Below are 54212 nucleotides of genomic sequence, written 5' to 3' on the forward strand. Positions count from 1 at the left end.
CATTTAAAATAGCCAAATAATGGTAGTAGCAGCACTGATAAAAAATATGAACTCAAACACACGTCAAATAAAAAATATTTTTGGATGATTCTTATTAGCTAATTACGTAAAAGTAACATCTTTTGAACAGTTTATAAAGTTAACTGAAGCACTTTCATAATTCTGCAATAGAAAAGTTTTTCCTCTATATATATATATTGTACTAATAAATATCTGCCGAAGGAATATTTTTTAATTTTTCTTTTAAAAATCATGTTTACTTGATAAATAATTTAGATACTTGAATATGACTATTATTCTCAATTCTAATCTTAGAAACATGATTAAACAGCTATGAACTAGACAGAGAGAAATGCAATTTGCAAACAGTAGGAAATGGAAAAATGATATATTGCTAAATCAGTTTTTTCAGTTTATTCAATAATTAAGTAAAAGTGACGTAATAGTTTATTATGTTTATTCATATGGCTAAGCATAATAGTAACTAAACTAAAGTAGTAAGTTTGATCATATTTTAAGAATCATGACTGATACATTACTTAAAACGTGTCACTTTGCCTGTACCTTTTGCATAAAAAAGATACAATTTTGAAATTTTTACCAGAAATAGTGTTAAGATAGTTACTTATTTTAAAGGTAAGTATATTGCTTAATAGCTTGATTTCGATTATATTAGATTTTTCAATATTTTGTAATATTAAAGCAATTCATGAAAAAGTTAAGTTGGTATAGTAAATGAAATTGTTATGTTGCGTAGTTTTTTTTTCTTCCCTAACTGGTATCCGAAGTATCTATCACTAATCAAATTAAACATACTAAATACAGCTGAACTATAAATTATTTTAGTACAGGATCAAAAGAAAATGTAAATATACTTAAAAAATAGAGCTGAATAACAGTAAAAAATTAAGCCCAAAACTGAAAGACTCATACAAAGACAATAAATAAAGCTAAAAAAATTTCTTTTTTTTATTCATCATTATGTTTTACATTTTCTGGTGGCCTTACATTATTACAGTAATCAAAATATGGTTTTAATAATTTACCACATCAAAATAAAAAATAATTGAATTTAGTATCATTTGGTATAGAACTCTTCCTCGGGGTTACTTCTTGATAACCAAAATTGTCAACAACAAAGAACTCTTGATTTTAGCAAAATTTACTGTTCAACTAACAATTCAAAATTCAATTATAATTCAAAATTTCCTAAAAATTCTTGTTCTTAACTATTTTGAAGCTGCCGTAAATAACGATATCAGAAAAGCATAATCTATTTGTAGTTAAATCTGTACCAAATAAACTAATATAATACTTTTTACCTATATTAGTAAGATACCTATTAAAACTGGGACAAATTATACGGTAAAAAAACTTATGATGAAATTTCCGTACTGTATAGCAATAACTTTTCTTATAAAAAAAAGCATATGTTTGCTTGATAAAAGTAAAATTTAATGCAAATGACCATTTTTTTGGTAAGTTCATATCAAAATTTTCATATAGTAATGACGTACCAGAAATGCCAATTTTCAAAATTGCAATTATTATTTCCATACAATTAATTAAAAAAATGCAAAATGTAACCAAATAAATGATTTCAATGCCAGGCTCTAAGGAATCATGATAAAGCTAGCAAGTTTTACCAAGTTTATTAAATTTTACCACATATTGTTAAACCATATTTTATTGTGAATTTAACCAAAGTAATTTCCAAAGAGCTTCAATAATATTTGTTGAGCTTTTTGCTGTTCTCATAGAGCAAGAACCATGGTTAACTTTACCATATTCTAGTAAACACGATCATGAGTTTTTCACCAAATTTTCAACATCAACTACAATAATACCAGTAGAGTTGCGAAAATATGGTGATTTTTTGTGCTCCTCCTAAACGAATTCGTATCATTTTTTAAATTAATTTTGCATTAATTTAGTTTTTATTTCTATTGGAAACTATTACTAAACTTATCTAAGCATCGTTGGCATCAATAATAGTATAGTGATGTTTTGGATTTCTTTCAAACGAATCAATATCATTTTCCCATTAATTTTGCTTTACAGTAAATAACTTTTGCATTTCAATGGTACTTTTTTGCATTTTTATTTCAATAGTAGATGCTAATAAAATTAATCAAACATCATGGACGTCAATAATAGCATGAAAATTTTTAACTTTTGTTAACATTACCTCTTTATCAATTTTGTTTTTATAAAAACACGTTTTAACTCTATAAATGCAAATAAAATGAACACTAGGTTTCAAATAAGTTTAGAGCTACTAATTCTGTGACGTAGCCTTCTGATACTTCCACTTAAGTTTATCTAACATAGCGAATAACATATAATTAAGTATTAAAAAACGTGCAATAAATTCCTTTTTCATTAAGGAGTGCTAAAATCTACCTGACATCAATTATGTTATCCTCCAATACACTGAAGAGCCAAAAAAACTGGTACAGGCATGAGTATGCAAATAAAGGGGTATGGAGCCAATCAAAGTACAGCGCGGCGATCGGCAACGCGTATATATAAGACAACGAGTGTCTAGCACAGTTCTTAGATCGGTTACTGCTGCTATAATGCCAGGTTATACAGATTTAAGTGAGTTTGAACGTGGTGTTATAGTCGGCACACGGGAGATGGGACATAGCATCTCCGAGATCGCAATGAAATTGGGATTTTCACGTATGACCATTTCACGAGTATACCGTGAGTATTGGAAATCCACCAAAATCCCCAGACCTGAACATTATTGAACATATTTGGTATGCCTTGCAACGTGATGTTCAGAAGCTATCCCCACCCCCTGTTACTCCCACTGGTTTATGGATAGCCCTGCAGGATTCATAGTGTCAATTATTTCCAGCACTATTTCACACATTGATCGAATCCATGCCACGTCGTGTTGCGGCGCTTCTGCGTGCTCGCGGGGGCCCTACACGATATTAGGCAGGTATATCAGTTTTTTTGGCTCTTCAGTGTATATTTTTTGAAACAAAATCATCTACAGTTCAATTTGGTTTAATTTAAAACAATGTTGATTGACATGGAAACAATGATGACGAAAACAAAAGTTCTATTTTCAAACGTCTCTCCCGAAGGCTAAAATTGCCCCTTTTACCGACTTTACAGTCTGTAAAAAAGGCAATTTCGGTCTAAATTTTTAAAACAGAACTCTAGATTTGCACCCTACAGGCTTAAGTTGCTATCTGTTTTGGCATAAATCTTCAACAAAAAAATAAAGAGAAAGAGGCTCAAAATCGTTAAATCGCAAAATCTTCTCGGAGAAAAAAATTCTGTAACTCCTGCATTGTTATATGAATAACATTTCAGGAAAAAAAAACATATTTTTGGTTAATAAAACAAAAATATTATGCAGTTGAACAATATATTGGGTACTTTTTCTGTTAAAATGGTAACGGTTTAAATTAGAGTTTTTATTGCCACACATTCAGTAAAAAATACAATATTGGAAAATTAAATTAAACCGAGTAAATGATTGTTATGCCATGTTTAAACACTAGAAGTGCCGTTGGGGGTAATTTTGATTGTTTTTTGCCATTTCTTATGTTATTTTTGCAGTTACAAAGTTCTTGCTAACTTTTAAGACTTTTTAATTTTCTAAATGCTTTGGAAAATTTTAAGAAACAAGATTAAGTTAAATAATCATACGTATTTACATAACTACATAGCTTTAAAATGAGCCAATACTGCTGCTCGCAAAAGAAGAACTGTGAATATATATAGAAAATAGTCTTTTACAACTAAGCGACTCTCTTTAAAATTATTGTCTAAGTATTTTGAATAAGTAAAACTATTCTCTTATAAATGTTGGTGCATGAACGGAGCAAATGAATAAATGCATTTTTATGCATGTAATATACAGCGTGCTTCAATATCTCCTTATATAATCGTCTTGAAAAGAAAGAATTCGATACCTAACCTATCTCAAGTTGATAATTCGTTGAGAAAAAGAACCATTATCGGAATCAACTGGAGCATAGGCCGACCAAAATCATTCAAAACAAGAACATTTTCACGAACTGAACTAACTTTCGTTAATTACAGCTTTTAAGCCTCTTTATCTTCTAATGAACTGGTTTTATATTGTCTTAATTTTTCTCCTATTTATCTGTAACCATTCTTTCTGCAAGTTTTATGGTATCAATAAGAAAACTATTTAAAACGAGACTTTTGTTACTGCTAACCTAACTGATGTTAACTGCTAATAAACATGTCTAACAATTGTGTGTTATAAAAGTTTGAGTCAAGTGTGTAGTTCCTTTTCGAAAATCGTTTTCCGGTAACATGCTTTTTTTCCTAACAATTTTGCTTATATAACTCTTTCCATAAAAAAAATAGTGCGTGGAGTCCCTCCGCACGGAAGAAGTTAAACTTCACAACCTGCGACGTTAATTGTAGAAGAATCAGCAGTCGTGGAAGGATCACTAGTTCTATTCAACGACTCTTTTTCCTGCTCCACTCGCTTCCGTGCTCTGTAATCACGGTAATATTATGCATTTTTCCCTCGTGGACCTCTTGAACCAGTGAAAGTGCTTGTGGTTGCCTCATCGTCTCAATCTGGAAAATGTATTTGTATTAATAATGTATGTGAATGCGTCATAATGTAAATTCAGAAGAGAAAATCGAACACTCAATTGATATTCTCAAGAGACGTACCTTGACATAACCTTAAATCCGTCGCATTGTCCGTGGGATTGTTTTCACTCATTTTTTGCAAGTGTTATCCACTAAATTTGAAAATAAAAAATACTACCCTATTAAATTATATGCGTATCAAAACAAACTAAAAAAATATTTATAGAAAAACAATACTTTTATTATTTTTATGCTAGTGAGAACCAAAGCAATATGGAAATGAATGAGGAAAAACTGGATCCTACCACGTGATTTCCCGGCCAATAAAAATGTAACGTTAAACGTCTAACGCAACCTTGTTGGAAGTCGCATAAGAAGTATAACTTCAAAAATCGTAAGACATGCTACCGCTGTTGCCGCCGTTGTTTTAAGTGTTCAACTTTATGTTACATTTTGTTTTATAGCACTAATACATTAAGACTTTGAAACTTGGGCATGCGAAGGTATGCAGAAAAATTTAACTCTTTGGAATATTAATTAATGGCACTAGACCAGTGTTGTTTCCCAGGTAAAGGTATGCTGATTACATTAAGTAAGAATATGCACACTGGAAAATGTATGTTACAAAACGAGCTGATTAACGCTTTTCGTGGTATCATTGTTACTGTGAATGATCGAAATTTGTGGTTGTTGACAGCCACATAGTCGCTTTGAAAATGTCCTAAATTTATACTACGTCTGGTTAAGTGTCACTGCCCGGTATGCCTTACATCAATGTCTTTTTAAGATCAAGTGTCAATGACCAGTATGCATGTAACAGGTACCCCGAAGCTAATCTATCCTCTGCAGATATTAAAATATCGAATAAATATAATAATATCAACGAATAAATTAACATCAAATTGGATAGAACAAATGTTTCGCACATACCCCAAAGCGACAATCTGATTATTGACATTTATCAGTGAAAGTCGACATTCTCTTGATTTTGGTCATCCACGGTAACAGCAAATAAAAAATTATCGGATTTAAGCAAAACTATTAGGTGAAAATAACTATAACCAAATGATAAACAGTATTTTTAAATACTATAGATTTCAGTTGACTTTCTTGGTATTTTTTTAGTTAAAAATATTTGTGCTCGCAGCAATAATTTCTGTGGTATATTCTGAAATGTGTGGAGAACATAGTTGTAGCCACATTAAATGTCAAGAGCCAGTCTGTAAATTTGGAGAAGTAAAAAAAGAAAAAGGGGGCGATTGTGGCTGCTGCGACATTTGTGTACGAAGTAAGTGTATCTCGAAATGCTTAGATACCCACTAGGTACAAAATAATTTTTTACCACTGATGACATCTGAGCAACTAGGTCTCAGGTGATAAAGCGTTCACCTTCCAATGAGGTGAGCCGGGTTCGAATCCAAGCTATGGCTAGTAGATTCGATACGCAATTTTGCTACTTCACAAATATGACAGTGAATGTATGCAGCAGACAGGTTTTACTGACAAGAAGCGCATCACTGACAGTATCACGTGCCTGGTGGGCCATTTGTTAAATTTGAACATTTTAAATACACAGAACTGACAATACAATTCTGCAACTGAGCACAGTTGTTCCGAAGGTATGCCGAGACATGATACAAGCACTCGATGCGACGCACGCGTCACCTATTAATGTGCACATCAAAACGGCCCTTACTTGAAAAATAGCCCTCGTATGTTTTTACCTTTACAAGCGAAAGTTTGGTATTTTATTACTTTTACCAATTATATACCAAATGACGTCGTCCTCGGAATATCTTGGCATCTGTCGATTCAGAAACCAATCAGGTTCACTTCTCACGCTTGATTCCGCTTACAGGCACCCAATTAAATATGATTTAATTGGATATGTCACTTCATGATTACGTCACTTCCTTTCTTCTCGAGTTATTAACATCCAATGTCATAACATGACCCAAAGATATGCATTTCTTTTCTGTTTGTAAAAAAGTCTTGAAAAATGTATAATACTTCCAATGCATGCGTCACCTATTAATGTACACATCAAAACGGCCCTTACTTGAAAAATAGCCCTCGTATGTTTTTACCTTTGCAAGCGAAAGTTTGGTATTTTATTGCTTTTACCAATTATATACCAAATGACGTCGTCCTCGGAATATCTTGGCGTTTGTCGATTCAGAAACCAATCAGGTTCACTTCACACGCTTGATTCCGCTTACAGGCACCCAATTAAATATGATTCAATTGGATATGTCACTTTATGATTACATCACTTCCCTTCTTCTCGAATTATTAACATCCAATGTCATACAATGACCCAAAGATACATCTTTCTTTTCTGTTTGTAAAAAAGTCTTGAAAAATGTATAATACTTCCAATGCACACGTCACCCATTAATGTACACATCAAAACGGCCCTTACTTGAAAAATAGCCCTCGCATGTTTATACCATTGCAAGCGAAAATTTGGTATTTTATTACTTTTACCAATTATATACCAAATGACGTCGTCCTCGGAATATCTTGGCATTTGTCGATTCAGAAACCAATCAGGTTCACTTCTCACGCTTGATTCCGCTTACAGGCACCCAATTAAATATGATTTAATTGGATATGTCACTTCATGATTACGTCACTTCCTTTCTTCTCGAGTTATTAACATCCAATGTCATAACATGACCCAAAGATATGCATTTCTTTTCTGTTTGTAAAAAAGTCTTGAAAAATGTATAATACTTCCAATGCACGCGTCACCTATTAATGTACACATCAAAACGGCCCTTACTTGAAAAATAGCCCTCGCATGTTTATACCTTTGCAAGCGAAAATTTGGTATTTTATTACTTTTACCAATTATATACCAAATGACGTCGTCCTCGGAATATCTTGGCATTTGTCGATTCAGAAACCAATCAGGCTCACTTCACACGCTTGATTCCGCTTACAGGCACCCAATTAAATATGATTTAATTGGATATGTCCTTTCATGATTACGTCACTTCCCTTCTTCTCGAATTATTAACATCCAATGTCATAACATGACCCAAAGATGCATCTTTCTTTTCTGTTTGTAAAAAAGTCTTGAAAAATGTATAATACTTCAAAAAAAGTTTACATTTGCACTCGCTTACATGCATACTTGATTAATATTGATTATTTATAATATTGATAGGGAAACCCTTAATACTTATGATATGAGAATGCACTCTGTGTAGATTAATTTTTTGATGTGTGGAATATTTATATTTCTGTTCACTTAAATAATAGATGCGTGATACAATAATTTTAATTGCAGAAAAATATTGCAGACTGGCAATGACCAGGGGATTTATAGAGTACTTTTGCTTCGATTTACCAACGTCCAAGGAAATCCAGTACTTCCCAGGATTGATTGCATCCCGATAAATATCATGGGATTTCCTACGTGCATTTATTTAGATAAATCAACAACCTAAGCTTGAATATACCAAAAAGAAACATCACAGCCACATATGTCCTAGTTCTTAACTTGGAAATGTTTACAGGTGCTGAAACATGCAATTTGATAATTGCAACCTCAAGAAAAATGATGCCATAATACTTTTTTTTTCTTTTTGCAGGTAAAAACATGAAGTCCTTTTATGTCTTGCTATTCCAAAATATGATTCCATGATTCATTAATGTGTTTAAGAAATTTTTCAAAAATGCACTGTACTTTTATGTGAATGCAAATTTTAAATTTACTTGGTTGTATATAAACTTGTCAAATACATCACAATAATAAAAACTATATAAAATGGCATTATGAGTTAATTTTTATCATTGATTGTTACAACAAAATAGACATATCGCAGGAGAAATTAAACTGCATTTAGTATAAACCAGACAAGAAAAGTTGGCTCCGCGTTCGAAACAAATTTAGAATAGTCGCTATATTATTTATATGGAAACAGACTCTTCTCAAGAATTATTTTTCTCTTCAAGTAAAAGTGGATTTTATGACTTTCTTGATCCTTTTTTCCCATACTCTATATCACTTAACTTGTGCCTCTAATATTAATTAATGAAACGCTGGAAATTTCTAAAATTTGCGAAATGACAAATTTATAAGAAAACATTAGACTATCTGCCACGGAAATTTTTTTGAATCATATAAAAATAAAAAACAAAAATTCTCTTTAAATGACTTTTCCAACGATCATAATATTACCAACTAAGAGCACGGAGAAAAAAAAATTCTGGTAAAATTACCAAATTGTATGACAATGACATTTCTGACAAAAAAAATAGTTCTGTTTTAAAACCAAACTATATGTTATCTATAAATCATTCACCGACACATCAATTTACCGACCGTATTTGATATTTTTCCGTTCATATGGTAACGGTTTACCGACAACTCTGTTTTTCAAAATTACAGTTCTAAATACCAATCATTTAATTAAAAAATACAAATCATAAAAGTAAATTTTTACCGAAAAAATGGGTTTTATGCCATGCTCTAAGAAATCATGATGAAATTACAAATTTTACCATATTTAATATATATTATCACATATTATAATATTATAATTCATGGTTATTTTTTCCATAATTATTATCAAAGTACTTTTTAATTTTCCCATAGAGGCAAAAACACGCAAATTTTACCATATTGTGGTAGTTTCGACCATCATTTTAGATACCTTCATCGATATCGCACTTTTATCATACATAATTTTAACATGACATTTCACGTATCTTTAACATTTAACATAACTTTTAACATACTTTTAACAGTATTTCGGTATCATACAATCTCTTGGGTATCTCGAGATTTTCATTCAATTTCATACTTTTAACAGTATTTCGGTATCATACAATCTCTTGGATATTTTGAAATTTTCATCCAATTTCATACTTTTAACAGTATTCCGGTATCATACAATCTCTTGGGTATCTTGAGAATTTCATCCAATTTTAGAGGCACATGGAATTAACCCCTCCACCCCTATAAGAATCTTAATCTTTGATGGAGGAGACAGCATGGTGGGCGTTAAGGAGGGCTGGTGCCTATATTAATGACTCACAAGGGAGACTATGGAAGTGTGACTCGCCAATTTTGAAATAAACTAGTGGGATGTATGCCGTATGAGGAATAATTTTAGGGGGCAGCATTCGTTTCGGCCCATAGAATTTCCTATGAGAGATAAAAAAGAATTCAATATATAGAAAAATCGGTATTTTATTACTTCAATGCAGACTATTAGTTGCTGTAATTATCTCATACTCCAAATAATTTAGTGGTACTTTCACGTACTATATAATGCATATTTATTGTCAAAATTAATTTCGAAAATTTTATATATCTGTAGTTTTTCAGAAAAACCTGTTAGGTTAATTTAAAAAAAAAAATTGCATCAAATTTTTAAAAAATTTTTTCCAAAAAATTTTCCAAATTAATTGGAGTATGTAATTGCAAATTAATAATTAATTGACCAATCAATTACAAATTAATTGGAGCATGAGATAATTACAATAACTGATAGTCTGCATTGAAGTAATAAAATACCGATTTTTCTACAAATTCCATTATTCTATGAGCCGAAACGAATGTTGCCCTCTAAAATTATTCCTCATAAGGCATGCATCCCACTAGTTTATTTCAAAATTGGCGAGTCACACTTCCCTAGTTTCCCTTGTCAGAGGAATCACCTCAAGTATGCAAATAAATTAGAGGTAAATGATGAGAACAGACGCAAAAACTTACTCTCTTTAAATAAACATACTTTTTTTTTACGAATTTGTATTTTTGTCCTACAAAATAGGGGGCGGAAAGTAACCGCAACCATATCATCATATAGTCCCAATATTTCAAACTAGAGAGCGTTAAAAGCTTGTACCTCTTAATGTTAATTTCGCTTTTTTCCTATTTTCAATAACTCAGGAAGTTTTTACGCAAATGGAAAAGTTTTGCACACGACTATATGGCGTATGGCAAGAAAACGTTTTTGAACGGGTGGATCTGACTCGCGAAGGGTAGTTGTGAATCATGTAATGAATCAAAGTATAGAAATATTTTACTGACTTAGAACTTCAAACACCAATTTTATATTAAAAAATGCTTATTGTCTTAAGAATCTGAATAATTTTACTAATAAATCCAATAAACTATTAAATATTATAAACTATTAAATATTATAAACTATTAAATACTATAAACTATTAAATACTATAAGGTATTAAATACATCGAACGAGTTTCAGTGTTTTATTTTTTAAGAAAATAGGTAATATTTCGAAAAGCTGTGAAATTTTGTGGCAAATACATTATAGGTATGGTCCCACAGAGTACTGATCGTAAGGGTAGACCGATCGTAAAAGTGAACTAATCATCCCAGTAGAACACCGAAGTCAAGCATCACAGCCTGCGGTAAGGGTGAGTGACGACTTTGATCAAGCTGACGATATATAAGGTATTAAATACATCGAACCAGTTTCAGTGTTTTATTTTTAAAGAAAATGGGTAATATTTCGAAAAGCTGTGAAATTTTGAGGTAAATACAGTATAGGTATGGTCCCACAGAGTACTGATCGTAAGGATAGACCGATCGTAAAAGTGAACTAATCATCCCAGTAGAACACCGAAGTCAAGCATCACAGCCTGCGGTAAGGATGAGTGACGACTTTGATCAAGCTGACGATATATAAGGTATTAAATACATCGAACCAGTTTCAGTGTTTTATTTTTAAAGAAAATGGGTAATATTTCGAAAAGCTGTGAAATTTTGAGGTAAATACAGTATAGGTATGGTCCCACAGAGTACTGATCGTAAGGATAGACCGATCGTAAAAGTGAACTAATCATCCCAGTAGAACACCGAAGTCAAGCATCACAGCCTGCGGTAAGGGTGAGTGACGACTTTGATCAAGCTGACGATATATAAGGTATATAAGGTATTAAATACATCGAACCAGTTTCAGTGTTTTATTTTTAAAGAAAATATGTAATATTTCGAAAAGCTGTGAAATTTTGTGGTAAATACATTATAGGTATGGTCCCACAGAGTACTGATCGTAACGGTGGACCGATCGTAACAGTGAACTAATCATCCCAGTAGAACACCGAAGTCAAACATCACAGCCTGCGGCAAGGGTGAGTGACGACTTTGATCAGGCTGACGATATATAAGGTATTAAATACATCGAACCAGTTTCAGTGTTTTATTTTTAAAGAAAATGGGTAATATTTCGAAAAGCTGTGAAATTTTGAGATAAATACAGTATAGGTATGGTCCCACAGAGTACTGATCGTAAGGATAGACCGATCGTAAAAGTGAACTAATCATCCCAGTAGAACACCGAAGTCAAGCATCACAGCCTGCGGTAAGGGTGAGTGACGACTTTGATCAAGCTGACGATATATAAGGTATTAAATACATCGAACCAGTTTCAGTGTTTTATTTTTAAAGAAAATGGGTAATATTTCGAAAAGCTGTGAAATTTTTAGGTAAATACAGTCTAGGTATGGTCCCACAGAGTACTGATCGTAAGGATAGACCGATCGTAAAAGTGAACTAATCATCCCAGTAGAACACCGAAGTCAAGCATCACAGCCTGCGGTAAGGGTGAGTGACGACTTTGATCAAGCTGACGATATATAAGGTATTAAATACATCGAACCAGTTTCAGTGTTTTATTTTTAAAGAAAATGGGTAATATTTCGAAAAGCTGTGAAATTTTTAGGTAAATACAGTATAGGTATGGTCCCACAGAGTACTGATCGTAAGGATAGACCGATCGTAAAAGTGAACTAATCATCCCAGTAGAACACCGAAGTCAAGCATCACAGCCTGCGGTAAGGGTGAGTGACGACTTTGATCAAGCTGACGATATATAAGGTATTAAATACATCGAACCAGTTTCAGTGTTTTATTTTTAAAGAAAATGGGTAATATTTCGAAAAGCTGTGAAATTTTTAGGTAAATACAGTATAGGTATGGTCCCACAGAGTACTGATCGTAAGGATAGACCGATCGTAAAAGTGAACTAATCATCCCAGTAGAACACCGAAGTCAAGCATCACAGCCTGCGGTAAGGGTGAGTGACGACTTTGATCAAGCTGACGATATATAAGGTATATAAGGTATTAAATACATCGAACCAGTTTCAGTGTTTTATTTTTAAAGAAAATATGTAATATTTCGAAAAGCTGTGAAATTTTGTGGTAAATACATTATAGGTATGGTCACACAGAGTACTGATCGTAACGGTGGACCGATCGTAACAGTGAACTAATCATCCCAGTAGAACACCGAAGTCAAACATCACAGCCTGCGGCAAGGGTGAGTGACGACTTTGATCAGGCTACAGAGGGATCGAGGGTGTGCGGCAGAGTTGGGCGTCGATTACAGTAATCGATTACAATTGTAATTGATTACAGATAATTACTGCTATGTTATCAGTTACTTGTAATCACGATTGTAGGTAATCGCGATTATAAGTATTCATAATTTTTGATTAAATCAGAGTAGAACGAAAATGTAATCGATTATTTTTTCATTTATAGTAATCAATTACTTGTAATCAAAATATATGATTACATGCAATCTAAATATACGATTACAAAACTATTGCATACTTATGTATGATTATATTTTACAGTAGATAGTATAATGTATCGTACAATAATACATTTTGTACGTATTTACGTACAGCGTATGTACGAATGAACATTACTAAAATGTATGTACATATGAATTTATCTAATTCATAAGTAGATAAATGCATAATTACAAACATTTTAGTTACACACATATATATACACTTATATTGTATATATAAAATATATGTACGTATGTATATAGCTAATAATCACGTATGCATGTGCAAACACTGTAGACATGTTGTAGATATATTGTACAGATATTCACACATTTATTCGATATGCATAACATTTGTACATACATACATTAGATGTGCACAACATATGTACATAGATACATACATTTGACATGCATATATTGTACAGATGTATACATATAGTCTACAGATAAACCTCCACATAACGTTCATATGATGTATAGTGTACATATAATGTTTATATAATGTACATATATTGTGCATATACGCATACATATATTGGACATAAATATTTTGCACAAATTTTACATGTACCTATACATACATGTTATCCCAATATATGAAATATGTACACTATATATATGACCTATGAATGTATCCACACATCGTCGCTCTGAAACTAAACCGTGGTAACTCAAAAAAGCAAGTTTTTCAGGAGAGCGATTTCAAACTTTCCGCACTAATGCTAATCGCGGCAATGCCATGACGATTTATCTGCTCTCTAAATTAACTTTATGGAACTATAAAGATAACAGGTTGTCTTTCTAAAAGGGTGACTTTTTTTACACCATACCCAAAATTACCCATTTTTTTACCCAAAAATCTCATTTTTCGACTTTTTTGAGTTACAACGGTTTAATTTCAAAGCGACGACATGTACAATACACGTATGTTCCATGTATGCATAACCATATGCACTATATATGCAAGTACAATGTATGAATGTACGTACACACATTGTACACTACATCACACATACATGCATCACATGTATACATATGTACATACATTGTATGTACGTATATATACAATATATGTATAGATAATGAATGTATGTACATATGTACAATCCATTTATATCTAAATATATATACTATGCAAAAAAATTAAATGTATGTAAGTTAATTGATAACGACTCAAGCAAGTTAAATGGCAAAATCAAATGATATTTAAATTTAGTTTTCAGCTTTAATTGTTCGGTATCATTCTAAAATTGTTTGAATAAAAAATATTTTTCAGGTATTTTGATAAAATGGTTGACACTACACATTTATTCCTTTATAATATAATGCGTAGTTCATAGAAATCTTTAGACGAAAAAAAACGGTTAATTTATATATGGGAATAACATTTAGGAAATTAAAATAAGATTATCCTTGCCTTCCAAAAAATATGAGATAAGAGTTTTATATGTCTAAGAATAAATTTTAAAACAAACTTTAATAATTTTACTTATAGATTTTTGTAATACATGCACAATGTATGTGTACTTTTTATTTACATATATTTAAAAGTACGCATGTATTTATACATTACATGTAATTACGTACATTTATACGTTGTATGTTTATACGTACATTGAGCATATAACCATGTTTGTACGTCCATACATTACATGAGCATGTGTATTAACAAAGTATATAGTTATATAAGCACAAACGTTGTGTAAGCAAACCATGTGTAAATGTACATGTAAATGTACATGCATACAGGCAAATACATAAATTCAAGAATACGTATAAACATTATTTTCATATACGTTCATACATATATTGTCTATGTATGCGAACATACAAAACATTGTATTTGCATATAAACTAACATACATGCGTACATGTACGATTAATGCATAATTATGTATACTATGCATATACGTATTGTATTATGTATATGCAATATAGTATGCGATCGTAATTTTTTGTAATCATCGATTACACGTAATCATGATTACATGCAATCATATATTTTGATTACTTGTAATCATAATTACCCGTAACCGTTTTTGTAGTGCATACTTGTATTCGCAATTACTTGGAATCAAAATTACAGTTGTAATCAAAATTTTGATTACAGCTGCCATCAAGATTACAAGTAATTGATTACTTCAATCAATTATTGTAATCACGATTACAGCTGTAATAAAAAAATTTAAAAGTTGTAATCATGATTACAAGTAATTGATTACTGTAATTGTTTGTTGAAATCACAATTACAGCTGTAATCAAAATTATGTTATCTTGTAATCATGATTACAAGTAATTGATTGCTGTAATCAAAAAATGTAATCGATTACATTTTTGCCCAACTCTGGTGTGCGGTACAGGCCTTCGTAAAGTGCTCGACTTCGCGCGCAGTTAACGCGGGGAACCATCCCATCCGCAAGGGATCAAAATTGTGATGGCATGTCTTCGGATCATCCTATGGGATGTTTCCCTGCTCGTCACCATTGTGAAGCTCTTTTGAGACGTAAATAAACAAAAACTACTACTTTTACTTCTACATTGTATGCATGTCTATTAATATAACTTGCGAATTCTAACAGACATTTCCTTATTTTAATTTCAGTATCTTAAAAATATCCTTCAAACTATGAAAATTGGTTGAAAATAGGACATTGGTTCGAATAACAATATGGTGTTGTACACCTTGGACCATTGGATGTTACTCCTTAGATAACACTCATTTTCATATCTTTTGTTCTTAACTCACTAGATGATTGGACTAGGATACTCAAAGATTCCAAAACTATTTCATATAGTCTGCATAATCTATAATAAATTGAGCTAATTCTAAACGTAATAACAAAAATTATTTCACTGGAATAGTTCTTAAAGTCTGAGATTTTTGTTGAGAAGATAAAAAAAAATATTACATATTGTTAGCGGCGCATCCCACACGGAAATATTTTTATACTAACTGAACCCGTTCCACATACTATAGACGAGTCCAAACATTTATTTTTTTACATTTTATTAGGCATAAAAATAAATTATTTTATAAAAAAAATTATAATTTTATTTTATATTTTTATTATTATAATTTTATTATATATTTTTATTAAAAATCTGAATGATTTTTTATTAAAAATCGGGATCGTAATCTGAAGGACATTTCCGTACATAGGGTTTTATTTTCCAATCTGTTTGTGAAAATCTTTAGCAACACATAACATTTAACTCTGTAATTTAACATTAACGTCGTAACTTAACATAACATTTAATATTAACTTCGGAAGGAAAGTATTTATTGCATTACCCCTGTTACTTATAGGACTATAATTATTATTTACTGTATTATATTTATTATATCAGGCTATTCACATAACTCATTGAGTTTGATATAGATTGTTTTCTTAACTGATGCAACGATCAATGACAATAATTGGTAAGAATTTCAGCAGACTTCTGACGCAGCATTTTTTTGTGGAGTTTAGAAAATATTGTCAGTGAATGCGAAACAATTTCAGACTGGTTTTTTTGCGCTAAAAATAACTAAAAATGAATTTACATTGATTAATCGATACGCCATATTATGAAATATTTTCTTCAAATCTCAAAATTACTACATCATTGTAAGGGAGAAAACAATCATAATTTCTCCTAATCATGTCGCATAATTTTAACAGCTCAGCTGACAAAATATTTAAAACACGTCTCGTAAGAATACATTTGTAGTTGTTTCAGTAAACAGAAAAGAAAAACAGAATTCAGTTCACTTTTCATTAGCGAAACTGAAATTAGAAGTTTATGTGAGTATTTTATAAGTATATATTATTTTAATTGTTTCATAAATCCATTTGTTACAATTGAAACAAATTGTTTGAGTAATAAATGTCACATAATATTTTTTAAAATCCCTTCATTTAAACATAAACCAATTAAAATCCAGGCGATTGAAATATGCGCTTAATACTTGCAATATTCATTTTAAAACATACATTTTCGATATTTGAGTTTAAAAATATAAACAAATATATACCCATGAAATGTATTGCCCTTTCCAATTCAAAATATGAAATATTCAACAAATTTAACACATCAAGTTCAGCGTGAGAAAAAGAATGTTAGATTATAAGCTGTAAAGCCTAATAATTAATGTCAGTTGTTAATTTTCATTTATTTATCGCAAATAAGTATATAGATATTTATGACATATTGTGATAAATTTTAAATTTTGATACCTACCATTTATCAATTGTCTGTGGCAAAAATAACATGGCATTGTTTGCATTCTAAATAAGTTTACTTTTATAGATTCAATTTTTTTTAAGTAAGAGTAAATAGAATTACGTTTCCTTATATTTGATTTGCCTTGAATAAAAAGATTCAAAGTGAAATATTTCCTTCATGCAAGCAAACTATGCTCTATTTTTTTAATTATGCAGCTAATTAATTTACGCTGGTTCAATAATGATTTTCAGAGTAATTTATTTTAATAATAATTTTATTCTAGTGAAGTTTTATAATTGATTCAGGACAGTGATGATTTTAATAAAGAAAGAGAGATTGGTTATGTTTTTTACTTTTCCTTCTACTAGTTTATGTTAGAATAAAAGGCATAAAACTTCATAAAATATTAATAATAATCTATATAATATCCAATGTTATTTCCTAGTTGCATTGAAATAGAAACTCATTCGTTATGCATATAAATCATATGTTCTACAAGATGTGTGTTGCATATTTGCTTTTTAAAAAAATATTGTTAACTTACATAAAATGCTAAATTAAAATATATGAGTGCATCAAAAGAGAGAGAGAGAGAAGTGATCACGATTTACACATCTCAATTCGAAAAAAAGTTCCGGCTGTGTGGTGGAGACCAGCAAACACAGCAGTTGAATTCCATGTCAACTGAAACCAGTAGTGAATTTTTAAAGTTTAAGCAATATCTTTGTATGTGGTATCATTTTAAAGGAAATTCCTTATAATTTATGAATTCAAAAGTTATTTCTTGGAGTTATGCATGCTTATAGTAAAATTTGTCATAAATAGAGAGCATTCATGATTTAGACTTATTTTACCAAAAAGAACTGTCTATTTTAAGGAAGAATAAGTTATTAAAAAGATTAAGATTTTACATATTGTTTGACTTATATTGTAAAATAAATTGTTCCTGAGTCTAATTATGCAATGATTACCGTCAAAAAAAAAAAACTTTCTTATTTTTTAAGTCAAAAATTATCTCAAATATATACTGTTCCCTCTGTTACAATTATTCTTTTAAGTTTATTTTATTCATTATACAAAAAAAATTCAGCTTAATATTTGGTTCTTACAACAAAGTCTATTAGTATAATCATGCTGCTATATTTTTGGAGAAAAAAAATACAAATTTTAAAGTATTTTAAATAACGGAGGGGATGTAACAGAGAGGACAAAACTAAATGTCCCCTCAGTTACCCAAAATTGATAGGTTGAACATTAAAAAGAAACTCTAGGAATGTAAACAGGTGCTAATGCATCTTGATTCAACATATTTAAACCAGTTTCTATTAGACCATACTTTTGATACAAAGCTGCGCCATTTTTATTTAATAATGTGTTTAGTTTATAGTTAAAAGTTATTTAAGCGAGTAATCATTATGGGGAAAACAGCAACAGAAAGAATGAGAGAATGTGGAACTAGAATGTTGCAAAAAAAGGATATTTGTAAGAAGAAAGATAAAAAATATAAAAAGAAAACTTACGATGACAGAAGTATTTTGAAAAAAAACCTTAACAAAGAAATAGATAAATTGAAAAAAAAGAAGACAAAGGAAAAATAAAAAAGGCACTGATACAAGCAGTACAAATTCAGGAAGGATATTCTCTGTATATTCTCTAAATTTCAGACGGGGTGTAAGAGTTACCTCGGGAAAAGGTTCTTGACCGGAAAAGGTTCTTGGTTAGACCCAAATTATATTTTTGAAAATAAAAAAATATTCAGATTTCCTCAAATAATTCTATAGTTACTCAAGAATGGGCCTCAAAGACAGATGTCAGGATGACACATATAAAAATCACAATTTTAAACTTTTTGTCATTTATCATGATTTGTCTATTGCACTGCAGAATTATGGTTCCATCTTTTTAGAGTCAGCCTTTTCAGTCAAAGAATTCCTTCTTGAATATTTCAATAATCCATGTAAAAACATTAATCCTCTTAAGAGATATAAGGTAGCCAAGGTTATTTGAGGAACGATTTAGAGATATGAAGAAAACGCAAAATACGAATTACTAATCTTATAATCATGGAAAACATATCGAATAAGCATGCCACTTCAAATGCATAATTGGTAAATTTGCAAAATATGAAGATAAAATATAAAGATTTATTTCTAAATCAGTTATTTCAAATATGCAAAATTAAATAATGGTGGCGTTTTAGTTTATTTTATTTATTCATACTGTGGAGGATGATGGAATCATTTAATCCATTATAATAATTGCGTTAAGTCATATTTTAGGAATCATGACCAAAAGATCTTCAATGCTTGCCTTCGTTGTTAGTAAATTTGGTATAAAAATGTTGCAATTTCTAGATTTCCTTAAAAAAAAACCACACAAAACACTTTACTATTGATAATAGTTTGCTTCCAACGTAAATTTATTGTTTTATTTCATTGATAATATTTTTCTTCACTGCTTAACGAATTTAAAGAGTGTGCCATAAGAGTGCTAAAATTATTTCATTTAAATATAACTTTGCTTCAAAATCAAAAATTTCTAATTTTTCAAAAATTAATAATTAAATGCATGTATTTTCTATAAGAATATACCCTTCAAAACTAGCTGAAGCTGTTTTTTTATTATGAAAAATAGTATTTATATTATTAATAACAGTAATAAAAGTTTGTTCAGAGCCCTGACAAAGCAAAAGAGTTTCGGTAGGTGTTCAAAGCACATTTAAATATTTTAAAATTTGCTTTTCATTTTCAAATTTAAGAAAGGTAAACAACACCAGTAAAAACTAACTTCAGGCAGTTTTGAAAAGTGTTGTTTCTAAAGCAATATCAGCTTATATCACATATATATGTTTGCCAATATATATAAAATATATATATGCTTGCCAATATACTAGGAAACCTGCTTGATGAAAAATATATCATTAGCGTAATAAGATAATAACATATTATTACTTTTTTTTTCATATTATTATTTTATTTTTAACACTTTTAATTTTAAACCGCCAGATTATTACTCTAAATAATATTACAAGATCTATTTTGGTAAAAATATAACACAAGTAGCTGAAATGACAAACTAAGTTGAATATAAGTAATATAATAGATAAAAAAAATATTAAAGCCAAAAATAGCTAAAACTGATCATGGAGATTTTGGTTCCTCTGTTTCACGACTAACGGCATGATTGTGGCAATCTGGCCAAGTAACATAGTTGTTTATGTTACTTGGAGAAGAAAACAACGGATACCTCCCTGGCTGATTTCATTGGGAGGTGGTAGCTTTAATCCCTAAGCGTACGTAGCTTGCTAAGTTATTATTGACTCTAGGGATGCTTAAGTAATTGAGGTCTAAGGAAAAAATGAACTTATAATAGCCCAAAGGCAATGGATTTTTTAAGACCGACTGAAATGGAATAGTACCAACATGTACATGAACAAAGACTTAACAGGGTGTAGGGTAAACCAACCAGTGAAAGAGCACTACCCATTGAAGGAACATTTCATATATATTGATTAAAAATAAGAATTTAAAAGTTTTTCTTTAGATTGATTGGTAACAATAGCTTACTGCCAAACAATAAGAAGTCATCTAGCAATTTCATTATCAGAACACTTGTTGATACGAAGTAGTAGTGGTTCAGTAAATTCGAATCAGTAAGTGACTCGAATCATCTACGGCTAAGAATTCAACTTCTGCCACACCCATACATCAAACACTTTTATAACAGACACCAGTCACCATTTACTACGTGGAGAGTCTTTGATCGGCTAGATTCGAATCGAAGTCCCATTCTAACGAACGGGAGTATAGCGCCCTTCCAACCAGGCTGTCCCGTCACAAGATTATATGGTGGAAGCAATAATTAGAAGCTTACACTTACCCTGCAAAACATAAAGATTTGACTCAACTTTCACGTTCGTTTGCTTCGATGGAAGTGTCATCCGCCATTAACTCGAACTCGATTATGGTTGCTTCAGGTAGAGCCACAGATTTGGTGGAATCATTTCAAGCTTAATTCGAGTCATTTTTGATTGAACGGAAATCTTCGTGAAATCGGTATGTGGCTCTTTATTGGCCTTTGCTTTCACGAGTTTTTTGATAAAACGTTTATCTTTTATTCATTTTTTTTAACGTTTACTAATTTTTTCTCAAATACGGGACCCTTCTTCTTTCGACCGAATTCTAAGAGATGGATTCGGGGAGGGAAAATTCTAAATATGCCTTTAATCCTATTCATCTGTTTTTTACAAATGGTGGATATTTATTCGATTTAGCACTATCCTTCGATACATGTAAAATATATGGCCCCCACTCAGACAGAATTTGAGGTATAAAGCGTGCGATATTTTAGATCCTCTATTTATCGTTCCTCACAAAATTATACCAATACAATTCTGCAATAAACAGTTTTTGAAAGAATTTTCATTTATAAACAGTTATTAGTTTTTAGATTTTTGATAAGAATCTTTATTTTTACGCAATTAACGTTAAGGAAAATTTTTAACTTTAATTAAATCTCTTTTCCTTAAAACTGCAATAAAATTAGATTTCAAAAAAATCTACAAACTGATTAGTTCGAAATTACTTATTCAAAATCACGAATCGTATCCTTTTATTGCTTTGAAGTTTTGAGGAAAACTTAAAAGAAGTTTCAAAAATTACTAAGCGCTATTTCCCCCAATATAATGAAGCGACTAAGATTTATTTTCCACCTTTTTTTTCAGACTATTGTGTTGTCTAACACACACACACATTATTATGCAATCAAAAGTTTGGTAAGTGCCAAAAATTATCGAGAAGACACAATTTAAAAATTTAACCTAGAAACCAAATTTTCGAGGATCCTATCCTAAGAGGACTCTTAGAGATCATAGGATATTTTTTGCTGCAATAAAAATGCTCAGACAACAACTGTAAACGTTTTTATTAATTTATTTATGTTTCATTTTATACTAGCTGAATCCTCTTTCTTTTTATGGGGTGAAAAAATAAGCATCAAATAATCAGTACTGAACAACACTACAAATTCATGCATAAAACGTTATTTTTTATTTATTTAATATTCTTCTCGGTGGCTTCACGTTATTAGCTTAAACAAAATACGTGTATATTAGTTCATCCCATCAAAATAAAAATTAGCTGTATTCGGTATTATCGGGCATAATGCTGTTGATAAAGGTAGCTCATGATATTTAAAACTTATTGCAATTTTAGAAATTTCTACAAAAAAATGGTTAAATAGCAAATTATTTCATTTTTATATGACCATACACGAACAAAACAGCCAATTAACCACAGGTAAAACGGTATTAAAACTGTTAACTGTGAGAAAAACTGTTTATTATCTGCTTTCACCTATTACGGTTGAACAACCAGAATTAAGAACCTAATGAATCAATTTAATTACTTTCAGATGGTTAAATATTATAGTCGAGAGAGCTAATCTCATGACCGACGGAACAGGGATTCCAGTCCCAACACCACAATATCTTATCGTTCCATTCAACACATCAAGAATTTCCATTGTCATGCACTCCCCGATTTCTGAGCCTACCTAGGCTATAAGAATACGATACACTTACTCACGCATAGATGGCAGCACCAAAAAGCTGCTAAACCATCTCCCGAGTCTTTTTAAGTTTTTTTTTTCTTTCCTTTTTTTTATGGCTCTGAAATCATGATGGTAGTAAATTATTAAAATGCCATGTAGTTTTGGTATTCATGGTTTTTTAAAACTAATTGTAAATGGTTTTAAAACCGTTAAGCTTTAAAAAGGTTCTTTACCGTAAACTTTATGGTTAATTGGATAGACAGAGTGCTGCCGGTAATTTTATGATAATTTTTGAATACAATTTTTTACTGTGTACAATCAGCCTACTTTCTCCTGAACTGATATCTTCATAAGTCCGTAAAAATCTATCATAAAAATATACAATATTTGAACTGCTGTATTTGGAAAAATAATAAAGGACTTTAATCAATATACACGTATACTTAGTAAGTATTAAAACTGCACAAAATACCATGATGACAATCGTGCCTATAACCAAAATTAGGCATCATTGTTGTCATTAATAGAATGGTGACTTTTTACAGTTTCTCGTAACGAATAAGAACATTTTCTTCATTAATTTTCCTTTTCAGTTTGCATCTTATTCTTCTATTTCAATTAAAACCTACTATTTAAATCAAACACCCTTTCAGTACTTCAAATTTAAACTCTTTCTTTAAAATTCTTGTGGCCTGCAGAAGTTCGAAAGACAATAATTTATTGAATAAGTAATTATTGCATATATTTATTTTTTTTATTCCATCGTCTTTCCAGAACTTCTCTTAGGTACTAAAATGTTTTTGATGAAATAAAAAATTTTACCAGTTAGCGTATTTTCTTTTTCGAGTTTCAGGTTTTTAAGTTTTTTATGCTCAAAAAAGCAAATAATTGTTTGATATATAAGAAGCTAATGATCTCGATTAGATAAATTTCAGAGAAATAAGGAAAATTAGTTTTTGATATGACATCACACGTCAAATAAAAACTATTTTAGGATAATTTTGTTTAGCTAACTACGTAAAAATAACATCTCCTGAACTGTTTTTAAAGTTAACGAAAGCAGTTTCATAATTTTGCAATCTATCGGTTTTACCTCTCTATATATATTATGAAAATAAATATCTGCCGAAAGAATATTTCACAGTACATTAAATTTTTCTTTTAGATATCATGTTTATTTGATGAATAATTTAGATACTTGAATATGTCATATTATTCTAAATTCTAATCTTAGAAACATGATTAAACATGATTGAACTAGACGAAGAGAAATGCATTTTGTAAACAGTAGGAAATAGAAAATGCTATATTGCTAAATCAGTTGTTTCAATATATTCAATAATTTAATAAAAATGACCTAATAGTTTATTATGTTTATTCATATGGCTAGGCTTAATAGAATCTAAGGTAGTGAGTTTCATCATATTTTAAGAATCATGACTGATAAATAACTTAATCGTGACATTTTGTCTGTACCTTTTGTATAAAACTGATACAATTTTGAGATTTTTACTAGAAATAGTTTTAAGATAGTTACCTATTTTAAAGGTAAGTATATTGCTTAATAGCTTAATTTCGATTATATTAGATTTCTCAATATTTTATGATATTAAAGCGATTCATAAAAATAATGCTAAGCTGTTATTGTAAATGAAATTGTTAAACTGTGTACCTTTTTTTCTTCCCTAACTCCTATCCGATGTATGTATCGCTAATCAAATGATATATAATAGAAATAGCTGAACTATGAATTATTTTAGTACAGGGTAAAAGGAAAATGTAATAAAATTTCGATAATAAAATTTCATGGAATAAAATTTCGATAGTCATTTATTTCGAAAAAGTTTACAAATAAATCTTTAAAAAATACAATATATGTTATGCTTAAAAAGGTCATTCTTACTTTATTTGCCCTTATCGCCAGCTACAGTAAGTAAGTGCTATCCTATAGTAAGTAAGTGCTGTGCTACATTTATACTTATTTATTTTTCAGATAAACATGTGGAGAGAGTTACTTTTGCTTTCAATAATGATTTCTGTGGTATATTCGCAAGCGTGCGGAGATATATGTGATGATTACAGATGTGAAGATTTAAAATGTAAGCCAGGGCAAGTTGTCAAGAAAAAAGGTGGCTTCTGTGGTTGCTGTGATATTTGTTATACTGAATTGAGTAAGTGTTTTTATACTATGGAAAATAAGTCCTGTACAATATTAAGTTAGTGCTATACTACAGTAAGTTAGTGCTATACTGTAGTAAGTAAGTGCTATACTAAATTTTCGTTTCAGAAAGCTGCCGTTTAAGTAGGAAAAAAAAGCACTTTTCTCCCCAATTTTTTTAAACGTTTCTGTTACACTCCAGTAACATTCAGATTTTACGAAAATAAACAAGTAAAAGGCTTTAAGTGGACATTTGCTTATAAATTGTGAAAGCTAACGTATATTTATCAACGATTTGAAAAATATTTCTTTCAAACCTCAAAAAAGTTTTTATTTGTTTACTATTCTGCACTAAATCAAAACATGTACTGTAAAAATTACTGTATATTTCTCAATGATTTGAAAATTATTTCTTCGAACTCTCGAAGAAGTGATTTGTTTACAATTTTGATTTAATAAATTTATTGAATTCCTGATTGATTAGTAAGAACTTACTTTATGTAAAATTTACTGCAGAACTCACTGTTCTAGGAAATATTTTGGCCATGAAATGTGGGTTCGTATTCAGCTCTTCCAAAAACTTCCACTTCGAACTCAACATTCCCACATTTGTTTGTAACAATTACTGTCTATACTTTAATTACACAGAAAATATTTTACAAAATGGGAAAAAATTCATGGTTAACGGGAAAATTTTGGGAAAATTATGATTTGCTGAAAGGGTAAATAAAGGGAATACTCCTCTTAAAAGAATAGTCCGATTACCAAATCCCGCAACAGCACTTTAATTAACTTTCAAGACTTCAAATACCATTCCAAAGCTATGGTGATTTTTATACTCATAATTCTTTGGCATATTACCCTGAGATAATTTTGTAGGAAAAGATTTTTTTCAAGAAACTTTCTTTATGTCGCAGACACGCCTTCCAAAATTTATTTCTTTTCAAACCAAAAAAACATATACGTATAGCTATTTTAGCAAATTTTTCTTGGAAAAACAGGTATTTTTGGAACATGGTTGTATTGATTAAAAAATGTGAAAAAATTCTTGGTCAGCGGGAAAATTAGAACATAACTAAATCCTTCAACCTTTACTCTTTGAAGCAGAATTTTTATTAAGCATGTTTTGTAAAAATTCATATTTTTTTTCATTATTTTGCGAATATTTAGGTCAAAATACGTGAAAATTTATTTAGCATTTTAATAATTTATGGTAATTAAACACAGCGTGAAATTTCGGTGTCTTTTACACTTTCGTATTTTCAATTTTTCAAATTTTTTAAATTTGTAATTCTTTAAATCTAAGAGAAACGGTTATTCATCATTAAAATTTATTTAATTTAAAAAAATCAATTCTGGATAAATTTTTTAATATAAATGAAAAAAAATGTCAAACTACTTTTTTTCCGATGTTGTACTATCGTACAAATTTAATTCCGATAATCTAACAATTTTCTTTAGTAACTATTAGACTTTTTGTAATTTTTTAAATACCAAAATATATTTTTGCTTGCAATTAAAGTGACAGAAAAAAACTGTATAAAAGAGACACCGGTATCCCCTCTGCGTCAGAGAATTAACTGTATTAAGAGATATAGTAATACAGTTAAAATCTGATCATTTTTCAAAAATTATTCGTGTGTTCCTTTTTTTATTTAATTTTATTTTACGCACTGTTATACCCACATTTAACAATCGAAATAGTTCCCACTTCAATACTTACAATTTCTTGCATTTTTTTTTTAATTGAACTTTGTTTTCACTTTATTTTAAAGTATATTTATAAATATTAATTACCACATTAATTCAGAAACTCAAAATAAATATGTATTTATGATGTAAGTCCTCGTCATCATTCTAAGTGTTTCAAAAGACGATCTGCAAATAACACCGTTTCACAAAGAACGGTTGTCAAATCTTTTTTTTCACTCTTACTTAATGTATTTTTCATTGAAAAAGATGTTAAATATTTATTAAAATATTTTCAATTTGGTCTGTTTCAGAAAAAGGGGATAGATGCTCAATACCAATTACCATAGGAGGTCCCCCTCCAACAGCTGGTTGTGCTCGCGGCTTAAAATGTGATCCAAAGACTAAGAAATGTGCTTAAAAAGCCTTAAAAGGAAAAACGCGACTTTTGAATTTGCACTTTTTTCTTTTAACTTATCTATTTAAATAGGGAATTGTATTACTTTTCTAATAAAACATATGTTTGTTCTTTTATTTGTTTAATACACAGTACCACGTGAACAAAAATGGCCCTGCCATGATTCCTATTGACTTTTATATGAAATCACCTGCTGAACTACGATATGACCCACGTTTTCCCCCATCACTTTCCGTTTGCTGGGAATATTTTTGGATATTTTTATGGTCATATTTTTAGATATTTTTATGGCGATGAATTTGATTGGAAGGAAATTAGAAGGATTTATTTATGCTATTACGGTTCTTATGATGGCAAAGAAAGCGTTCGCTTTCCAATGAAGAAAACCGGGTTAGAATCCCAGCGATGGCTGGTCTTTAAGAATTCCGCATCAGGTTTGCACCGACCACAATGCTGGCGTAAAATATTCTAAGTAGTAGACGGATCATGGGTTAGAGTCCCCTTACAGTCAGGCTAACCGTGGGAGGTTTTCATGTTACGTTTCCATGGGAGTTTACGTGGGGTTACGTGGGTCGTTTCCATGTAACGAAAATGCGGGTTAGTTCCATCAAGAAGTCCTCCATGAAAGCAAATTTATCAATACTTGATCCAGGAGTTCCCTAGTCTTCTGGATTGGGTTCAAAATTACAAGACTACGGAGATAGTATTGGGAGCATTAGAAAATTGGTAGCATTGGACAAACTAGCCAAGCATTTTGACAAACTAGTTGTTGTGGAGGACTTCTAATTGCACTAATCCGCCTTGCGTAAAATGGAGGAAAGAAGCAGCGAAAACCTCCCACGTTTAGCCCAACAGTAAGGGGATTCTAGTCCATGATCCGTCTACCTTAAATAGAGGAATACCTATATGTGAGGTACTTTTTTTAAATTTAATATACCGAAAAGAATGTTACTTTAATCAATAGCTCTTTACTCTTTTATCAATATTTGTGTTACTTTAATTAATAGAGATACAATCCAATATGTATTTGAATATTAATCTCTTATCTAGAGCTCTTTTATTCATTTTTAATTAGGATAATTCATTAAAATAATTACGAATTCTTTCTTGTGTAATGACAAAAAGAAGTATATTAGTGTCATATGATTCCTTAGTTAAAAAATAGTTCACATTTTGTAAATGCCACTAGACAGCAAAACGAGAAATAAAAGATTTCTGAAATAAATATGAAAAAAAAATACTTGGAAAAGTATACAATAATTAATCATTACTAACACTAACTGTAGTAATGTAATCATGAAATAATAAAAAAAAATCCTACTTTAAAATATCTCCTTGTTAAATTCATCCAGCAATTTCAACCAATAATGCATCTTGCCTAAAATAGATAATTTTGATCATACCCTTTAAGAATGATGGAAAATTCGATCTCCCAAAAAATAAATAAATAAAAAATGAAGACAAGAAAAAAAACACACATTTCAAAGTTCAACAAATTGCTTAGTGCTGCCATCTATGAAAGAAAATAATGAAAAACCTTGTCTCGAAATGTTTTATGAAAAAAATTAGTGGCTCCGTCTATATTAAAGATTACGCAATTTTTTTTGTGTGAAAGATAATAAGAACCGCATCGAACATGAAGCAGTTGTGTAATAAATTGGTGAATTAACCCTTTCCAAAAGAAACGAGAAAAAAATTGTCTTTACGTAAGTTTGTATCAATGTTAGTTTCGTTGTATCAAAACACTATTTTAAGTTACTTTTACTTCTGAGTTCATTTTTGCTTTTATGTTCAGTTCAGTTAAAGTTATTAACAAAATTATGTATTTTGATAATAATAATATTTTTGATAATATAATAATATTTGTTTTTCTTCTCATTAAAAACTAATTGATTTCCTTTTTAATGTCTTTAAAAAAATTACTTTATTTAAATGTCTTTTTTTCTTAATTTTCTAATACAAATTATTCCTTTTTTAAGGAACTAATATTATTCTCTTATTTATTTTAAAAACTATGTTGATGTTTTTCCTACATATGTATAAATGTAGACTAGAAAAAAGTAGAAATAATAGCGTCTGTTGCAATTAAATTAAAAGGAAAAATTTCATTTTAATTTATTCAGATATTTCCCTAATTACTATCTTATAGAATCATTGTAATCTTATAGAATAATTGTTAAAAATACATTTTTAGGGCTCGTAAATTGAAATTTAGTGCTCGAAAAAATTCACTTGATATCAAATTCATAGAATCCAACTTATTTGGCTTTTAGAATTGAGCGTTAATAACAACATATGGTGATCATCTCATGTGTGTAGATATTTGTTTTTTTAGGCTTTATTTCGGTAATAATTTTATAAGTATGTATTTACAGGAGAGAGTCCGGAATACCTTAGAGTCCAGAATACATTTTCACAACTTATTTTAAACCTTTATTATAAAATCTTTTCGTTTTTTTTTTTAGTTCCTTCAAAAAATATTTTGCAGCGAATAGTGTTTCTAACAGAAAATGAGTAAAATATGCTAAACAGGATCGCTAATTATTCGATAAATACTAGGAGCGTTAATAATTGATAATTTTGTTACATAATGAGGTGAACCGGGTTCGAATAACGGCGATGGCTGGTCTATACGAATTCCACATTAGGCTTGCACCGACCATAGTGCTGACGTGAAATACCCTCAGTGGTTGACGGATCTTGGGTTAGAGTTCCCATGCTGTCAGGCTAACCGTTGGAAGTTCTCGTGGTCTTCCTCTCCATGTAACGCAAATGCGGGATAGTTCCATCAAAAAGTCCTCCACGAAGGCAAATTCCTTCCTATACTTGATCCAGGAGTTCCCTTGTCTTCTGGATTGGATTCAAAATTACAAGGCTACGCAGCTGAACATTAGTAGTCGTAATATTCTGAGTTACAAACATCCTATTTTTTCCATGTGAAATTGTTTCCTTTTATTAACTTTGCACCCCTACTGAAGATACAACATCAATATCTCTTCCGATTGTTACTGTTTATTTTCTTTTTAATGTTTGTTTGCATTTAGTTTATTTCTAAGCAGCACTGTTTTCTGGATTTCATATTTTATATTCTACCTATTTGTTAAAACTCTAATTTGAAAATTTTGAATATGTATGCTCATATAATTGAACTGCTACGCTCGCTTCGAACTTTCGGAGTGTCCCCGGATGCCCCGTTACCGGGGCGGGACGGGCTTAAGCTTGTTATTAGTAGTCGTAAACCCAAAACTTCTGTCAGCTGTTCGACGATGGTTATAAAATTATAAATAAATTTTGTTACATAAAAACAGAAAAGTGAACGCGATCATTTAACGCTATACACTAATCAGTACTATAATAACTACCCACTTATAATATAGAAATCTTTTTTTTTTCTTTCGTTACTTCAGACTTGATACTTCTTGTATGAACTTTTCGAGTTGGATATTTGCAGCGCGTCCAACCTTCCAATAGTTGCTACCAACAAACCCTAGATCTAAACATTATTGAGACCTGGGGATTGTAGAGATCAAAGCATCGAAGTGAAGTCTCCATCATATTCATTTTTACAATATCAGAGCGTATAGCAGTACACGTTGTGATTTTGAAAGTAACTCACTCAGGAACAAACCTCTAGCATTACAAGATTTTCTTGGTCAACTAAAATGTTTGAGTATGATGTGGTCTTAAAGCAAGCGAGTACTACTGTAAGATAAATTAAATTAGTACTACAGTAGGATAACGTAGAATAGTACAGTAGGATAGGCGAGTACTACAGTAGGATAATATAGAATAAATTAAATTACTTTTATAATGAATAATTTCTGCACATACTGTGAAATGAGGTTTTGAAAACTAATAAGAACAGGACATGAACCTAAACAAATCATACAACAGATTTAAGCAAAAAAGTCTACCGATTGTAAAATTTAAAAATATCTTTAGATACATTTTAAAAGCAACACTATTTATAGTTTATATTTTAAATCTAGGATAAATCTTTTAAATCTAGGATAAATCTTTTAAATCTAGGATAAATCTTTTAAATCTAGGATAAATCTTTAAAATCTAGGATAAATCTTTTAAATCTAGGATAAATCTTTTAAATCTAGGATAAATCTGAAAAAAAGATTTATTGTTAAATCCAATTAAATTCATTTGGATTCATATTCTTAAATTCGTTTTCTAAAGAAAATCTGTGTTAAAAATCAAATTAAAATGAAATAAATACCAAAAATTATAAAAAATAACAATGTGTATATTTATTAAAGTATATTTAAAGACAACTTTTTCTTGAGTATTCTTTCTATCTGAGATATTATTTGCAGTAAAGCTTTTTGATTATTTTTACTTAAAATACATTTTTTATAAAAAAACTGAATTTTAATAATTTTAGGGGATTTAAAAAAAAATCAAAATATTTTACTCTTACCTATAAAATAATTTTAAAAGTGTTTTTCTGGGAATTAAAAGATAAAACAAAAAGAAAATGCAATTGTATAAGCTCGATAATTGAAAGGCTTGAGAATAAAAATTTAAAATTAAATTATAAACTGCATTTGAAAATATAATGATAAGCTACATTTTTTATATAAATGACACTTTTACATCAAACTGTTATTTTGTATCATTTACTGGCACTTTTATTTACACTTACAAATTTGTAAAATTTCCAGCACATACCAGCAAAATACATTGAACCGTTTTTTTTTTTTTACCTACATGGTAATTGTGTTCTTCTTCAACAAAAAATTCCTCTTCTGAACTTTAAAAACTAAGCGTCCATTTTAAGGAGTTGACAGATGTAAACTCAACGAAACAAAAAATATTTGGGAAAAAAACGTAAAGTTGCTAACGAAAAATTGAAAAAAAAGGTAAAAAATAAAGACTAGAAAAACAACAAAAGCCGAGAGAGAAAAAAGATAAAAAGCAGAACAAGAAATGAAACAGTGGCCAAGAGGCAAATCAGAGGAAAATGCATTTCCACGATATTAAGAACTAATGTCGTTAACATGGGAATCAGCAATAAAATAAGGTTCCCGGGTATCAAGATGAACCGATGTAAAAAGGGTAGAAATAATTTTAGCATTGTCGAAATCGAATTAATGCCCAAGATTCCAACAATTATTGGCGCCTACTTTTGGTGAGATGGAAATATTTTTGTATATTTTTGCAGGATATGAAGTTTTCGGTTAGGTATTATCTTGCCGCTCCATTTTCTGGAGATAATTTACTTAACTTTCCTAAAATATTTCACAGTATGGCTCATTATTATATTGCCTTAGGTCCTTTAATAGGAGGAAGCCTGTAGCATTAATTACAAGTATTATACAGAAATAACAAAATATCCTGCTCCATAATATTAAAAGTATTTAGGTATTATTATTTTAAAAGTATTGTACCATGTTCTTTGCTAAATCTATTATTAGCTGTTATTTTATTTCTTTTGCAGGAAAAACACAATGATTCTGAATTTCAAAATCTTCTCCTGCAACGAAAATGCTTATTATCTGGCTATACTTGTTGTGCTTTTGTCCGTCATCTATTGCTTTATTCAATCACGTGGCCTACCGCCTGGACCTATTGGCCTTCCCTATATAGGATACTGGCCGTTTTTTGGCACTTCAACAATACATATGCAGTTGAGAGATCAAAGAAAAAAATACGGCGAAATATTCAGTTTTACTGTCACCGGTCATCTGTATATCGCTCTGTGTTCCTTTAACGCTATTAGAGAAGTAGTATTGAAAAAAACACAAAATTTTGAAGCGAGGACAGAAAATTTCACTTTGCTTAAATTGTTCTTTGATGGAGGTAAGTTATATTTAGAAGAAGAATTTCTCGTTTTTAATCTAACATTTAAAGTAGTTCAATAAAGAAAAAAAAAATTTAAAACAAATTATCTTTTTGAAGGATAATATTTTTGAAGGATGCAATTAATATTAAATATAGTTAGGGCAGAGTCGGGTACCCCAGCCCACTGTCAATTTCATATGTATAGAATATTTTTTCAGGTCAATGGGCCATCGGACATTAATTGTTATATTAAAAAAATATTATTTTCAAAGTTTCAAGTATTTATGCAGCTGTTAACATGGTAAACAATAGTTTTGAAAATATGATGAATACAGTAGTCATGAAATTAAGAAAAAATGGTTGAATGTTTCGATTAAACTTCCTTTTAATGCTAAAAAGATGATTTTTTCTACACATACAGCATTAAAGTATGTAGTCTTAAGTTTAATTTGCACAAAGAAAGAAGTTTATATGTGAAAAATTGTTCGAGTAATTACAAATTTACAAAAAAAATTGGATTTCGGGTAGCCCCGCTCACATAACTGTCGGGTATCACCGCCCAATTTTACTTCGTCAATAAATGTACGGTTGCAAAGATTATTATTTTATTGCTTCAAATATGAATGTTATACGCATTTTTAACAACAAATATTGTTGTTATTAAATGGTTGTTATTAAATGATAACATTAAACAGAACAGGCTTAATAAATTTCATTTAAGAAATTGAATATTATCAGTAGGAAATTTTTAGAGCTTATTTAGAGTTATTGAATGTTTAAAAAAATCAGCCGGATTAGCAACGCTTCAATAGAGGGTTGACTGAATGTAAAAAATATCAATCTTCTTAAAACCGGAAGAAATTCAGAAAACTTCTGGTGTATTACTTTGTTTATGGTATGCTTACCAGGCAATGTGTGAGCAGGCTTAATATTGTAAGATGAGTTTAAATTTAAGCGTAATTTTACCATTCATAATAGTAAATCCCTGTAATTTACTAATTTTAACTTGTTGTGAGCCTAAACAAATTCAAGAAAATTATTAACAAGGCATAAATAAAGTGCAAGGTTTGCCAAGTTTTGAGAGTTGTCCCTTATTTGGCTGTAGTCATAGATATACACCGAAGAGCCATTACATTATGACCACCCTCCATCTGTAACAATGGGCTCTCCCAGGTTTTCATGGTTTCTCGCCCAGGAACAATGTTTTCATAGGGCACATTAGGACCCATAATCCTCATAGAACAATCCCTGACATCTGGAAGCTACTTGAACATAGTTGCAGACCAGATTCACCCATTCATGGCAACAGTTTTTCCTGCGGGGGATGGTGTTTACCAACAGGATAATGCACCATGTCATAAGGGTCGAATCGTCGAGGAACATTCCAGTGACTTTCAAGTGATGTCTTGACCCCCAAATTCACCTGACTTTAATCCAATAGAGCATTTGTGGTTCTGCTTGGAAAACCAAATTCATGCTGCTACGCTACCACCTCGCAATATGAGGGAATTGCAGGACCAGTTGGTGAGCGCTTGGTACCAGAGACCTCAGACTACCTATCAGCACCTTGTGGAATCAATGCCACGGCGGGTGCTTGCAATTTTGAGGGCAAAAGGTGGTCCTACATGCTATTAGCAGGGTGGTCACAACGTAATGGCTCTTCGGTGTAAAGTCTTCCCCTATATTAGTCCCGGACTATATAGGGGACCGGTTGTGCCAAATATCACAGTTTGTAATTTTTTGGGTTGCATTATAGCATGTCCGCGGAGTTTGCCGAAAACATTTGTTGCTTGTTTCGTTTAAATTTAAATTGAAAGAACACATTAGATATTAAACACTACAAGTATAATAATATTGGATGACGTGCTTTTTCAAGCTTAGGTGTAAAAATTAATCGGATGTAGTAACCCGGAAGTCTTACGACGAACTTTAACCACTAACGCCATCTGTGCTTTGCTTTACGCAGTCAACCATTCATAAAGAAAATGCTCGCTTCCTAATCAGATTAATCAGGTTCGAATCCCAACGATGACTGATCGATTTAAATTCGGAACCCACTGATCACAGAGCTAACACAAAATAGTGGTTTTCACATGTGTTCGGCTTAACCATGGAAGGTTTTCGTGGTATTTTTTTTTCCTTCCACATCTGATGTGGGAAGAAAAAAATGCCCAACATGCAAATGCAGATTAGTCAAAATGCCAACAAAAACAATCATCATGCAAATGCACTTTAGTTTATTTCAACAAATCATCCTTGAAAATGAGTTTGTCCCAAATGTTTAATCCAGGATTTTTTTTTTGTCCTCTAAGTTGAATTCAAACAAGATTATTCGTATTCGTATCCCCAAATTTTACAAAAATCGACGATAAAATGTAATAACTCAATATAGTTTAAATACCTTTGTTGTAATAGATTTCTTTAATCGTTTCAAAACATGAGTGAGTATTAGATGTAGTAAATATGATATAGATAAAATGAATTTAATATATTTTATACACACTAATATTAATGCATTTTTATGTTAATATTAATTTTTTATAAATATTAATAATTTCAGTAAAAAAAATTCCTGCAGTTCTTTATATAAAGAATAAAATTTTTGTTTTTCTTGGGGTTAATAATAATCAATAATATATAATTAAAACATAAAGCAGTCTTTATTTTATGATAAAGATATCTATCTGCTGTTAATCGCTCTTAATTTTTTCCAGCTTTTGCTTTTGCAAACGGGGAAGAGTGGAAAGTTCTTAGAAAGTTTTACATCCAACAATTCAAAGAGTTGGGAATGACGACTTTCAAAGAAGACAGAAATGGGCCCATTTACGAAGCTGTTAGAGATTGCGTGAAAGTTTTGGAGAAAGCTGGTGGCAAACCACTAGATATTACTGAGGTCATCGTCAAAGGAAGCAGCAAGATTTTGAGGACAACTCTATTTGCAGGGGAAGACTATGTTACAGACGACAATGTGAAAGATGTCTGTTATTCTTATGAGTTTATGTTAGAAAGTATGACAGGACCAAACCTACTTTTGATTGGAGATATTGCTAAGTAACCATTTATTTACTTATTTGTTAAGTATTGTAAAAAATTTTCATTTTGAAATCTATGCATACATAATTTAGAAAGGAAAAGTTCTGTTTAAAAAAAATTAAACTTATCCTTGTATTAAAAATTATTAGACAGTGAAACCAGCCAAGTTGATCACTCTTCTAATTTGACTACTTGTATAAATTGACCATCTGTCTACATTTAAGTCTATTTTCAGGAATCAAACTTGTCCTATATATCGATAGGTTGCAAAACTTTTGTAATCTGACATATCCTCCTAGTAAGTATGCTGTCTTCTGAAATCGAAATCGAATTTTGTAATAGAAGAAAGAAAAAAACAAATTAAACCTATCCTTGTATTAAAAATTATTACACATTGAAACCAGTCAAGTTGATCACACTTCTAATTTGACTACTTGTCCAAATTGACCATCTGTATATATTTACATCCATTTTCAGGAATAAAACTTGTCCTATATATCAATATGTTGCAAAACTATTGTAATCTGACCATCCGTCTAGTAAGTATGCTGCCTTCTGAAATCAGTGAAATTTGTCGAGGGTACTATGAAATGGAACAAAAACCGTTCATAAAACCAGAGAAAAAACCTTTTCAAGATAATTTTCTTATCCATTATGTAATGAATTAAATTTTGACTGAATCATTTAACTATTATTAAAAGTTAATCTAGAATCCTAATGTGAGTATATCATGGGAGATACTATAGAGGGCTTTTGTTTGTGTTTTTTGAGTAATTTTTAAATATTGAAATGAATGTAATGTTAAGTTTCCTAATTGCATATATGTTCTTGTGTATTGATATTTTTAAAAAAATTTTTATTGCTACTGGCATGCATAACTAACAAAATATGCTTATCTATTTTTTAATCTACCCCATTTAATATTGAATTTATATAACAAATATCTTATTCTGCAACTAAAATCTCATTTCTTAAGGTACATTGAGTATTTACTAAATTAAATTTGAAAATTATAGCAGAGTTGAAAATTTGGATGACGTTCATTTTATTTTAATTTATATTATCTAAAAAATGGAGGAATAACACAAGCAAAATAAATTGCATGTCATTTATGAGAATAATAAGATAATAAACGTGATCAAAAAAGTAATGATTCATCCCCGTCTGTAAATTGGCCACTTATCTAAGTTGACCACTTAGGCAATGTATCACAAGTATCTAACAAAGGTTTCACTGCAAAAAATATTCAACGCGTACACATCTTAATTTTATCCATTTCAGTTGCATATTTGCCTTAAATTAAGTGTAATAGAAAGAGTTGTGTTTCCTAAGCAACAAATTTCAAGAAACTAATCCTTTATCAATTTAACATGCATTTTTTTATAGATATCTAATCTACCCATTTACCAAAGGTAAACGCCTAGCAGAGGAGCATTTGAAGATCATGACGAAAAACATGTACAAAATGATACAAAAACACAGATCTAGTTTCAACGAAAACAGTGTGAGAAATGACATCTTAGACAGGTACTTTAAAGAGAAAATCGAAAGATCATCGCGCAATGATCCTACAGCTCAACATTTCACAGGTAAAAATGTACGCTGTACAAAATCTTATAAATATATAGCTACCAAGGATAGGAACAATCATTTTATAACTATAATACAAATACTATATCATAATTTTGATATCATAACAATTTCATGAATCCTTATTAAAATTCGTGAGTCGAATGCGTTATCAAATTACCATTAAAGTTATTTCAATGAATCTAGTTTTGCTTGACGATGATAAAATACCGATACGTCATTTCGACCTGATGGAGGAACAGTTGTACTTACGATCGACTATGGGCAGCAAAGTTGTCAATCTAATGTGTTCTAATGTGACAACGTAATCTGTCTAGATTCTAAATGATTTTTTGCATAGCACTCATACGGTTTATGCCCTTTAACGTATAATATCAGGAAGAATTTTATATAGTCATACATCCAATTGACGGTTAAAATATTTCAAACTGTTATTGTGTGGTGTCAATGCTAGTATTTTTTTTATCCAAATATATTTTTGAGCTGAATCCAGCATACAAAAGCTTACTGGCAACATGTTTGAAAGAGAAAAGAGGCTTTATGTTAGTTCACGGAGCAACGTCATATTGCTCTACTTGATTAAAAAAATCTCTTGCATTTTGTTCAACTGATTTTTTCTCACATGATATCTATTGGAAATAATGTACCGCTTCACGTTTTTTTAAACCTTTATTTATCATAAATAATTCACGGAGAAACAAATTATTTTAAAATTATGGTACTGGAATGCTGAATGACATTTCTAATAAAAAAACATAATTCTAGAAGAGAAACAAAAACGCACGATATGTAAACCAATTATTTAGTTCTATTTCCTTTCATAATAATAACGGTTAAAAGTAAATTCTGCTTTTCAATAATACAGTTTTTATTACCAGACACTTTAAAAAAATCAAAACTGAAAAGTGAATTTAAAGTAATAAATATTTTAATACCATGCCTTACGGTATCATGATAAAATTACCGAATTTGGTTGAAATGTTTTTACTGTAAGCAAATGATTTGGTTTATAAAAAAACAAAGCAACTGCACTGTAAACAAAAACATACATAAAAAGCTAAAAACCGAATTTAAGCACGCATATGAAAGCCTATATTTACATTTTACACACTGAAACTGAACCTGATTCAAGTAGCGAAAGCATTGCATCTTCGATCTGTATTTTGGTAACTGTTTCAAGTAAACAAAACTTGTAATGTGCTAAATAAATAATGCTTCTTAATGAATATTTTACAGACAAGGCATTAGTAGGTGCTATATTTCAGTGCATTGGTGATGGTGTGCTAACAGTGGGAATTTTTGTGAGCGCTTTTTTCAATGCCCTCTTGGACTATCCAGAAGAGCAAGAAAAGATCTACAATGAGCTGATGGATGTCGTTGGAGTAGACAGGGATCCAGGCATCGAAGACAAGAGTAGACTACCATATACCAATGCATTCATCTTAGAAGTTGTGAGAACATCCGAAGTTTTTCCATTCATACCAGAACTGGAGTGTACCAGTAAGTTCCTTTTAAATTTCCTTTACAATTTTAATTAGCATATTTAATTTGAAATACGTTTTCATTTATCAAAAATTTGTGTAGCACTTTATTTTTATCACCAAATAGAGCTCTAGAGATTTTTTATATTTAATTTTTTTGGTTCATTTCATTGTTAGGACTTTTTCGTACAATAAAAGTTTTGATAGTGGGTTCGAGTACCGAGTGAGAGGTCGCTTTTTAACTAAAGGCTATGACCAATATCATATCCGTGACCGTGGATTTATACTTGATACTCACCAGCAGGTTTTGCCGATTATTTAGTCAAGGCTCTTATCTTGTGGGGTGCTCTCTATTCTACTTGCAGCTTCCTTTTCCGTATCCCGGAAACGCTAGCTGAAATGCCGAGATAATGAAAAGCCAGTTCTCGATTTAGAATCGTGTAACTTGGATTAATACCGTTCTAAGTTCTTCGATAAGAGAATGGACGTGGTTTCTTCCGTGGACTTAATTTAACGGAGGTACCTCTGAAGAGATTTGTGATCTTGTCGAATTCGTTTCTTTAACTTATACCGCTAATCGTTGTATTTTTACATATTGCTCTTCAGAGGCTCTGTATTATGGGGCCCCTGAAAGAGTGGCCAACAAATCTGCCTACTGATATATGAATGACGAGGGTCAATCGAGTGGGTATTAGAAAAAAATTACTGCTTTCTTTGAATATAAGTTAAATCATATGGATAATTCATGGCGATTTTTCATTATGATTCCCGAGGAAAACCAAGTAGAGTTCTTCGGGAAGGTGCTATTTCATTAAATGCATTAATTCCTTTTGAGTTTTATCCAAAACAACAATACAGTTTAGTCTCCATTTAAGGGCTCCTTACTTAACAACAGTCTCTATTTTAAGTCTACATGTTGCTGTGCAGACTCTTTCAAAGTAGAAAAGTCTTTAGTTAAAGAAGACTGTGTCTCTGTTAAAGTGGAGTTACGGTTGCTCATATTTTTATCTCGTGTGATATCCGTAAAAGCGAGAAAATTTTATTGTTTCAAATTGCTTTTAGATCTTTTTTCTTTTCTTTTCTTTTTTTCCCAAAACTTCCTTAAAAGTGAAAGAATGAATTCTATTCTTTAAAAATAACGGACTACAAGCAAAAAATATTCCTTCTTACTTCAAGAATGGGTTGCAGACAAAATCTCATATCCAGAATATCACGTCTAATTTCTCTTATGCTTTAATATAAATGACAGATAATTACTTTAATAAAATTATTTAAATGTGAAAGAGGCTTAATAATTCCACTCTTAATTTATTTACTTAACTCTTAATTACATTAATCCATATTAATACATTTATTTCATTTCTATAATTAATAATTATTAATAATTTACTTAATTCTTACTTTATTTATTGATAAACTATTACATTACCTTGATCTATGTTAAAAAGTAATAACTAAATTTTAATAAATAATCAGTGTAATTACAAATAAAAATATTACTTATAAAAATTTAAGAATTATACTTTTCTATGTCCCGACGGAAAAACTGCCTCATTCAATGTGGTGAGTTATGACGGGCCTGTATATACTTTAGTGTGGACAGATTTATCCAGATTATAACTATTCAAACTATATTTAAGCTCGAAATTCTTATACTTTCTTTAGACTTAAATGTTTTGATGTATATTTCTTTTCTTTAGTGTCATTCGTTTAGTATGTTTCATTATCCATTTAAGTGCTTATTTCAAAATTTAGTTGATATATTCTGCCCAGGAAGCATTGTGTTGTGTCCACGCGAGATTTCTGTCTCGATATTTTGTCCTCAAGCTTTCGAAAATAAGATAGCCTGTGCCACTGTAAAACAACGAAACTATGAGTAACATAACTTAGCTTTTTCTTTTCCTTCTTTTATTGATTACTAAAGTTAGTCAGATAATTTTTATTTACTCCGTGTCTAATATAACAATAGCTGAAATGCCAGTATTCTGTATAATAATTTTTATGACCATTTTTTTTAGAAGAAACAACTATTCTAGGATACAAAATACCAAAGGGATCAATGATGTTGGTTAATACTTGGGTGGCCCATCACGATCCTAGTGAATACGAAGAACCGTATAAATTTAATCCCTCTCGATACATTCCGGAAAAGGGAAGAAAGAAACCAGAAGCTCCGATTTTATTTGGAATAGGTGAATCTCCTTATTTTATTTCACTACTAATTAATTAATTTTTTTACTTGATATAACTTAACCTTACTTGAATTGTGAACCATCCGCATCTTTGCTTAATTTAAAAAACAAATTCATAATCTTACGGGTGCATAGTTTTTCTTATCTTGTCTGATTTGAGGTGCTCTTTGTTAAGCATCAGAAATAAATAAGAGATGTAGTAGCTTTAAAATACAATGGGAAGGGTAAAAATTATCATGAAGGTGAGGCAAACTCCATTGTTTTTACTAAGTGGAGTTGACCGAACATTCAAATGAAGACTAGCCGTCACGTAATAGCCCGTTGATAGCCAGTGGTTTATGGAGGTTAAGGCAACACAATATGTACAAGGGGGTCAGCATTGTGCTTTAATAACTTATAGAACCGAGGTCAACTGGACCACATCGATCAGGAAGAATCGAACCCTTCACAATGATTTCTCAGTGCCTTTAATCAATGAGCTATTGCGGCTCATATTGCAATTCAAATGAGGCATTTAACCATAAATATATTCTATTTTATTTCACAGCCGACCCACATTCGAGTTCATGACTGTCAATGTTTAGATCGGTAGCTGAACCGGGAATTCGTATCGACCAGCTATCACTGGCATTCAAACCCGGGTCAAATGATTGGGAGGTGACCTCTCTATATCCTGAACAACCACGGTTTCAACCATAAATATATATAAAGTATCTTTTTCAGTAACTTTAAAGAACATTTTTACATTTATTACTGAAACTGAAATAAGGAGCATCTACATATAAGAAGTCACCAGTAACCTTTTAAATGAAAGATATATTTATCAATATCTAAGTTATAATTACTGATATCACCCGCAACAAGTGTGGAATTGAAATCATCAATAAAACTTTCGGATAGAACTGAAAAGAGTTTCCAATAACTATTCTTCCCAACTGAAGTTATTATAAATCCTTTTTTTAGCAAATTAAGTTATATTGATAGTTTTAATTCAACTTTCGTAGTTATTGACGTCACTAATGATGAGACGGATTTTTATAACGTCATTACTTTTTTCTTTTTTTACATATCAATTTGCACAGCCTAACGTAAAAATTATAATTCCATCATTTTTAACTAAGATTCTAAAAATTTATGTTAAGGTCAGTAACTACAGAACATTGTGTTTATTGTTTCTATGCTATTGAACTTTTATTTTGCATTATTTTACAGGAAAAAGATCTTGCATTGGTGAAGGATACGCAATGGCGCAAACATTTCTTTTCCTGACAACTATTGTTAAACATTTCCGTTTAACTAAAGCAACGGATGAAGGTAATCGGCTGCTGTTTAATTCTGGAAAGATTGAAGTCTTAGCTTTCCCGAGAAGTCATACATAGAATGTGAACTATCATGAACATCTAACTACTTAAAGAAAGAAATAACTGTTAATAATTTTTAGAAATAAATTATTCTATTATTCCACAATATGTAATAAAATAAAAATCTAATATATAAACGCAATTGTTAATTTGAATTATATAGCTGCTGCACAGAATGCTGTTTTATGAAGGACAGATTGAAGTCTGAGCTCTCCCTAAAAATCACACATAGAGTGAGAATAATTGCCATCAAAAACTAACCATTTAAAAAAAAAATTACTATAAAAATTTTTACAAATATGTATTCTATTCTTCCTCAATGAGTTATAAAATAAAAACTTAAATATATAAACGCAACTGTTTATTTGAATTATACAGTTGGTATTTTGCACGGAATAATTATAAACCGAGTTGAGCTATTTAAAACCTGCTTTGAATGAAGAGAAGGTTAAGAAAAGAGCAAGAAAAGTTCTTATTTACTTGTTTATTTTTTGAAATAAATACGTAACTGAATTTTGAAGTATTTCTATTCATTTCTATCTTTCTTTCATTTTTTTTTATTTTAATTTATTTGTTTACTTTTATTTATTTATTTTTATTCAATCATTTATTTATTTATTTATTTTTATTCAATCATTTATTTATTTATTTATTTCTGAAGAAAAATCTTATTTTTAACTTGCAAAAAAATTACATTTCGAAAAAAGACGCCACTTCTAAATTTCCATTTTTTTTTTTAATTTAAACATTTCAGAATAATCTGGAAATAAAAATGAATAACTAACCAAACAATGGGCATGAACTCAAAACATCTGCTATATACTGGATATCCTAACTAAAACACAAGTCTTACAAATATTATCCATTTAAATCTTTGAAACGTGAATGAAAATAACACCAATATATTATACCAATAATAACAAAAATGATTGACCAACCACAGGAAATGAGCCCGAAATGTCTATATAGGATTCTATACTATTCTATACAGGATTCTCTGACTGAAATATCTATCTTTCAAATACTATTTATTGAAATCTAAATTTATGATAAAAAAAATAATACCTTGGCTACAAACTAATCTATCTTATTCTCTGACTGAAATATCTATCTTCCAAATACTATTTATTGAAATCTAAATTTATGATAAAAAAATAATACCATAACTACAAACTAATCTATCTTATTCTCTGACTGAAATATCTATCTTCCAAATACTATTTATTGAAATCTAAATTTATGATAAAAAATAATACCATGGCTACAAACTAATCTACCTTATTCTCTGACTGAAATATCTATCTTCCAAATACTATTTATTGAAATCTAAATTTATAATCAAAAATAATACCATGGCTACAAACTTAATCTATCAAGCACTGGGAATAAAGTTTTATTTGATAAAATACTTCAGTGAATCGGAAATTCTTTTTTTCTTCTCAATTTCAGCGTAAAATCGGGGTTTACCTGACAACCGTGTATAGCTTATCCAACTTGTATGGTATTCGATAATTGTATCGCAATCTTTATTTAAAATCCTTGTCAAAAAATTGAAGAGATTGAGTGACCTTACATATTTAGAATTATATTTAAATCACGATATTTTAGAGGTTTAGAGGGACCGATAATAGATTACAAACGGAAAATAGTTTTTTTGAACATCCTATGCCAAAAACTGTATCAATAAATTTGTAACTTGTAACAATTATTTTGATTACTATGTTCAATACTTGCGCAAAATTTCGTAAGCCAAGATTAAATATCTATGGAAATAAGGACAGAGAAGAAAGAGAAAAAAATTATCTTCCGTTTCTTGTGATAATTTTAAAAATATTTTATAAAATGAAACAAAATTTTTGGAGCAATTTAAAATCACAACAATGCTACTGTCATTTTTAATAAATTTTATTCAATAGTACAAAATGAAATTCGTGGAAAACCCCTTTTCATTTTGAGCAGTCTTTAAGTACTAAAACTACTTTAAAAATTGCTTAAAACTTTTTAAATTTTTAAGATATTCAAATCAGACTCTTTTTATTAGTTGCCACATACGATTCACTACAAAATTAGGAAAAAAATTACATTTTTCCCTCTTATGCATAGTATAAAAAGAACTACTTTAATAACTTATATCGGCAACAGTGAGTCCATCCAATTAACCAAAAGTTTAAGGTAAAAAAAACGTTTTTTACCTTTGTGGTTTTAAAATCGTTTACGACTGGGATGGTAAAAAAGAACATAAATACAAAACTATACGGTTTTTTAACCATTTACAACTAGCATGACTTCAAAACCATAAAAAAAAATTAATTTTACTCTTGAGCTATTTTTGTTCGGTAATGGGCATCCGGTTTTTTTATTAATCGTAAGAGATAGAAAATACTGGACTTTTTTGTGTTTAGCAGCTTTATGATACTGTCATCTATACGTGAAAGAGAGTATCGTATTCTAATAATCCAGAATCACAAATTGGGGAGAGCACAGGACACTAGAAGCTCTTCTATTGGTCACGAGATTGATTGACTTCTTTAGACGGGTCTAGTTGGTGCGAGAAAACTCTTGTTGTTTAACCATATTAGGTGAAAGCATTTAATAAACTGTTTTTTATCAGTTAACAGGTTAAATACCGCCTTATTTATAATTATCTGACTGATTGTTTGAATATGGTAAAATAACAATTAAATAATTTGTTATCGAACCATTTTTTTTCTAGACATTTCTGTCAGTGTATTTCTAGTAAATAACAATTGTTTTCTCATTTTATGTCGTACTTATTATTTCCCTTTTTCTCGTGGAACCTTTGACAACTAGACAATTGATTGACAATTTGACAATTTTTCGCTGAGTATTAGGTTAACAGAGATGTTCGTAGATTATTATACGCCATTCTTTTTTTTAAAAAAAATGTATCGTCAAACGAACAAATTTCTTTCATCCAAAAAAAATGGAATTGTTTTATTATAAAACCGTTTCAAATAACTGAAACTCTCTTTAAAGAAACTGTAAATGTATCAGGAAGTAGATGTCATCAAGGCTATTTCACTTTAAAAGAAACAAGTGCACTTATTTAGGTTTAAAAAAAAGGATCAAGGTTATTTACAACAAAAATTGATCTGACCATAACATTTGGAGCTTGTAGAGTTATAAGCTAAAATTATTCTTTAAATAGTAAGCAATACTTTTTTTAATCAAAATATAGAAGCAAGATATCTGCATGCATTTGTCTTCTATTAAAAATCTATGTAACTTAGAGAATGACAAGTGGAAATTTTCAGAAAAGAAATAATAGAGAATGCTACCCTTTCTCGATTAAATTTTTAACACTTATTCAAGTTTGAATTTTGAAATTTAAATTTTCTCTAATCTGTCTTTTTCTACAACATTTTTTCTATTATTTTATAGTAAAGAGAATTTTTTGGAATTTTCTAGTTCTTTTTATTAAAAAGATAAAATTGAAAATTACAGTAACACTAGCAAAACTTAAATAACTTGATATTCAAAATAATGGACTTTTTTTAATTACTTTCTTTAAACGTAGCAAAAATTATAAAGATTAATAAAATATGCTACTCTTTCTCAAATAAATTTCCTATTGAATTTAAAAATTAAAACTCATTCAAGTTTAAATTTATTAACTTAAATATCCTTTAATCTATCTTCTCTTAGACACTTTATCATAAAGAAAAATATTTTTGGAAATTTCTCACTCTTTTAAATTATTAAGATAAATTTAGACGTTACATCGCAAAATTTAAATGACTTGATTTTCGAAATAATGGATTTCCGTGAGTATGTTCTTAAAAGTAGCAAACTTGCTGCGTCACTATACTACAATAAATTTAATGACATGTCAAATTTATTTATCGTGAATTAAAGCAGCTGCTCATTATTTATCATGCATAAAGCAGCTGTTCGTGCATCAAGGCAACTGCTCACGTATAAAATTGCATTTCAAAGAAGTTCGCTGCGTACTTCATACATTCGAAGTGACTCCATACCCACTGTTGTATAGTAAAGTACTTTTTGTTTAACTAAGTAAGTTCAAACAATACCGTTTGGTACTTGACAATCAAACTGGTAAGTGGTTCTTAAAAAATAATATTTTTTTAAAGATATTAATAAAGAGATTTTGCAAATCCACGTTGGATTACGTACGCTCGAGTACGTCAAATTCGAAGCCATTACCACTTTTACCATCACCTTTTTTAAATCCTTCGTATCTTTTCGTTTTGTTGGCGTGGTATCATAAATCTACTGATCATAGCTGTTGATGATGCTTTATGTTTAAACCAACCCACGGATTAAAACCATGAACATATGAAAGAAAGATCAAGAATAACGAAAATTAAAATAGAGGATTCACTACTACAGAGTGTTAAAATAAATAGTGTGTTTTTACAAAAATTGGCTGATTTTATAAAAAAGGTAATATTTATTGGCTAAAGATTTAAATTATGGTAGCCAAATTGCACTAGGTCCATAAGAAACTAGATATTTTTTAGTTACTTTAAAATTGTAGAATATATTTATTCTAGTTATACAATTTATACTGGGAGAAGTTAAACTTCCATAATATACACATTCATTGTGAATGTTTGTTTTGTTTTTGTAGTCGAAGTTAAAATATTTTACTTCATTAGCATTCTTAACTTACATGTTTTTACAAATCATCTCATTTTTATTCTCGTCAGTTTAATATTTCATATATTTTACCAGAACTGATACATATACAATTTATCAGAACTGACGCATGCACAATAACTATCTTACGCACGAAAGACGGAATACAACTTATAAGAGTGAAATCTTCCTAGTGGCACACAGTCCGCAATGGAAGTAGGTAACAAATAGTTTCGTTTAACTTACAAAATCCTAACAATACTTTTTGGTACCTGTAGTTACAAATCTAATGAGCAAAAAGTTTTATTTAAAAAATAATACCCTATATAAAAATTTTACGTGCATATGACTGGCAGTTTTAAATTGAAAAGAGAGTTCCGTTTAACGTGGTTAGTAATGACCATTTGGTACTAGGAGCTATGATCAAGTGTGCAAAATATTTCACATAAAAAAATGGTACATCATTTAAAATCATTGCGTATACAGAACCTGCATTTAAAATGTAAAAAATAGTTTTGTTGAACGTGCTTAGTCCTGATATTTTTTTACCAGCAATTATACTTAATTATGTAAAAGCTTTTACCCAAGAAATAATACTATATTTATAATAATATTTTAATATAAATATACTTTAATAAAAATATACTTTATTTCTTACAATTGTAATGAACAATTTTATCTACCACCTAAATAATTTTTCACAAAAAATTAAAAACACTTGGATGAACACTTTTTGGAAAGATTATTTTAAATAAATTTATACTATAACAGGTTCAAATTTATTGTTAGAAAATTTTGAAGGCAACGAAATTTTATTTAAAACTGATGACTTTAAAATGATCGAAATTTCAATGGCATGGTTCCATCCTCAAAGACACTGAATCGATTTAGTAAAAACACTCTTAAAAAAAGTTTAAAACTAAAAAAAAAAAAAAAAAAAATGTATTTGAGCTTCAAGTTTTGGAATGGAAGAGTTTTTCTTCAAACAATCATGAAGCGGATGCTTGAATTAAATTGGTTAAAAACCTTTGAACTTGGCCAAATTTTATATGGTCCTCATCTTAAAAGAATAAACTCGTAAAGGCAAAGGTTAAAACTATTATTAGATAGTTTTATGAAGCAAGGAAACTTTATTTTAAATATTTAAGTAGACTTTAAAGTGGATGAAATTTCGATTGCAATAATTCATCTTTGCAATAACAAAAGTTATCGATAACGTTGTACAAGTAAAACACGCTTAAAAATATTTTAAACCTAAAAAAACATATATGCTCCATATTGCAATCTCTTATGTTCAATATTGAAAAATTTAAATTCAAAAGGCCAATACTTTAGCATCTTTTGTAATTTGTTTTGCTGTTTGTTGCTAATGCTAAGATCAATTTATGGTAGTTTTGCTTTTTCATTTGCAATATTCAAGTTTAAATTCTGGATCAGTCTAGTAAAATTAAAACTCATACGTAAAAGTACGAAATGTTATAACTATTCATTTGGTTCTTTCACTAATAAAATCATGATAGATTTGAATAAATTTATGGATAGTAGTAGTTTAAAAATTTAAGGAAAGAGTTTAATGCCAATATGGCAGATGGATCAAGACATTTGCAAATTTATCAGGACAAACTAAGACTTGTACCGTTCTTGGAAAACATTACATTAAATTGTTCAATTATAATCTTTAATTTTTTCTTCAAAGTTTTTCTCATTTCCCAAAATCTAGTTTAATTTATTTTTCAAATGGCAGGCATTGAACATTATTCTTCGCCTAAGAAGATGCCGGAATTGTTACTCATTTCACGTTACCCAGTGGGCACCTGTGAACCAAAGTCACGGAGGCGAGCAACATTACCCACGCCACACTGCCACAAACCCGTTTATAGGGTGGGCCACATTCACACATCACACACAACAGAGGACAACACAAGAGAAAGAAACATCCATGCCCAGAGCGGGATTCGAGCCCACAGCCATTGGCTTCGCAGTCAGGCGCACTAACCGCTCGGCCACCTGGCCGGTAAATCTAGTTTAATTAAAATGGTTAAAATAAATTTTTGCTGATGCGATGAAAGCAAAGAAGCAAAAGAAGAATCACTTCCTAACTTTCGACATTTTAAAATACTCATGAAGTGAAATTGCAACAGGATAGGAATATATACACTACCCTACAATAGCCGGAAAGGTGGCCCAGTGGTTAACGTGCCTGACTGCGAAGCCAATGGCTGCGGGTAATGTTGCTCTGTGGTCACAAGGTGCTCACCAGGCAACGCAAAATAAGCAACACTTCCAGCACCTTTCATAGCGAAGAACAATAAGTTCAGTGCCTGACGTTTAGAAAAAAATAATATTAATGGTAGAGAAACTTTCATTTTTTGGTATACTTTTTACATTTCTCAAGAAATCCTTAATGGAATATTTTGAAATTTTAGAGATGGTTAGTTCAAGCGATTTTTAAGCGATTAAAGCTTTCAGAGGTTTGATAGACCTACAATAAATTACCAAAAAAACAAGTATTTTTGAACACTCTATATTAGAAAATCAATTTCAATTTTCTAAGAAGTTCAAGAGAAAGCTCAGGGGTTTTACACAAATTTTATTTTGTATCATTAGACAAAATTTAATAGCAAAGAATAATGCCTTACAATAATCGTCCGGAAGCTAAACTTTAATGATTTGCAGAAAAAAAACTTGCAAGAGAACACATACTTTTATAGGGGTGATCCACCACAATGCCGGTCTCATTTGTAGTAAATCTTGCTTAATAGTACAAGATAAAATTCGAGGATAACCCCTTATCATTTTGAGTTTTCTTTTAAAAAGTACAAAAACTATTTAAAATTGCTTGAAACTTTTGAAATTCTCAAGATATTCAAATGAAGATTTTATTATTTGCCTAATATTGGCAAAATTACGAACAATTATGAAAAAACTTTTTAATTTTTCAGTGCATGCGCAGTATAAAAGAACCAGCTTAAATGCTCATAGCTGGCGCAGTTTTTAAATGTTTTTTTTTAATTTTAAATCAACAATTTTGCAATTAATCTAAAATTTTTCCAAAAATTTTGATTAATTCCATTGAATATTTATGAAGTTATAGCAAAAAAACTAAGGGAAAAAAATTACTTTTTCATAAAAATATCCATATTTCCATAAATATATACTCAAAATTTAAGAAACTTTACGCAATTATTAAAATAAATATAAATAACCGACCTTCCCTTAATAGGGCATACGGCATAATTCACAATTCCAGAAAGATTAAGTTTCACAACATAATTAGCAATGATACAAACAAACTACAACAATAGGCAATGATACAAGCAAATAAGTTACACAATGATTCACTACTATCACAATAAACAACCACTAAAGCTGGATTGGAGGCAACAGCAAAATTTAAACCATTGCAAATAAACCATAGAAAAGTAAAATCATGCAATGGGATAAAACACCAGTATAAGACAACCAAGTTTAATAGATGATTTTAAAGATGAGAGGGAAAAAAAAGAGTTAAAAGGTGTTGAGATAGATAAATCTAAGAGAACTATAAAATCAAGTAAATTGTAATATCAAAAGACAAAATGGCTTGTAAAATTAGAAGAAGTTAAAATCAAAAGGGCTTGTAAAATCCATAATGGTTAAAGTCAACTAGAAAATTATTTAAGAATAATAAAAGCCAAAAGGTCAAAATAAAAACAATTAAAATCAAACAATAAATTAATGCCAAGAACAAGAAAATTGATTAAAATTCAAAATTAAAACTGCCTAAAAAGTACAAAACTAGAGTTAAAACAATGACAACATCAAAGTTGCTTATCTTGCCCACTTAGGTTTTACCAATTTCTCATTTTATTCGGATGTCTCACTGTTTTTTTTTTTGTTTGTTTTTTTGTTCTTATCAAGTTTTATCATCTTTCAACCTGCTGAATTTTAATTGTCTACTCAGATTTTGTTTTGATGTTGTCATTGTTTTAACTCTAGTTTTGTACTTACGCAATTATTAAAAATAGCAACTAAAGTAATCGATACAAGTTACAAGTTTTTTGCTTTATTTTCTTTCATAGGTTGTTCAAAAATATTTGTTTTCTTTCGTAATTTATTCTAGGTCTTTCATACCTCTGACAGCCTTAAATTTCATTGTTGAGTATAAAAAAACGCATGAACTAAACGCCTCTAAAGTTACAAAATAATCCTATAAATATTTCTTGAGAAATTAAAAAATATATCAAAAACTAAAAGTGCTTCTTCCCTTATTGTAGTGTAGTGTAATATATAAACTTTTTTAATATTGACATATTTTTTGAAGGAATTATTTTTCCTACCATATCGTACCTAGAGCCACACTTTCTCGTAATTTCACGCACATATTCATTATAAACAGAAAAGAATTTAAAAAATTATCATACATTACAAAGTTTAATTAATGTATTGTCTACTGCCAAATTTTATTTTAACCTATTTATTAAGTGTAAGAAAATTAACTGTATTTATTCTTAAAAAATAATTCTTTTCTATATTCACTTTACACTATTTTCAGAATTTTGAACCAAAGTAACCCCTAGGCTGAGTAGCTGATTCATTGTGCGCATTATTTATTAACCACCCCTTGACGTACTTTCAGTGTTTCTTTGGATCAATTGCTTACATAGGCCGAGACAGTCTGGTTGGTAGGATGTTGGGCTCACGTCCAAGAAGTCGTGGGTTCAATCTCTGCCGGCCGAAGACTTCCCTTGTAGTAAATGGTGACTGGTGCACGTTAAATCTGTCGGGTCACGAAACCCTACATTTTCCCATGACAAATCATATCTCTGAGGGAGTACTGAATTGGAGATTTATTAAGTTCAAAATTACGATCTGTGAATGAATGAATTGATGTGTGAATGGGAACTTTCTATGAACGGCTTTAGAGGGATGTGCGGTTGAACTCATATTCTTTGCCACAGATGGCGCCACTGAAAAACAAGAAATGCACCGTTTGCCTTAAATTCACTTGGTTTCTCCAAGCAGGCTTCCTGATATTGGTAAATGGCATTAAAAACAACAACAACTTACTTATTCTGATTACAAATCCTTTGTTAGACTATTGTTACACCCAGTGGCCCCCATCCCCCCCCCAAGCTCTTGGGCGCATTCTTGGGCAAATTCTAAATTCCCCCCCCCAAACTATTCGTTTTATTTAGTGTGAAAATTCCCCCCCTCCCCAAGCTTTAAGTGGGCGCATCGTGCGCCCACCTTCCCCCCTGATGGGGGCCCCTGGTTACACCTTGCATAAGAATCTGCTAACGAAATAACATTACAAATTTGCACGAAAGTCATTTTAGTGGGCACGAAAGTTAAACTTTTTATTCTAATACTCAAATCATCCATCTCAAGAATATTTGAGTATCCCCGTTTCATTAGCCTAAGAAAGTTGTCTTTTTTTTTTTTTTTTAATTTTGAACGTTCAATAAGAGTATCCTCTCTGTTGGGCTTCAAGTTATTTATACTATTAAAAGTAATTTTTACGTAAACTATAAAATGTACATTCAAAACAAAACAATTATTATGTCACATTGCATCCTGATTACAAAAGCTAATATTTTGGAACTTACCTTATTTTTATCACGTTATGGATTAGTCCACAATAGAATGTTTGGAGGTATGTAACTTACTCATCAAAACAATTGTTTAAAAGAACTCCTGTGTAGCCAATGGCAAAATTTTTAAATTACCCAAAATAATTAAAATATAAAACCTAAAAATGCTTGTGTGTATTTTTTGTTTGTTCGGTTTATTTCAAAATTAAACTTTTTCTTGTACTAAATCAAAATAATCCCCAGATGACCAAAATGTAGTCCAGCTCCGGTTGACGGTATTTATTACATTTTTAACCAAATTTCGCAAAGGTACTTGTCTTGGTAGTTTTTTAATAATTTGTTATATATGACTTTTATACATAATTTTTATATTCAAAAATTACGAGAATTAGCTGTAAAATACCCAAAAACCTAGGAAAGATACTGTGTTTATAAAAAAATAAGTATTTTACAAAATTTTTAGCAATGAGGAAAATTATCTTCCTCTGTTTAATACAACTTTCTATTTTAAAACTATACAATGCTGTCTTCGATTAGAAAAATGCTGAAAGTAATTATTCTGCTGTTAGCTGTGATTTCCATAGCAAGTGCTCGACTTGTCTGTACTCCGAATTATTGTGGTAATGTTCAATGCGAAGAGCTAGATCAGAGGTCGCCAAAGTGGTCTATATAGACCCCCAGGGCTCTATTTAACAAAAGCGGGGGTCGATCTGAGACAGGGGGGCGAATGGGGGTCGATCCGAATCGGAAGGGTCGATTGTGGGTCGAAAAAAAAGCAGTTCTCAATACGCAAATCACACATACCTAATTAAGTATGCAAAATTTGAGAATTTTTTTTATAATTGACTCAATATCAGTTTCTATATAAAACATAAATTAATAAACGAAAATTTATTGGGGTGAAACAAGTATTTCCGTATCACCGCGCAGTGGCACGAACTCAGCGCAGTTTATAAGTCATATGCATATGTGCGCTTGTCCAAATGTCACGTGTGACGAGCATTGACGTTGCAAATGCAAATATCATACGCAGTTTCAGCTATCTTTGCAAACTGTGTTGAATATTTGCAGTGTCATTATTAAAACTTTTATAGTTTTGGATAATTAGTTATTGTTTCGATAAAACCATTCATTTGGTTTAGAAATCAATTTTAATTATCAATGCACAAAAAAGAAGGTAAGCATCAATAATATGGATTAGTACAGCCCGCGACAAAACTATAGCACACTTTTTATTTTTTTACAAAAATTACAAAATTGAAAAATTTTGACGAAAATTAAAATTGACCAATTTTGAACCCAATATAGCGAACCTTGCAAAAAAACACCAGGCACACCCATCTCATTGATCAAGAAACAATAAATCTTTAGTTACTTTGCTTATTA

The 54212-nt window shown here is 30.2% G+C and overlaps 1 protein-coding gene and 2 long non-coding RNA genes across 3 annotated transcripts; all 3 read left to right on the top strand.

Moving 5' to 3' along the window:
• Nucleotides 1-524: 524 nt before the first annotated feature.
• LOC139425371 (uncharacterized) lies at nucleotides 525-8374 on the top strand. The gene is made up of 3 exons (XR_011636600.2): nucleotides 525-636; nucleotides 5725-5887; nucleotides 7895-8374. It is a non-coding gene; the product is annotated as an uncharacterized LOC139425371 (long non-coding RNA).
• Nucleotides 8375-16897: 8523 nt separating this feature from the next.
• On the top strand, nucleotides 16898-27294 carry LOC147816407 (uncharacterized). Its single transcript, XR_015433515.1, has 3 exons — nucleotides 16898-16947; nucleotides 24912-25089; nucleotides 27080-27294. It is a non-coding gene; the product is annotated as an uncharacterized LOC147816407 (long non-coding RNA).
• A 1469-nt stretch (nucleotides 27295-28763) lies between these two features.
• On the top strand, nucleotides 28764-42775 carry LOC107455036 (cytochrome P450 2F3). The gene is made up of 7 exons (XM_016072432.4): nucleotides 28764-28889; nucleotides 32633-32994; nucleotides 35691-36027; nucleotides 37396-37598; nucleotides 38836-39099; nucleotides 41099-41272; nucleotides 42485-42775. The coding sequence occupies exons 2-7, from the start codon at nucleotides 32643-32645 to the stop codon at nucleotides 42649-42651; spliced, it is 1497 nt and encodes a 498-aa protein (XP_015927918.3). The 5' UTR covers nucleotides 28764-28889; nucleotides 32633-32642; the 3' UTR covers nucleotides 42652-42775.
• The last annotated feature ends 11437 nt before the right edge of the window (nucleotides 42776-54212 follow it).

The sequence above is a fragment of the Parasteatoda tepidariorum genome, chromosome 1, assembly GCF_982258835.1.
Source record: "Parasteatoda tepidariorum strain Cologne lab strain chromosome 1, Ptep-v5.0, whole genome shotgun sequence".
NCBI lineage: Eukaryota > Metazoa > Arthropoda > Arachnida > Araneae > Theridiidae > Parasteatoda > Parasteatoda tepidariorum.

What these genes read in the sequence shown, in the direction of transcription:
- LOC107455036 (XM_016072432.4), top strand. Translation starts at nt 32,643, where the DNA reads ATGATTCTGAATTTCAAAATCTTCTCCTGCAACGAAAATGCTTATTAT. An exon ending in TTGATTGGAGATATTGCTAA is followed by an intron (nt 36,028 to 37,395) that starts GTAACCATTTAT and finishes ATTTTTTTATAG; the next exon opens with ATATCTAATCTACCCATTTA. An exon ending in TACAGCTCAACATTTCACAG is followed by an intron (nt 37,599 to 38,835) that starts GTAAAAATGTAC and finishes AATATTTTACAG; the next exon opens with ACAAGGCATTAGTAGGTGCT.